Source organism: Oncorhynchus mykiss, chromosome 23, assembly GCF_057628025.1.
Source record: "Oncorhynchus mykiss isolate SJ-2025 chromosome 23, ASM5762802v1, whole genome shotgun sequence".
NCBI classification, from domain to species: Eukaryota; Metazoa; Chordata; class Actinopteri; order Salmoniformes; family Salmonidae; genus Oncorhynchus; species Oncorhynchus mykiss.
In genome coordinates, this window is record NC_143044.1 from 38520862 (window position 1) to 38579908 (window position 59047).

The 59047-nt window shown below is 42.3% G+C and overlaps 1 protein-coding gene and 1 long non-coding RNA gene across 2 annotated transcripts in view; one reads left to right on the forward strand and one right to left on the reverse strand.

Moving 5' to 3' along the window:
• LOC149972590 (uncharacterized) overlaps nucleotides 1-24089 on the reverse strand; it is a 24227-nt gene extending 138 nt beyond the window's left edge. The window contains exons 1-2 of the long non-coding RNA XR_016491122.1: nucleotides 23754-24089; nucleotides 1-1700 (exon numbers count right to left, since the gene is read on the reverse strand). The exon at nucleotides 1-1700 is cut by the window's left edge and continues 138 nt beyond it. This is a non-coding gene — a long non-coding RNA (uncharacterized LOC149972590). The remainder of the gene's footprint in view (nucleotides 1701-23753) is intronic.
• Nucleotides 24090-29483: 5394 nt separating this feature from the next.
• LOC110502893 (myocardin-related transcription factor B-like) lies at nucleotides 29484-49239 on the forward strand. Its single transcript, XM_036960771.2, has 12 exons — nucleotides 29484-29662; nucleotides 39175-39240; nucleotides 39326-39381; nucleotides 39482-39719; nucleotides 39995-40179; nucleotides 41205-41345; nucleotides 41954-42201; nucleotides 42747-43848; nucleotides 43975-44133; nucleotides 46304-46450; nucleotides 48281-48341; nucleotides 48542-49239. The coding sequence occupies exons 1-12, from the start codon at nucleotides 29509-29511 to the stop codon at nucleotides 49051-49053; spliced, it is 3069 nt and encodes a 1022-aa protein (XP_036816666.2). The 5' UTR covers nucleotides 29484-29508; the 3' UTR covers nucleotides 49054-49239.
• Nucleotides 49240-59047: the final 9808 nt, after the last annotated feature.

Genomic DNA, 59047 nt, shown 5'->3' on the forward strand with positions numbered 1-59047 from the left:
TGCAGACACTGCCATACTCCTCCCCCCAATGGGAAAAGTAGGGAGTGACTGAAGTACAGACGTAGTGGTGCCCTTCACATGGTTTCACAGATATATTCATTTTGAAGACCATGTTCAAACCTGACTTCTCACTTTCTGATATTCTGCCTATTACAAGACATGTAAAAGACAAGCCTGACCTCTCCCCTATCTGGGCCCCAAGTGACTTTTCCCTAGAGAAGAGAGAGGAAAATGCAACTGCCAATAGTATAGTCCAAAAGAAGACATTCTAATGACAAGCATAAAATAAAATAAAACATCTCTTAAACATCTTAACATCTATGTTACCTAACTAATTCTGATTCAGCTACGTCATTCCCCTCTCAATGGACTCTGTCCCTTCTGGTGAATCAGAACAGTAACTTTACCTTACTAACAGTAGTTGCAGAGTATATGAATACATCTCAATATTTAAAATAAAATAAAAAATCAAATCCCTTCAATGTCAAATACCTTATCTTATATGTAAGCTTTCTCCCCTTGTAAACTAAGTTTACAACCTTTATTCTACAAGACAGACTTGCACAGGTTTAATCACACAGAATAATCCATTGTTGAGAAAAAAAAAGAAAAAAAACATAACTTAGAAATGCTCCCTAAGTTACAGGAGAACCAGTATCTAAACAAAGGCCTCATCTCAACATATAGGACAGTCATCCTTCTAAGTCCTCATGCTCAGAGATGTCGTCAGGAATAGAGAATAGGTCAGGGAAATCATTCATATTCCAAATCATAATTAAAACCCCAACTATTTATCCAACCAAAATTTAGAATGACATTGCTCAGTGATTCAAATTGGTCTTATCACTCAAAGTAAAAAAAACTCAATTTAACACACATCAATATTGGCAGAATATACATTCATATTAACATTCAGTATAATTATCCCATAATTCTACTATTAACTTTTTTTAATCACGATTATAATACAGATCAGTATCTCAATCCATTCTTAATCTAAATTACTATAATTTTACGTGGTGTAGACCAATCAACCTGATACCACAAAAGTCTAAAACATTTTTTTGGGGCACAGTTGACCAACTGGCACTGATTCTTCTGGCGTCTTTTTCCTTCTTCTTCAGATAACTCAATGTCTCACCTTTACCACTCATTATGTCTTGTCCAATATACCAGCCGTCAACCAATATACCAGCAACATAAGAAAAGTTTAGAACAGATCTCTCTCCATGCTCACTCCACATGGACTCCTCTCACACTCCTGAGAGAAACATGAGAGAAAAGCAATTGATAGCTTAGATCGGATACTGTACACCGACTTCTGGCTTGGTTCCTTTCTCCCGGTAGAAGTGGTCCAAACAGAGCCTTATTCAACGCCTTTGTCACTTTTCTTCAGCCAGTTAGAGGGGGTTTTGAGGTACACACACTGTTTCGTCTAATTATCTCTTCCATGCATTAAGATACCGTCTGATGTCACTTTTCATGATAACCTCGAAAGAACAGATCAGAACAACAGTTTAGTTCAGCTCAATTAACTACATGATAAATTACAACTTTTACCAATTATTGTTAATACACATATCTAAACATATTTGAAAGAGAATAACACACATTCTATTGAAACTATTCTTTCAAATTGGCTTATACTCCCCATCTCACTGTCAACTCCATCGTAGAGCCAAAGGATCAGGAAGTTAGACCTATATCCCCAGGGAATAGAACAGAACAAACACAACAATACAATGCACCCCTTCACATATCACTCAAGGTGTATAAACTTCAATTCAAAACCTCAAAGAACTGAATCCTCCCCCACTTTTAACACATATCTCTCAGTATAAGAGTAATGTGTAACATAACTACTATTGGTACAAAAGATCAAACAAAATTTCAAATAACATAATCAAATAAAATCACTACTCTGAAAAACTCCACAAAGAAAAATTATTTAACCTTTAACATATGGTCATAGGAAAATAGAATTAAAGCAGCCTTAGTTAATATGGCTAAGAATTATAAACTCAATCATATTTATCAATTACACAAATTACCTTCAAATCAGTATTAGAAATGACCCTAAATTCATTATCCAAATGGCTTTCCAATGAGGGTGATCAAGCCACAACGGAAAGTCATGATAGAGGTCATAGGTCATACAAAACCCTTTAAAGAAGTATCATTTACTATATTAGACAAATAGAAATAGTCCAACATTTCCTACATGCTGTATCCTAGATTCCCAGAACATTCCTTTCTCAAAAGAATTAATGTGTTTAATTAAAACTCAGAAAATAAAAATTCCATGTGCGTGCGTGCGTGCCCCTTTAACTTTTTATGGCTGCAGGGTCAGTATTGAGTAGCTTGGATGAAAAGGTGCCCATTGTAAACGGCCAGCTCCTCAGTCTCAGTTGCTAATATATGCATATTATTATTAGTATTGGATAGAAAACACTCTAAAGTTTCCAAAACTGTCAAAATATTGTCTGTGAGTATAACAGAACTGATATTGCAGGCGAAACCCTGAGGAAAATCAAAACAGGAAATGGCTTCTATTTTGAAAACTCCATGTTCCATAGCCTCCCTTTGCTGGATTTAAATGGATATGAACCAGATTCATTTTCCTATCGCTTCCTCAAGGTGGCAACAGTCTTCAGACATAGCTTCAGGCTTTTATTTAAAAAAATTAGCCAGAACAATAACATTGCGTCAAGTGGTCACATGAGTTTTGCTCGCGCAACAGAATTTGGACAGCCATTGTTTTCCCCTCTCCTACTGTGAAAGACATTTGCGGTTGATATATTATCTATTATATATTTTAAAAACAACCTGAGGATTGATTATAAAAAACGTTTGACATGTTTCTGTGGACATTATGGAAACTATTTGGAATTTTTGTCTGCGTTGTCGTGACCGCTCTTTCCTGTGGATTTCTGAACATAACGCAACAAACAAACGGAGGTATTTTGGATGTAAAAATCATCTTTATGGAACAAACGGAACATTTGTTGTGTAACTGGGAGTCTTGTGAGTGAAAACATCCGAAGATCATCAAAGGTAAACGATTAATTTGATTGCTTTTCTGATTTTCGTGACCAAGCTTCCTGATGCTAAATGTACTTAATGTTTTGTAGTGAGATCGATAAACTTACACAAACGCTTGGATTGCTTTCGCTGAAAAGCATAATTCCAAAATCTGACACGACAGGTGGATTAACAAAAGTCTAAGCTGTGTTTTCCTATATTGCACTTGTGATTTCATGAATATAAATATTTGTTGTAATATTCATTGAATGTAGCGCTATGCTATTCAGCGGTTGATGATGACACTTATCCCGATATTGGGATTGCAGCCATAACAAGTTGAGATACCTTTTCCTTAAAACAAAATTTTAAAACAAATCAAACATAGTATTTTAAAAACACCAACAAATAGTCATAACAAATGTTTTGTGTTTGTTGTTAAAGGAATTTCACAATTCCTATATGTGTTCATTAACTTCTGGAAGCTACCCATCCCTTAAGTGGGATAATTCTCATCAGCAACCGCTGAATAGCATAGCGCCACAGTCACACACAAAGTGTCCTATCCTAGGCCCCCCTAGGCCCCATCCTATCCTAGACCACATCCCTCCTTTGATACCTGGCTCTGCCCAGGTAACAACCTTGCTTACTCTAAACAATGACTTAGGGAAGATTAGTAAATTATCCTTATGTTCTGACATTATCATGTAGGAGCACCCCTTTCATTCTCCACATGTCCAATTCCCCCTTAGGTGTCCATTCATGTCTATCCTGTATCAATTCACTGTCAAGTGTCTTATATACTTTAAGAGGTATCTGTGCTGCTTTGTATGTACTTAAATATATATATGTTTATCTATTTAAACAGTAACCCTTTTTCTCATTTCTTATTTCACAGACACTAGTCCTCTCTGCTCTCAAACCTTCAAGGTATCAGCAGTGCGGGGAGGGCTCCTCTGTCTGCCTTTTCCCCTATCTGTCTGTAGCATTTTTTCCTCATAACAGTCAGTAACAACTATGCGTTGTTTCCAAATATTAACTAAGTGTCTCACTGTTTGGCTTTATCTAAAATCATTGATTTGAGAAAAAACATGTCTATGGTGGCAATCTCTAAAGTCCTTACGTAACCTTAATCAACCTATCTCGATCCTAACAATAATCCTAAATCATCACAGATGTCATATATCCCTGTTAACTTTAATACTTTTTAAATAAAAATCTTCTAATGGTCAAATAAAGCCGAAACTAATGCTAACCATATCTATCCTTTCTGTACTAATGAGCTCTTTCCTTCAGGGGTCCACAGTATTTTATCTAACAATAACATGAGTTATCCTTAAAATCAGTTTCATCAATAATTTAATATATGTTGCATAGTGTGGGATACCTTACCTATAGTAATTTACCATCCCTAAGAACTGAAACTTATTTATTTTCATTAATAATTTTAATGCTTATAAAATCACTATTTTTCTATCTATGTATTTTCCTGCCCTATTGGCTTAAAATATTTCCTCTCCAAACCTCAATGTACCATATCTTCCCCTATTTATTATCGATGATAAATATGATTTTTGTTCCTGTTGTAATACCAAATCAATAATAGCCAATTCGAAACCCTCACAGCCAATGTTTAAAACAAAATCCTGAACCTCTTCCTCTTTCTCACCAGAGTTTATTCCCCCGCTCCCCATAATTTGTCCTGCCTCAATTCCACATTCTCCTCTGTGGTTCAAACTATAATTATGTCCAAGACCTATAAACTCCATTATAATTAATTTACCGTAAAACCAGTCTCACAAATTACCACAAATTCATTATCCAAATGGCCCTCCCCTGAGGCTGATCAGACCACAAGGGAAAGCAATGATAGAGGTCAAAGGTTATACCACCCTTTTACAGTCGTTTTACTCAATTTATATATTCCCAGAACATTCCCTTATCAAAAGAATTTACGTGTTAAATTAAAACTCAGAAAATAAAACTTCTCATATTCCGCATGTGGGTACCCCTTTAAGATTTCGTGTCTATAGAAAAATTTCCTCAAACTCAAAGGCTAAATACAAACACAACATATCCAATTTTGGTAGAAACATGCCTCTATCTCACTCATTCGCTCCCTTCAAGATTACAGTCCGTCTGCGGTCAGTCTCCCAAAATTCTTAATAGAAATATCCTGCCATTAGATACCCACAACTGTGATTAGCATGCACTGTCCCTAAAATGAACTAACCTGCAATCCACTTTGGGGACCTTTCATTGTTCCCTGCAATGAATACCTTAACTTCCTGTTAAATTTCACTGGTGTTACCTGAACAATCAAACCAAAATCCATAACCGGGAACTATTACAAAAGTTTTACGATACAACTATTCACACCTCCCTCTCTTATAGCTAAATATAGCCCAGTGAACACCACCAATCCGTGATGGCCACCTAGCAATTTTGTTGCTAGTTTTAGCATCTTTTCGGACTACCCTGACGATATTCAGCTACTTTTTAAAAATCTATTAGGAACTTTTAGCAACTTTTGAAAAGTGACTCAAAGTTATAATGCACGCATTTTCCCTCTAAATGACACAAACAATTTTCTCTGTCACCCTCAGTCACAACATCATTGCCTGGCTACAAAAAGTGCATTGTGAGTGATGTCAACAACAGGCCCAGGCCGCAGCAACTTCAGCAAATTGCAAATCATTGTTGGCTGACTGCAGCAGCAGTAGTACGGGTTCGATAAGCCAAACCCAATTTATCACAAATGTTGGATCTTGAATATAACTTACAACATCAATCAACATCTCTCAATCAAAATTGTACTGCCAGAAGTACAGAAAAGATTGGGAGTCTATACCTGAAGAACGGCCAAATCAATTTGAGTAACGTTATTGTGTATTCAACGTAATGACGCCGTTTTACGTTATCACACATCAAATCAACCTTCCTCTAGGCAAAGATATACCCCCTATTTGGATTGAGTTCTGCTTGAATTCTATCGTAAAAGTAAAATCAAACTTTCCCTACTCCAAAATGTAAACGTACCATGTGCTAAATTTATAAGAACATTCGATGGGCACAACTCCATCGTAATTGTCTTTTCGTTATTATTTAGAATTCATTAGATTTAGGTAACAGTCTCTTCTATGATTCAGCATTTTCAATACGACTCCATTCCCAATACGTTATTCCAGCAGATCATTTAGGCAACAGACACCGTCTTGCATCGAAATTCGCTTCGCTATTGTTTTGAATGAATTAGTCTCTCAATTTAACCTAAACAATCTATTAAAAAGTTACATTTATCCATTTCTTTAAATTTGAACCAAACAAGCTATTAAAACGTTCAGTTTATATCTTATACAAACACCAGCAACCGTATATTAGTTGAAAATACAAATAGTTGAATTACAATCAAAAACTCTGAATTTAGTCAGAGCGTTGCCTGGGAACCGAACCCGGGCCTCCCATGTGGCAGGCGAGAACTCTACCACTGAACAACCAATGCTATGCAAATGACTACTACTCTCCGCAAATGAACCCACTTTACAATTGTCTGTATTCGCAAAATCAAGACACATCACTATCGGCAATTCTCAGAAAAATAGCCCCATTTTAAAGGTCCAAGCTTTTCCTCAGCGAGGATTCTCATTAATCTCGCTCTTGTTGTTTCTGCCTCTCTCTTTTTCTCCCGATTGTCGCGCCTGACCTTCCCCTTAGTTAAATTACAATCTCTGTGGTTATGTCCTACTCTGTCACAATGTTTGCAGGGAGCATTACCCTCCCGGGCGAAATGTCCAGTTTTATTACAATTAAAACATCTCAGCACCCCTTACCCCCTTCGCCTGACATTCCCTTTCTGTCTGCCCCCGTCCTGCTCTCTCTGTTTCTACCTCCAGTTGATCTGTCTTCTAGCACTGCCATTAAGAACTCATCTTTCCTATTCTCTTGACTGACCCTATATACTTCTAAAATGGGTTCCTGTCCTTCTTCCCCCGCCCGTGGGTTCAGTAAGGCAATTAGGGGATATTGACTGACCTCTTCTCCTTTCACAGCCTCTACTCTTTTCCTGGCTTCCGAAAGCCAGACCCTAGCTGTATTCAACCCTTGTTGATTCTGCTTCTTCACATCCTTACCACATTTGCATGTATCTGTTTTATAAGCAATTCTAGCTTTTCAGCATACAGACGGTCACATCCTTACCACATTCCTTATGTATCTGTTTTATAAGCAATTCTAGCTTTTCTACATTTAGACCGCCATCAAATTCATACTTCCTTTTCCATTTTGGACCGAAATCAATGTTTCTTTTATTTTTCTGCTCCATATAACGCTCATCTCCCATTAGTTCTGGGACCTCCTTTGAGGATTTACTAGCCATGTTTGATAAATCCTTGCCGTAACTAGTCGCTATAGTATTTATCACTATCTATGTGTATATATTTCTATGATCTATGTATGTGTTATTTACCATTACCTAGTTACTTTAGTTGCTCTCCTCTTTCACTATGTGTGTGTCTCTTTAATGATAACCAATGTGTATGGACTTTTATATATTTTTCTCCTTTCTGGAAACTTTGTCTATAGATTTGACTTTTGATTGGACATTAGATCTCACCCATATACAATTATAAGCTCATTATAAGCTATTGTTCCTTGGGAGTTTCGACGTTAATATCTCATAACTCACTCCTCTAGATTAGGTTTCCCTCTCCTGATTTTTGGATAATACTTTCTTTCAGTTTTGAATAGGTTAAGTTATCCTGTTCGCATAGAATTCTCTTCTTCTTTTAAATTTGGACTATGACTAGTTTACCGCAGGTCTATTAACCATTAGTTATTCTTAGCTGTTCAAAACGACCGTCCTATTTAACCACACCTACTATATCCCTTCCTTCCTTCCGTTATTTTTATTTGTGGTAGTGCATGTTACCTCAGGTCTTTTCGGACCTGCCTTGCTTCCTATCGATTTTGGTTAAACTATAGAGTAGAAACCTAGTGTATCTGTTCAGAATAATGAAGCACCTATTATTGATTAATTCTAAGCATTTTTAGAACATCCAATCAAGGATATCTTAAATCATTCCTCCCAAATTCGAGAATATAGACTACAGTCCTGCAGACTGGGAAAAGCAATGTACGTTAAATCTCATTACCACCTCTTTCGTTTACCAGTTCAACACTGGCCTGAAATAAACCCTCAAGTCAGAGGTCAGGTCTTTGTCTTACGGATCCTGGATCCGCCCGTGCACGGTTTTCAGCAGTTCCTTGGAACGACAGAGGCAGGTCTTGAGATCCGGTTCGAAGGACCAAATTGTTAAAGGAATTTCACAATTCCTGTATGTGTTCATTAACCAATTCAATTTAAATCACTCTGTCTGTTTCTAAGAATTTGTAAGATCCTTATTAGGATAAAATGAACAGAGACCAGTTGTCGTGGCTGAATCAGAATTACTTAGGTAACATTGATAAATAAGATGTAAATAAAACATCTTAATAATGCTTATGTGAGATATGTCATTAGAATATCTTCTTTTGGATAATACTGTTGGCAGTTTGCAGTTATCCCTTCTCTGCTAGGGCTTAGTCACTTGGGGCCCAGAGAGGGGAGAGGTCAGGCTTGTCTTCATATGTCAATGTATCTGTTAAACCATGTGATGCTATGAAGAATATCAGAAGGGGAGGAGGACAGAATGGAGGCTTGTCTTCTTATGGGAATGTGTCTGTAACTATTGTATGTCCCCTCTGAGATTGCCCTTATCTTGATTTAGTATATGACCTAAGAGGCTCACTGTCTTTTCTGATCTTGTCCAGGAGAGGGGTATTTGAGATGGAAGTATCTAGAATTGACAATTGATACAGTGCCTTGCGAAAGTATTCGGCCCCCTTGAACTTTGCGACCTTTTGCCACATTTCAGGCTTCAAACATAAAGATATAAAACTGTATTTTTTTGTGAAGAATCAACAACGAGTGGGACACAATCATGAAGTGGAACGACATTTATTGGATATTTCAAACTTTTTTAACAAATCAAAAACTGAAAAATTGGGCGTGCAAAATTATTCAGCCCCTTTACTTTCAGTGCAGCAAACTCTCTCCAGAAGTTCAGTGAGGATCTCTGAATGATCCAATGTTGACCTAAATGACTAATGATGATAAATACAATCCACCTGTGTGTAATCAAGTCTCCGTATAAATGCACCTGCACTGTGATAGTCTCAGAGGTCCGTTAAAAGCGCAGAGAGCATCATGAAGAACAAGGAACACACCAGGCAGGTCCGAGATACTGTTGTGAAGAAGTTTAAAGCCGGATTTGGATACAAAAATATTTCCCAAGCTTTAAACATCCCAAGGAGCACTGTGCAAGCGATAATATTGAAATGGAAGGAGTATCAGACCACTGCAAATCTACCAAGACCTGGCCGTCCCTCTAAACTTTCAGCTCATACAAGGAGAAGACTGATCAGAGATGCAGCCAAGAGGCCCATGATCACTCTGGATGAACTGCAGAGATCTACAACTGAGGTGGGAGACTCTGTCCATAGGACAACAATCAGTCGTATATTGCACAAATCTGGCCTTTATGGAAGAGTGGCAAGAAGAAAGCCATTTCTTAAAGATATCCATAAAAAGTGTTGTTTAAAGTTTGCCACAAGCCACCTGGGAGACACACCAAACATGTGGAAGAAGGTGCTCTGGTCAGATGAAACCAAAATTGAACTTTTTGGCAACAATGCAAAACGTTATGTTTGGCGTAAAAGCAACACAGCTGAACACACCATCCCCACTGTCAAACATGGTGGTGGCAGCATCATGGTTTGGGCCTGCTTTTCTTCAGCAGGGACAGGGAAGATGGTTAAAATTGATGGGAAGATGGATGGAGCCAAATACAGGACCATTCTGGAAGAAAACCTGATGGAGTCTGCAAAAGACCTGAGACTGGGACGGAGATTTGTCTTCCAACAAGACAATGATCCAAAACAGCAAAATCTACAATGGAATGGTTCAAAAATAAACATATCCAGGTGTTACAATGGCCAAGTCAAAGTCCAGACCTGAATCCAATCGAGAATCTGTGGAAAGAACTGAAAACTGCTGTTCACAAATGCTCTCCATCCAACCTCACTGAGCTCGAGCTGTTTTGCAAGGAGGAATGGGAAAAAATGTCAGTCTCTCGATGTGCAAAACTGATAGAGACATACCCCAAGCGACTTACAGCTGTAATCGCAGCAAAAGGTGGCGCTACAAAGTATTAACTTAAGGGGGCTGAATAATTTTGCACGCCCAATTTTTCAGTTTTTGATTTGTTAAAAAAGTTTGAAATATCCAATAAATGTCGTTCCACTTCATGATTGTGTTCCACTTGTTGTTGATTCTTCACAAAAAAATACAGTTTTATATCTTTATGTTTGAAGCCTGAAATGTGGCAAAAGGTCAAGGGGGGCCGAATAAGGCAAGGCACTGTATATATATTTTACTAGGCATGTCCATTAAGAACAAATTCTTATTTTCAATGACAGTCTAGGAACAGTGGGTAACTGCCTGTTCAGGGGCAGAAGTACTGATTTGTACCTTGTCAGCTCGGGGGTTTGAACTTGCAACCTTCCGGTTACTAGTCCAGCGCTCTAACCACCGCCATAATGCCCAGCCCTACCTTGAGTCATACTAAATCTCTACTCTGACAATTAACACTAGAAAAGCTGGGCATCTTGCAATCCAGTTCTGAGCCAATGCATTCGAACAGTCTAATAAATACATTTAATATATACTATTCAGGGTTTAATACCGGTGACTGGTATCCCGGGACTTCTTGACCAAGCTCCTTAATAATGATGGGTCCAGTGGACCAATAATATACCCCACCAGTTTAATGCCACACTAAAGTAAAGTACTAAATATGCGCGTGGGAATAGCTGCATGAAATGGACATATCAACTCTGACTTCATTCATACATTAGACCAGTCATCACAATGCTAGCAGCCTACCATATTTGGCCTACTCAACCTTAATGTCCTCAATAGAAACCCTCACTTACTTGCATAATTTCAATAAATTGCATTGATGACTATCATGTGTAGGCTAGGCTACCTCTCGACTGAAGGCAATCTCCATTTAATTTTCACAAATCTCCAAACTAGCTTTGTGGACTTGGCAGTGTCTCCAAACTGCAGCTACTTACTCACTGTTAACAAAATGGCTGGTACATTGAGTCTACAAACATGCTTGAGGAAATAGACATTTACAACATTGTTCCATTATATTACTATAACGAAAGCGAGTGCAAGGGTTTGACCTAGTCCGATTGGCAGGGATTTGATCAACCACGGCGCCACCCATGGTTCTGAGTCTCCGCTACTAGGTTTATTTGCTTGTCTGTTTAGGGGAGATGTTTCCTGTGACAGTCACCACAATAAGCAGGTTCAGAAAGTGAAAACAGCCACAATCTTCTGAAATTCCCCTGATAGTCAGATATAAGGGGTGAGAAAAGGGCCAATAAGCTGGCTGACATCTTTCAGTCAAAGGTCTTCACAAATCTTCACTAGGCTGTACGCTAATAACCACATTTTAGTCCTACATTTAGGCTACATCAATGAAATAGTGAGGTGACTTTGACAGAACATTGAGTTGATTTTACATTGGGACAAATAAAACAAGCACTTTAGATTCCTGTTCATATTCAGCAATTTACAGTGGTATGATCATGTCAGATTGTTTTCGATGGTATTATATGCTTTTTAAATAGCATTTCCATTTTAGTTGTGAATACCAGGATTTTACCAGTATGGTTGCATTTTTCTCTGGAAGGAAAATGTGTTGATTTTTGGGAGAGAAAAAAAATGATGCTGTTGTTAAAAATAATAATTTGGTTGTGTTTATGAAGATTTTAGGTTGGCCTACTATTACAATACCAAAAAAGTAAATTACTGTAGGTTATATGTAAAAATGAAAAACCACAACATCACAATTCAAGTGTTATGCACTATCACAAAGAAATGCATTCATATTTTAAGGCAGGTCTTTAGAAAACAATAAAAAATGAATTGTATTTCAAAAGAACAGAATCTCATCTTTGAAGTTGTGTTACTAGTCTGTGCTTAGAGCCTATGGCTATGCTGCCGCAAGTGCTCACATGTAGAACGCATCGAATAGCGACTGGAATATTCTAAAAAAAGCGATTTGAAATTAGGCCCTTGCCTTCATTTGAAGTTGTTTGGCAAATGTACACTACCGTTCAAAAGTTTGGGGTCACGTAGAAATGTCCTTGTTTTTGAAAGAAAAGCAAGTTTGTTTTTTTTGTCCATTTTTTTTAAAATAACATCAAATTGATCAGAAATACAGTGTAATGTTAATGTTGTAAATGACTATTGCAGCTGAAAATACCTTTCTTTTTAAAAAATATTTTGGAATGGAATATCTATAGAGGCCCATTATCAGAAACCATCACTCCTGTGTTCCAATGGCACGTTGTGTTAGCTAATCCAAGTTTATAATTTAAAAAGGCTAATTGATCATTAGAAAACCCTTTTGCAATTAAGTTAGCGGAGCTGAAAATGTTTGGACAGTTTTATTGCTTCTTTAAATCAGCACGTCTTTAGACTAGTTGAGTATCTGGAGTATCACCATTTGTGGGTTCGATTACAGGCTCAAAATGGCCAGAAACAAACTTTCTGAAACTCGTCAGTCTATTCTTGTTCTGAGAAATTAAGGCTATTCCATGCGAGAAATTGCCAAGAAACGGAATATCTTGTTCAACGCTGTGTACTACTCCCTTCACAGAACACCGGAAACTGGCCCTAACCAGAATAGAAAGGGGTGAGAGGCCCCGGTGCACAACTGAGCAAGGGGACAAGTACATTAGTGTCTAGTTTGAGAAACGGAGGCCTCTCAAGTCCTCAACTGGCAGCTTCATTAAATAGTACCCGCAAAACACCAGTCTCAACGTCAACAGTGAACAGGCGACTCCAGGATGCTGGCATTCTAGGCAGAGTTCCTTTGTCCAGTGTCTGTGCCCATCTTAATCTTTTATTTTTATTGGCCAGTTTGAGATATGGCTTTTTTTTTCAACTCTGCCTAGAAGGCCAGCATCCCGGAGTCGCCTCTTCACTGTTGACGTTGAGACTGGTGTTTTGCGGGGACTATTTAATGGCTGTATTTACATTTCTGATACTTATGCTGCACTGTCTGTTGCAGATCATTATTCACCCATGTCATCCTATAATAATGTATCCGAGCGGCTATTCCTCACGCACCTAGGACCCAAAATGCTTCAATGGCCTAAATATTTGTCATTTAACATTTAAAATGTATTACTTTTTTATGTGTGGCATAAACACAACCTGTCACAATGTTTTAATCATCTGATTAGGCTACTTAAAAAATCTAATTTAGCCTACCTGCCCACGTTCGTCCAAAATATAATTCCAGCATCCAAACTTGTGGAGTTGAAAATGCAAATAACTATACTGAAGTGCCCAACATCGGGCACTTTATTGATTGTGGTGCATTGGCACAGAAACCTGTTGGTGGAAATTGCATTGCATATATTTTATATTATTATAAATATAGCATCAATGTTGAAAAATGTATTTCCACCTGGCTGATCATTGTCTGCATCCTGCTCTGCTCGTAATGTAGGTCTATTGAATCCGTCAGGGAGAGCTGTTAGCTCGTCCGTGGTGGTCAGTGAACCCTCAACCTTCTGGTTGGTAGCCCTGCGTCGGACAGAGGTGCCGTGCATTTGAAAAGTATTCAGACCCCTTAACCTGCTTTTACACATTTTGTTACATTACAGCCTTATTCTAAAATAACCCATAATCACAAAGCAAAAACAGGTTTTTAAAAATGTTAGCAAATTTATTAGAAATAAAAAAACTGAAAAGAACTCTACTCAGTACTTTTTTGAAGCAACTTTGGCAGCAATTACAGCCTCAAGTCTTCTTGGGTATGACACTACAAGCTTGGCACACCTGTATTTGGGGAGTTTCTGTGGATCCTCTCAAGCTCTGTCAGGTTGGATGGGGAGTGCTGCTGCATAGCTATTTTCAGTTCTCTCCAGAAATGTTCAATCGGGTTCAAGTCCTGGCTTTGGCTGGGCCACTCCATGACATTCAGAGACTTGTCCCGGAGCCTCTCCTACGTTTTCTTGGCTCTGTGCTTAGGGTTGTTGTCCTTCTGGAAGGTTCTCACATCTCCACAGAGGAACTCTGGAGCTCTGTCAGAGTGACCATCGGGTTCTTGGTCTCCTCTCTGACCAAGGCCCTTCACCCCCCCATTGCTCAGTTTGGCCAGGCGGCCAGCTCAAGGAAGAGTCTAGGTGGTTCCAAACTTCTTCCATTTAAGAAAGATGGAGACCACTGTTCTTGGGGACCTTCAATGCTGCAGAAATGTTTTGGGACACTTCCCCAGATCTGTGCCTTGACACAATCCTGTCTCGAAGCTCTACGGACAATTCCTTTGACCTCATTGCTTGTTTTTTTCTCGGTGGGACCTTATCTAGACAGGTGTGTGACTTTCCAAATCATGTCCAATTAATTAATTGGATTTACTGCAGGTGGACTCCAAGTTATGGAAACAGGATGCACCTGAGCTCAATTTTGAGTCTATTGCGAAGGGTCTGACTACTTATCCATACGGTTTTTCTGTTTTTCATTTTTAATAAATGTATAAAAAATTATACAAACCTGTTTTTCCACTTTGTCATTATGGGATATTGTGTGTAGATTTGAGGAAAATAACTTATATATATATATATATATATATATATATATATATATATATATATATATATATATATACACATATATATATATATTAGAATAAGGCTGTGAAGGGGTCTGAATACTTTCCGAATGCACTGTCACTCACTGAGGTCAACTTAGGGCTCAGTCATAAATGAGTGAATAAGGATGATAGAACCAGACCCTTGGGATACGTGCTTGCGATGACTTAACACCACAGAGACAGCCAAGGAAGATACTTGACAGATCAAAGAAGGTAGAGATGAAAGTGAGAGTGAAGTGGTGCTGCCTGCGACACATCAAACAGGTCACTGGATCACACAGGTCACACACACACACACACACATACACACACACACACACCTGACAACACTCTTGTTTGAAATAGGATAAGCTATATTTGAGATTTTACATAATACTTTGTCAGAGCCTGAGGAAGCTAATATGGTTAGGAAAACAATAGTGAATTGTTTTTGCATAATGTGTTGTGATGATGATATATTTAGCCAAACTTTTTAAAGCTCCTCTCCTCATCCCAAAAATGTGTCCAGTAATTTAGATTTTGAATGGCCATTTATCTCATTAAAACTTCTTCAGGATTGGTGGGTCTCCTGCGGGATGGTTGAGCTAACGTAGGCTAATGCAATTTAGCATGAGGTTGTAAGTAACAATAACATTTCCCAGGACATAGACATATCTGATATTGGCAGAAAGCTTAAATTCTTGTTAATCTAACTGCACTGTCCAATTTACAGTAGCTATTACAGTGAAATAATGCCATGCTATTGTTTGAGGAGAGTGCACAGTTTTGAACATGAACACGTTATTAATAAACAAATTAGGCACATTTGGGCAGTCTTGATGATACAACATTTTGAACAGAAATGCAATGGTTCATTGGATCAGACTAAAACTCTGCACACTGATGTCATCTAGTGGCCAATATCTAAATTGCACCTGGGCTGGATAAATACATTATGTCCTTTCTCTTGCATTTCAAAGATGATGGTACAAAAAAACGTTAGTTTTTTTCTTTGTATTATCTTTTACCAGATCGAATGTGTTATTCTCCTACATTCCTTTAATTTCCACACAATGCAAAGTGTTTCCTTTCAAGTGGTACCAAGAAAATGCATATCCTTGCTTCAAGGCCTGAGCTACAGTCAGTTAAGGATCTGATCAGACTGCTGTGTTTATTATGGAGGGAAGCGGTTGCCAGATGTTGATTTCTTAGTCCTGTCAAAACGGGCTCTGCACCAATCATCCGATTCTAACCTCCACATCAGTAATCTGAACCACCCAGCCCATTTTAATAACCTCTTAAACTTAGGCTCAATGAACTATAACCTGTAGACCCCAGTCTATTGATAGATGCCATCACCTCTTCAGTTCTGCCTTCTATTTTATCCGTTACTGTGACATGGCCTCATGGGTCACGGACGAGGGTAGGTTTGTTGTGACATGGCCTCATGGGTCACGGATGAGGGTAGGTTTGTTGTGACTTGGCCTCATGGGTCACAGATAGGGTTGCACATTTTGGGGAATATTCAGAGGTGTAAACCTTCCGTGGGAATTAACGGGAATTAATGGGAATTAACAGAAATGTATGCATATTAATACCATGTAAATGTAATTTTTTTCTGCATTGGATATATTTACCATATCATATGGAAACATAAACCTTTTACCTTATCATAAGTAGACATAATTTCAAATTATTAAATTTGCAATAGAAAAATATATATTTAGTTACGAATTGAACTTTAATTAAATGAATTGACTCTTCACATGGGACGATTTCACTGAACAACAAAAGGGAATATTGACTGATTCCCAATGATCCATCGCATGTACCAAAAACGGTTTCAACATACATCTGTAAAATGAGTCTAGAAACTAAGGCTTTGGTTGTCTTCCTCTCAGGCTTCCATGTCTTCTCCCTGGACCTCCTCAATGTCCACCTCTTGAACATCAGACTCTGAGGCCTCATCTCCACTGTCACTTCCCAACCTTGTCAGGCTCAAAAGCCTAAAATTTGCCCGGATGGTCACCCATTTTTCGACCCTTGTATTGGTCAGGCTGTTGCGTGCTTTGGTGTGTGTGTTCCCAAATAAGGACCAGTTGCACTCTGAGGCAGCTGATTTTGGTGGGATTTGGTGGATGATGTAGGAAACAGGGGAAAGAGCCTCAGATCCACAAAGTCCCTTCCACCAGGTGGCTGATGAGATATGTAGGCACAACTGCCATATTGGATCTCCATCCCAAAGCCCTTGCTTGGAAGTGCACTTTGCCTGACTGCCAAGTGTACTGGCTAATGTTATAGGTTTCAGGAGTTTCAGGTTGCTTACCACTCTTTCCCAAAATACATCATCCAGCAGGATCCTCTTGATGGGGCTGTCCATATCGGCAGACTGTGATATGGCCATTTCTTGGAGGTACTCCTTCCCCTCCAGGAGACAGTCAAACATAATGACAACACCACCCCAACGGGTGTTCCTGGGAAGCTTCAATGTGGTGCTCTTATTCTTCTCACTTTGCTTGGTGAGGTAGGTTGCCGCTATAACTTGATGACCTTTCCCATACCTAACCATTTCCTTGACTCTCTTGTAGAGTGTATCCATTGTTTTCAGTGTCATGATGTCCTTGAGGAGCAGATTCAATGCATGAGCAGCACAGCCAATGGGTGTGATGTGAGGGTAGGACTCCGCTTTAGACCAAGCAGCCTTGATGTTCGCAGCATTGTCTGTCACCAGTGCCGGTGTGTCTGTTGTCTCTTGTGTCTGTGCTCTTGTAGGATACTGGTTGAGGGGTGGAGATCATGTAGTTAATTATTCTTTGCGCATGAACATTCGACCACCCATCAGAGATGATTACAATACAGTCTGCTTTCTCTATGATTTACTTGACCTTCACTTGAACTCTGTTGAACTCGTTTAAAACGGAACGTTTTTTATCCAAAAATGAAAATACTGCCCCCTAGTCACAAAAGGTTAACAAGTTAGAAATGATTTAAACATGCTTTGCTGTAGGCTACTATTTACTAGTTAACAAAAAATAATGTATGTCATAAAATATATTCACCCCACCCAGTATTGTAATCAAAACGTACCAGAAAGCATGTAGTCCTTAGCTCAGACTGTGTAGTAGTGTGGGCTCAATAACATCTCATCAGTGTGCAAGATCTTGAGAATCAGCTGTACATGTGATGGAAGAGTGCACTGCACATGTGATGGAAGAATGCACTGTGCATGCAGACGGTTGCATTTCCATTGAATTGGGGATAGTTTAACCAAAATATGCTACAAGACCTAGAATTGCCTTGTGTGTCCCACAAAAAAGGTTCACTGTTATAAGCTAACTTTTCAAAATGAATTTAAGCAAAATTCCCAGGGTTAACTTCCCATGGAAAACTTCTGAAAAACTTCTGGAAATTTACAGGAAAGTTTCAGACCCTAGTCACAGACGAGGCTAGGTTTGTTGTGACATGGCCTCGTGGGTCACAGACAAGGCTGTTTGTTGTCACATGGTCTCATGGGTCACAGACGAGGCTGTTTGTTGTCACATGGCCTCATGGGTCACAGACGAGGCTAGGTTTGTTGTGACATGGCCTCATGGGTCACAGACGAGGCTGTTTGTTGTCACATGGCCTCATGGGTCACAGACGAGGCTAGGTTTGTTGTGACATGGCCTCGTGGGTCACAGACAAGGCTGTTTGTTGTCACATGGCCTCATGGGTCACAGACGAGGCTAGGTTTGTTGTGACATGGCCTCATGGGTCACAGACGAGGCTAGGTTTGTTGTGCCTACCTGTTTCTCGTAAATAGAAGTGCCACTAACAACAGCCACTTTCAAGGCAAAAGCCTAGCTTGTTTGCTCTTAACAAAATTACTTCAAGTAGGAGCGTGCTTACTGCTTTGGATTGGATGGATTTTTTTTTGAAATGCTGCAGCTGTATGGCAGGAAACAACAGCCAATCTGGCCAGCTGGCTGAGGGAGTAGAGCCAAACCGAGCAGACCCCGACTATAGTCAACTCTATGACATAAGCCATAATAACGTCAGCTGGCATTGGCCTTGTCTCCAGTCATTTGTCTTGGCCTATTTTAATCACAGAGAAGCCAACTGCAGTAGCTTGGATTGGGAATGAGGGTCAATACTGTCCACAGCACAATATACTGTGACTGGGCTGTGACTTGCTGCAAAGGGACTGAATATATTTCTGACTGACACACACCAGGTGGGTGACTAGAGGAGAGGACTGGGTATTTACCCTGACTGAACAGAGGGGAGAGGACTGGGTATTTACCCTGACTGAACAGAGGGGAGAGGACTGGAGCATTTACCCCGACTGAACAGAGGGGAGAGGACTGGAGCATTTACCCCGACTGAACAGAAGGGAGAGGACTGGGTTTTTACCCTGACTGAACAGATGGGAGAGGACTGGAGCATTTACTTGTGTGTTTTTAGACACTTAGCTGATCTATGACCTCCTCTGTGTAATGAGGAAGTGTGTGTGTGTGTGTTGTGTTTGTGTTTGTGTGTGTGTGTGTGTGTGTGTGTGTGTGTGTGTGCTCTTGACATACAGGTCTGTCATATTGTTTCTTTGAATATTCTGGAGAACTATGGTTTTGTTAACTAAGGCTGTAGAGATTGTGATATTATGCAACATTATGATATATTATTTGCTAAGTTATGTTAACTGTTAGGCCATATGTCACCATCCTGCGTCTGTATGCCCAAAGTTGGTGATTTGGACCTGACCGTTCCGTTACGACTTCTGAGTCACCATAAACCGTTTCAGTAGGATACTACTCAGGAGGAGCAGAAGGTAACCTGTTTTACACACCCTCATGCATTATCATACACTTAAACCATTCTTGACTTTGCACCCAACAACCTTCAGCCTTATGAAAACACAAAACAGTATTTTAAAGCTGAATTGTAAACACCAAACACATTTATATACACGCTATGCCTATAATCTCCATAGCCATCTACCATTAGGCGTTGCTGGGTCCCATCGTGTGGGTTTCCCTTTGATGAACACATGGTACTCGTTGTTAATGCCTGTAGCAGAGTAGAACAGCACACACGCAGGGTCTGCCTGACCATCTGGGCATGGGCTGTGATTCTGCCAGGAGGAGCACGGTTGACATTTACCACAGTGTCTAGTCATGCATGATGTTTGTTTTCTCTCTGCGGGAACCAGGTACATCCCTCTGTTTTCCCTCTGTTTTGAATGTAAACAAAGCTGTTGACCTCAATCTACAGTGGTCGCTGTGGTCAGTCACCAACTGTGCTCCTGCAGTGCAAAAGGTTTTGTGCATGCTCACTGTTTTGTTCCAGCCCAACACTAAAACACCTCCTGATTCAATGATCACCAATACCTTGAGTTGAGTCAGGTGTTTTAGCATGACTTGCGCGCACACACACGCTGTCCAGGCTTGTTGCCATTGGCAACCTATGATTTGAGGAGAGTGCACTAGAAGCTCTGTAGCTTAGAGACTGTCCTGCAGTGTTTTGTGTCTTGTTTGAACTGGTTGGTGCTGCTGTCACAGGGTTGCCCTTCCGTGAAAATCCCCTCGTGTCTGAGAGCGTGTCCCGCTATTGCCTTTCCTTCTCTCTCTTCTCACCTCCGGAACATCCCATCGCCACAGAGACCACAACCTGTTGTTGCTATAGCAACCGCCGCTTGCCGCCACAGCACATGTCCCTGTGTTTCCTTGCAGAGCCTTCCTTAAGCCTCTGTTTTTGGCCTCATATAGCCTACATTGTTCATGATTTTCTGATTGATACAAATCTTACGAAGGTTTGTGGTCAAGATCTTCGACATATTCAGATTTGCGCAGAAGGCTTTCTTTGTTCTCATGGGGTGTTAGTTGTAGTTCGTTGCAGAATTACATTTGAAATGATCTCTGTCTTCTCTCCCCAGGTCTGTCTCCATGGCTCAGTGTGCTGTACCAGCTGGACCCAGATAGAAGTCTCTCTTCCTCTCCTCCTTCAGCCCTTCTTCCAGCGGTGGTAAGGAATGGAATTATGACATAACGTTGCCGTAACGAATGGAACTAAATTGACATTGTGACTTGGCAATATTTTTACTAGATAATTATTTAAAAGCTTGTCAGGACTCATCTTAGGCTATATAAAAACCTTTATCTGAACTATGTCTGTATAACTGTATTCCGTTGTCTAGCAATAGTTATAGTCTAGCCTTTTAAAGTTCACAACCCATGGTAGAAAATTACCCTACTCCATTCAAATGGAATGATTACATCATCCTACATGAGTTGGTTCCATTGATATCAAGCCTAAGTCGGATATGAATGACCAACTACTTGAATTTGGAGGACAGGTTTGTTTTCCTCCCCATGTGTTTTCTTCCCACCCCTTTTATCTCCCCAATTTTATGGTATTCAATTCTTAGTAGTTACAGACTTGTCTCATCGTTGCAACTCCCGCACGGACTCGGGAGAGGCGAAGGTCGAGAGCCATGCATCCTCAGAAACACAACCCAACCAAGCCGCACTGTTTCTTGACACAACGCACATCCAACCCGGAAGCCAGCCGCACCAATGTGTTGGAAGAAACACCATACACCTTGCGACCTGGTCAGTGTGCACTGCTCCCGGCCCGCCACAGGAGTCGCTAGTGTGCGATGAGACAAGGATATCCCTGCAGGCCAAACCCTCCCTAACCCGGACAACACTGGGCCAATTGTGCGCCACCCCATGGGCCTCCCGGTCCCGCCTGGCTGCGACAGAGCCTGGGCTGGAACTCAGAATCTCTGGTGGCACAGCTAGCACTGCGATGCAGTGCCTTAGACCACTGCGCCGCAGTGCCTTCGACCACTGCGCCACCCGGGAGGCCCTCGTTCGTGTTTCTTACTAAAAGAAACAGAAGTTCGAGTGAAAACTCTGAGCTGTGGGCTGCACTCACTCCTTCTCTGTATTGCACCACACTGGAACGTTCACAATTCGTTCTATTGTGTAGAATAGGCACAACTCTCTATGGAGGAAGACATTATGTAATGTGGTTGGGGTTCATGTCAGCTCTTCATTAAATTCATCTGATTCTTCTAGTCAGAACATTGCACCCCGTGACCCTAATATGTCTCCAGTCCACCTGCACCTGCCCCGGTGACATAATACCTTGAATAACCAGGGCCTCAGTATAGAGTAATTTGAACTGAACTGTGTTTTAACTGGCTCCGGTGGTGAGTTCAACTACAGTGCCTTGCGAAAGTATTCGGCCCCCTTGAACTTTGTGACCTTTTGACACATTTCAGGCTTCAAACATAAAGATATAAAACTGTATTTTTTTGTGAAGAATCAACAACAAGTGGGACACAATCATGAAGTGGAACGACATTTACTGGATATTTCAAACTTTTTTAACAAATCAAAAACTGAAAAATTGGGCGTGCAAAATTATTCAGCCCCGTTAGGTTAAAACTTTGTAGCGCCACCTTTTGCTGCGATTACAGCTGTAAGTCGCTTGGGGTATGTCTCTATCAGTTTTGCACATCGAGAGACTGAAATTTTTTCCCATTCCTCCTTGCAAAACAGCTCGAGCTCAGTGAGGTTGGATGGAGAGCATTTGTGAACAGCAGTTTTCAGTTCTTTCCACAGATTCTCGATTGGATTCAGGTCTGGACTTTGACTTGGCCATTGTAACACCTGGATATGTTTATTTTTGAACCATTCCATTGTAGATTTTGCTTTATGTTTTGGATCATTGTCTTGTTGGAAGACAAATCTCCGTCCCAGTCTCAGGTCTTTTGCAGACTCCATCAGGTTTTCTTCCAGAATGGTCCTGTATTTGGCTCCATCCATCTTCCCATCAATTTTAACCATCTTCCCTGTCCCTGCTGAAGAAAAGCAGGCCCAAACCATGATGCTGCCACCACCATGTTTGACAGTGGGGATGGTGTGTTCAGCTGTGTTGCTTTTACGCCAAACATAACATTTTGCATTGTTGCCAAAAAAAGTTCAATTTTGGTTTCACCTGACCAGAGCACCTTCTTCCACATGTTTGGTGTGTCTCCCAGGTGGCTTGTGGCAAACTTTAAACAACACTTTTTATGGATATCTTTAAGAAATGGCTTTCTTCTTGCCACTCTTCCATAAAGGCCAGATTTGTGCAATATACGACTGATTGTTGTCCTATGGACAGAGTCTCCCACCTCAGCTGTAGATCTCTGCAGTTCATCCAGAGTGATCATGGGCCTCTTGGCTGCATCTCTGATCAGTCTTCTCCTTGTATGAGCTGAAAGTTTAGAGGGACGGCCAGGTCTTGGTAGATTTGCAGTGGTCTGATACTCCTTCCATTTCAATATTATCGCTTGCACAGTGCTCCTTGGGATGTTTAAAGCTTGGGAACTCTTTTTGTATCCAAATCCGGCTTTAAACTTCTTCACAACAGTATCTTGGACCTGCCTGGTGTGTTCCTTGTTCTTCATGATGCTCTCTGCGCTTTTAACGGACCTCTGAGACTATCACAGTGCAGGTGCATTTATACGGAGACTTGATTACACACAGGTGGATTGTATTTATCATCATTAGTCATTTAGGTCAACATTGGATCATTCAGAGATCCTCACTGAACTTCTGGAGAGAGTTTGCTGCACTGAAAGTAAAGGGGCTGAATAATTTTGCACGCCCAATTTTTCAGTTTTTGATTTGTTAAACTTCTTATGGAGGTGGTCCCTGCACAGGGATAGCTCAGCGGAAATTTCAGAGCGCCACCTATAGTACTTGAGTAAAGTACTCGATAAAGCTCAAACTTTCATAAAAATACACATGCAAGGTACTGAATTAAAGCTACACTCGTTGTGAATCTAGCCACCAAGTCAGATTTGTAAAATGCTTTTCGGCGAAAGCATGAGAAGCTATTATCTGATAGCATGCACCCCCCAAAATACCAGCACGACACGTAAACAACAGATTTTGCGGTAGCCGGCGCTACCCAAAACGCAGAAATAAAATATAAAACATTCATTACCTTGGACGAGCTTCTTTGTTGGCACTCCTATATGTCCCATAAACATCACAATTGGGTATTTTTCCCGATTAAATCCGTCATTGTATACCCAAAATGTAATTTGCTGAAGACCAGTCTGATGCTTAGAAAAGTCCATTTACAAGACGCAACGTCACTTTTTAAAATTACAAAAGTCGCCTATAAACTTTTACAATTCACTTCAAACGACTTTTCTAAACCAACTTTAGGTATTAATAAACGTTAATGATGTATCAAATTGATCACGGGGCGATCTGTATTCGATAGCAGCAAGTCTGGAAATCATCGTCCATTTTTTCAGTTTCACAACATCCTGTGATGCGCTGCAAGAAAGGAGGGGTCTATTCGTGTTGTAACCAAGGATAAATGATTCTGATATTGATAGCAATGGCGACACCGTGTGGAAGCTGTAGGCGTTTACAGGGGGTTCGCATATATTTTCTCTTAAACAATTCATTGTTTCGTCTTAAACAATTCATTGAATGGCGGACAAATATTTTTGGTAAACAGTTTTACCAGGGATTTTTATTCCTAAACACGTTCTGTTATAGCCACAGACCCGATTTAACCAGTTTTAGAAACTTCAGAGTGTTTTCTATCCACACATACTTATCATATGCATATACTATATTCCTGGCATGAGTAGCAGGACTTTGAAATGTTGCGCAATTTTTAACAAAAAGCTGCGAAAATTCGCATCATCCATAACAGGTTTTAATTAAAAAAGTTTAAAATATCCAATAAATGTCGTTCCACTTCATGATTGTGTCCCACTTGTTGTTGATTCTTCACAAAAAAATACAGTTTTATATCTTTATGTTTGAAGCCTGAAATGTGGCAAAAGGTCGCAAAGTTCAAGGGGGTCGAATACTTTCGCAAGGCACTGTACCTCTTACAGTTTGGCTGAGGGAGGTGGAAGACGAATGCTGCGGACCAGATTATATGAATGATCTTGTCTGTTGGATATCAGAGTGACGTCAATTTACCAACATTACAACAAGGAATACGACTTTCCCGACGAGGATCCATTGTTCGCACCACCACCCAGGACATTGGATCTGATTCAAGAGGCCGACCCAAAACAACGTTGCTGCAGAAGAGGTAGACGGAGCGGCCTCCTGGTCAAACTTCAAAGGCGTGCACACCACCCACCACTTCCAAGTATATTACTCGCTAATGTCTAGTCTCTAGATAGCAAGGTAGATTAAATTAGGGCAAGGGTTGCCTTCCAGAGAGATATCTGGGATTGTAACATTCTCTGTTTCACGGAAACATGGCTTTCTCAGGATATGTTGTCGGAGTCGGTACAGCCACCGGGATTCTTTATGCGTCACACCGACAGAAATAAACATTCTCTCTGGGAAGAAGGGCGGGGGTGTATGCTTCATGATTAACGACTCATGGTGTAATTGTAACAACATACAGAATCTGAAGTCCTTCTGTTCATCTAAAATCAAATGCCGACCATATTATCTCCCAAGAGAATTCTCGTCGGTTATTATCACAGCTGTGTATATCCCTCCTCAAGCTGATACCACGATGGCTCTCAAGGAACTTGACCTAAACTCGATGCAAACTGGAAATCATATATCCAGAGGCTGCATTTATTGTAGCTGGGGATTTTAATAAAGCAAATTTGAGAACAAGGCTACCTAAATTCTATCAGCATATTGATTGTAGCACTCGTGCGGGCAATACACTGGATCACTGCTGCTCTAACTTCTGGTCTGACCAATCGGATTCCATGCTTCAAGATTGTTTTGATCTGGGAAATGTTCCGGGCAGCCTCAGAGAATAACATTGATTTATACGCTGACTCAGCGATGTTGGCGATGTTGTACCCACTGTGACTATTAAAACCTACCCTAACCAGAAACCGTGGATAGATGGCGCAAAACTGAAAGCGGTAACCATTGCATTTAACCATGGAAAGATGACAGAATATAGACGGTGTAGTTATTTCCTCCGCAAGACTATCAAACAAGCGAAATGTTGGTTTAGGGACAAAGTGGAGTCGCAATTCAACGGTTCAGACATGATACATATGTGGCAGAGTCTACACGCAATTACAAACTACATAAAGAAAACCAGCCACGTCACAGACACCAACGTCTTGCTTCCAGATAAACTGAACACCTTCTTTGCCCGCTTTGAGGAAAGTACAGTGCCACCGACGCGGACCGCTACCAAGGACTGCGGGCCCTCCCTCTACTTCTCCGTAGCCGACATGAGTCAGACATTTAAACGTGTTAACCCTTGCAAGGCTACCGGCCCAGACAGCATCACTAGCCGTATCCTCAGAGTATGCGTTGACCAGCTGGCTGGTGTGTTTACGGACATATTCAATCTCTCCCTATCCCAGTCTGCTGTCTCCACATGCTTCAAGATGTCCACCATTGTTCCTGTACCCAAGAAGGCAAAGAGAACTGAATAAATGACTATAAGCTTTGGATGGTACTACTTCTTTCATCATGAAGTGCTTTGAGTGACTAGTCAAGGATCATATCACCTCCACCTTACCTGCCACCGTAGACCCACTTCAATTTGCATACTGCCCCAATAGGTCCACAGAGGATGCAATCGCCTGCACACTGCCCTATCCCATCTGGACAAGAGGAATACCTATGTAAGAATGCTGTTCTTCGACTACAGCTCAGCATTCAACACCATAGTACCATCCAAAGCTTATCATTAAGCTTGAGGCCTTGGGTCTCAACTCCGCCCTGTGCAATTGGGTCCTGGACTTCCTGACAGTCCGCCACCAGGTGGTGAAGGTAGGAAACATCTCCACTTCGCTGATCCTCAACACTGAGGCCCCACAAGGGTGTGTGCTCAGCCCACTCCTGTACTCCCTGTTCACCCATGACTGCGTGGCCATGCACGCCTCCAACTCAATCATCAAGTTTGCAGACAACACGACAGTAGTGGGCTTGACTACCAACAAAGACGAGACAGCCTACAGGGAGGAGGTGAGGGCCCTCGGAGTGTGGTGGCAGGAAAACAACCTCTCACTCAATGTCAACAAAACAAAGGAGATGATCGTAGACTTCAGGAAACCGCAGTGGGAGCACCCGCCTATCGACGGGACAGCAGTGGAGAAGTTTTAAGTTCTTCACCGTACACGTCACTGACAAACTGAAATGGTCCACCCACACAGACAGTGTGATGAAAGCGCAACAGTGCCTCTTCAACCTCAGGAGGCTGAAGAAATTTGGCTTGTCACCTAAAACCCTCAAACTTTTACAGATGCACAATTGAGAGCATCCTGGTGGACTGTATCACCGCCTGGTACAGAAACTGCACAGCCCACGACCGTAAGGCTCTCCAGAGGGTGGTGCCGTCTGCACAACGCATAAACTACCTTCTTTCCAGGACACCTACAGCACCCAATATCACAAGAAGGCCAATAAGATCATCAAGGATGAAAGCCACGTGAGCCACTGCCTGTTCACCCCGCTATCATCCAGAAGGCGAGGTCAGTACAGGTGCATCAAAACAGGGACCGAGATACTAGAAAAACAGCTTCTATCTCAAGGCCATCAGACTGTTAAACAGTCGTCAATGACACAGAGAGGCTGTTGCCACTTTAATAAATGGATCACAGTCACTTTGATAATGCCATTTTAATAATGTTTACATATCTTGCATTACTCATCTCATGTGTATATATTGTATTCTATACCATCTATTGCATCTTGCCTAAGCTTCTCTGTCATCGCTCATCCATATATTTATATGTACATATTCTTATTCCATCCCTTTACTTAGATTAGTGTGCATCAGGTAGTTGTTGTGGAATTGTTAGATATTACTGCACTGTCAGAACTAGAAGCACAAGCATTTCGCTACACTCGCATTAACAGCTGCTAACCATGTGTGTGTGACCCACAAAACTTGATTTGATTTTGTTAAAGTGCAGTGTATTTGACTGTGCATATTAGATGTACTTGTGGGGATACTTTTTGATTTAAAACAGGGTTGGGGAACTGTGATGTGGTGGGGGGCACAAACAAACAGAACTCATCATGAGGGGCCGCAGTGGCTCCACTGAGTCTTGTGTGGGTGAGACTGCTGGGTCTCTTAGCAACAGTGGCTACATTCAAGTCACTACTGTGGATCAATGTTCCCGCTTATTTTTTTCAGGCACGGAGCAAATTTTTGTTCTTGTGAGCTGAATGTTTTGTGCAACCTCCGGTGCGCATTCACAGTGAACACTGAGGCTGTACCCTTAGTTTCAGACTGTAGTCAATAGGCCATTGTGGCTATTGTGGCCAACAAAACCAATGGATCAAATTCCATAACATTTTCACATGGAAATAGCTTTTGATGCAGGCCTACATTGCACAAGACTTTTAAAAGCGTTTTTACATTATGAAGGGCTTTTACATTAATTCATAATTTTTTTACTTTGATTTTTTACATGGGCAAATTAGGTGACTGTAAATTGCATTGCATTGTATTGTGTCGTATGATGTAATCCCAGACTCAATCTTGCAAAGTTAGTTGTGTTTTGGTTTGTTGCATTGAAAAGGGATTGATATAATGTTAATTAAATCACAGAAGAAACGTTGATCTATATAGTGCAAACTAAAGGGGGGAACTCAGTGAAGTTCAGTCTCTTGCGTCTCTGCCCGGCCTGGCATTACTTCTGGAGGACATGCACGGCCACGCACGCAGTTTACAGGGAACATTTGCTCTAGACCATGTATGAACATGTTTACTATTATCCAGCAGATGTAAACAATAAAGTTATTCAAGTATTTAAATGAAGGAACTGACTGCAAAGGAATGAAGAGAGACATTTTTATATCCATGTAGAGCATCAACAAGGCTCGAGGTTCACAGAAAACCCCAGATATTGTCAGCGGTATGGTGTTGGTTACAGATAAGTTTTGTTTTCACAACAACCCAAAAAAATGGAGTGTGAGTTCATGTACCCCACTTTACAGAGACGCTCGTCAAATCTTTGTCCTTTAAGTTGGTACATTGGTACATGTTGCTGCTGGTTCCGAATCCAGAGGCGAGGCAGAGAAAGGATGTTGCTGCCATGCCAATACCAACATGTCAGGGTTGTTCCACTTAGCTGTAGATGGATGTGGTTTGAAATGGCTGAATGGAGCTGATGGTGGAATGGGAGCCATCCATCATACACTGGTTGTGAGGTTATTGGTAGCTATGGTTACCCAACTGTTTGTTTTGCTCCCCCTAAAGCCGTTCCATTCCCACTGTTTCAAACCACCATCATGACGTGATTTCCAGATTATAAGGCAGTAGGGGAACTCTGGATTTGATGCATTCAGCTTCTTTCTTATTATGACTGTTGTTTAAAACAATTATTTCACTCTCACACACATGCATCACTAGCTCCTAAATTAATAACATGGGTAGAGAGCTCTTCCAGATGGTAGATTCTATATTAGACCTTCCATACCACCACGCCCAGTATGTTGAGTCATGCCATTGATGCCAACCTGGTAATCATGTTGAGTTGAGAAGAACACTGTTATCCCAGGGCATGTTGTAACATTCTTCACTGTTTTTAAAATGTAGTAGTAAAGGTTGATTCAGCCTTTTTCATCGCTTCCCTGTTCTGTTCTTTGTGTCTTGTTAAAATAAAACAAATAAACCTGGATCCTCTTCTCTTTTCCCATGCAGATATCACGTGACATCACCATGGGATGATAACTGCTCCTGCTGGTTGCCAGGGAGACCCCTGACCCCCAGACCCCCTGTGGAGATGGAGCCCCAGGGGCAGTTCGGAGCAGAGGGGGATTGTGGGATGTTGGGTCTGCTGTTGCCCAGTCCCCAGAGTGAGGCGTTTACCCATGAGCTGGAGAAGCTGTCCCTACAGCCCAGTAACAACCTACACCCCCTCAATGAACGCAAGAACAGTGAGTGGGGAGGAAAGACACACACACACACAGTGAAACAGACTAAGTGGTTATAGTCAGTCATTATAAGGAATCGACTGTCTAGCATGCATTGCAGGCTAACCATTACTCACACAGCCCAGTTGTTGTTCTGGCAGCTCTATGGGTCTGGCTAAGGCACTGATGAATGAACACATGATTACTGGGTTGAACAGGGCTTTAGAAACGCCATTCTGTTTGCCAGGTCCTAATGACAGCTTAGATGGCTTAAATGAGAATTCCACCCAAAAACGATCTCTCGTTAGTCCATTGTTGATATAGTCCCACATTATTTTTGCATGTCAGCAATAGATGATATATATAAACTCAGCAAAAAAAGAAACGTCCTCTCACTGTCAACTGCGTTTATTTTCAGCAAACTTAACGTGTAAATATGTGTATGAACATAACAAGATTCAACTGCTGAGACATAAACTGAACAAGTTCCACAGACATGTGACTAACAGAAATGGAACAATGTGTCCCTGAACAAAGGGGGGGGGGGGGGGGGGGGGGGGGGGGGGTCAAAAACAAAAGTAACAGTCAGTATCTGGTGTGGCCACCAGCTGCATTAAGTACTGCAGTGGATCTCCTCCTCATGGACTGCACCAGAGTTGCTAGTTCTTGCTGTGAGATGTTACCCCACTCTTCCACCAAGGCACCTGCAAGTTCCCGGACATTTCTGGGGGGTATGGCCCTAGCCCTCACCCTCCGATCCAACAAGTCCCAGACGTGCTCAATGGGATTGAGATCCGGGCTCTTTGCTGGCAATGGCAGAGCACTGAAATTCCTGTCTTGCACGAAATCCCGCACAGAACAAGCAGTATGCTGGAGGGTCATGTCAGGATGAGCCTGTAGGAAGGGTACCACATGAGAGAGGAGGATGTCTTCCCTGTAACGTAAAGCAATGAGATTGCCTGCAATGACAACAAGCTCAGTCCGATGATGCTGTGACACACTGCCCCAGACCATGGCAGACCCTCCACCTCCGAATTGATCCCTCTCCAGAGTACAGGCCTCGGTGTAAAACTCAATCCTTCGGCGATAAACGCGAATCCGACCATCACCGCTGGTGAGACAAAACTGTGACTAGTCAGTGAAGAGCACTTTTTGCCTGTCCTGTCTGGTCCAGCGACGGTGGGTTTGTGCCCATAGGCGACATTGTTGCCAGTGATGTCTGGTGAGGACCTGCCTTACAACAGGCCTACAAGCCCTCAATCCAGCCTCTCTCAGCCTATTGCGAACAGTCTGAGCACTGATGGAGGGATTGTGCGTTCCTGGTGTAACTCAGGCAGTTGTTGTTGCCATCCTGTACCAGTCCCGCAGGTGTGATGTTCGCATGTACCGATCCTGTGCTGGTGTTACACGTGGTCTGCCACTGCGAGGACGATCAGCCGTCCGTCCTGTAGCGCTGTCTTAGGCGTCTCACAGTACGGACATTGCAATTTATTGCCCTGGCCACATCTGTAGTTCTAATGCCTCATTGCAGCACTTTCACGCAGATGAGCAGGGACCCTGGGCATATTTCTTTTGGTGTTTTTCAGAGTCAGTAGAAAGGCCTCTTTAGTGTCCTAATTTTTCATAACTGTGACCTTAAATGCCTACGGCATTTACACACACACACACACACACACACACACACACACACACACACACACACACACAGTACCAGTCAAATGTTTGGACACACCTACTCAAGGGTTTCTTTATTTTTACTATTTTCTACATTGTAGAATAATAGTGAAGACAAACTATGATATAGCACATATGGAATCACATAGTTACCAAAAAGGTGTTAAACAAATCAAAATATATTTGAGATTTGAGATTCTTCAAAGTAGCCACCCTTTGCCTTGAAGACAGCTTTACATGCTCTTTGCATTCTCTCAAGCAGCTTCATGAGGTAGTAACCTGGAATGCATTTCAATTAGCAGGTGTGCCTTGTTAAAAGTGAATTTGTGGAATTTCTTTCCTTCATTTATCCAATCAGTTGTGTTGTGACAAGGTAGGGGTGGTATACAGATGATAGCCCAATTTGGTAAAAGGCTATGAGGAATGGCTCTCATGAGTTTCATCATAGCGCTTGATGGTTATTTCAGTTTTGATGTCTTCACGATTATTCTACAATGTAAAAATAAAGAAAAACCCTGGAATGAGTAGATGTGTCCAAAATGTTGTGTGTGTGTACACAACAGACCTACAAGTCCTCAGTATAGCCTCTCTCAGCCTATTGTGGACAGTCTGAGCACTGATGGAGGGATTGTGCACACACACACACATTTATATTTACACACACACACACACAAGTATTTTTTTACCCCTTTGTTCTCACTAATCTCACTAATTTCATGGTATCCAATTGGTAGTTAGACTTATCCCATTGCTGCAACTCCCGTACGGACTCGAGAGAGGCGAAGGTCGAGAGCCATGCGTCCTCAAAACACGACCCTGCCAAGCCGCACTGCTTCTTGACACACTGCTCGCTTAATCCGGAAACAAGTCGCAACAATTTGTCTGAGGAAACACCGTACTACTGGCGTCCGAAGTCAGCGTGCATGCGCCTGGCCCACCACAAGGAGTCGCTAGAGCGTGGTGGGACAAGGACATCCCTAAGTTTTTTATATATATAAATATATATATAACAGAAATACTGCCGGTATGACTCATTTTGCGTCATGTAATGCTACATTTAGAAATTGTAATTGCTCAACCGTCGTATGCTTACGCTCGCATCTCTCCCTTCTCCCAGAATGCATCGCTCCCTTTGCTACACAGGGACAGGGCAGATATAGGACATGACAATGGCATTAATACATGCTGTTACCTAAATCGTTAACTATCGAGATAACTAGGCTATATGTTTTGAATTTGTTATCTAGTCAGTCTGTCTATCATTATTTATTTTATAGGCTAGCCTACCTGGTGCTGCAATGCCTCCGCCTGGACTTTTCATAAACATATGAACCCTGTTTGCTGACCAAAAATGTGCTATAAATCGGCAAATGACTCACTAACTAACAAGGAATTTCAACAAATGTGGCTTCACGCGTCTCCGTGATTGAAAGACTGCCAATTCCTCTCAATGCAATAATTCTATTCCGATGAGCTCTTCAGAGATTGAGAGAACAGTGTGCAACACATCACATCCAGAGGGTTTTGATCCAATTCTGATCGGACTAATTGTTTGATATTGTGATTATTCTTTTTTTTACTTGTCCATTCGGGACAACTTCAGACTATATTCTGCTTGCTAGACGTATTATTATTGTTTTGACTAGTCCCGGACAAGGGGATAAGCATTAATGTCAAGCCCTGATACATCTCTTTCCACACATCACCTGTACTTCAGACATTGAGCAACTGGAGAAACTACATACTGTTAAAAGATTAACCACATGGGAGTTGTGAAAGTGCCAGACTCCTTGGAATCCTGGTCAGAATCTCTTACCCTCATAGCTGACCTGGACTGAGTTCACTGAGCTGACCCATATCTTAGGAAACATTGCAGAGACTGTCTGTGTTTGCATGTAAACTGTCTGTGTGTGTGTGTCTGTGTGTTAACTCAGCCCTACATAGACCAGTGTTTACATAACACTATGACTGACAGTCTGGTCAGGGTGTTCCCCAGAGGTCAGTGTTATTACTCCATTGAAATGTGAATCAGCCAGACAGACCCTAGTGTCACTTAGCTAGTGTTATGACTTTCTGTTCTCCTAAAAGATGCTGTAAGAGGTGATGGGCGATCACTCACTGCAGGGGTTAACTTGAACCAATCCTGTTCTGCCTCTTGTTTCTTACTGATGGGTTGATTGCTACTGACTGATGAGGACAGATACAATCCATCAACTGAAGCATACCGACAGAAACAGTCAGATAGCGAGAAAGCGAGTGAAAGAGGGAGGGGGCAGTGGTTGATCTGCCTACAAGAGAGAAATTGTGTGAGAGAGAGAGAGAGAGAGAGAGAGAGAGGAGTATTAGAGTAGCGCATTGAGAGAATATCAAAGCATGCATATCCTGGTAGACTTGGAGTCTGGTGATTCATCTCTCCTGTAGCTCTCTGTGAACTAACACTGACATATGGGACGATAGTTAGTCTGTAGCATTCAGACCTTCCAGAGCTCCCTCAGCTCTGTCCTGCGTGGCTGATATTAACTATGGCTTGTCTGAATGTGGAGACCCCCTCCGTCTGCAGGGACCGATTCAGATCAGGTGACTCGCTCGCTCGCTCACTCAGCACCCTCTTATTACCTTTGCTTGTTTGTGGTTCTGGAGTATCAATTTGTTGAGACATAGTGTTTTGGGTAGGGTGTGGTTTAGACCCCTGTATAGGCCAACTGAGTGTAGAGGCCAGATACATTAGGAGATTCTCCACTTATTCTGTTGTTTCTTCGGTTATGGCTTTTTTGGCAGTGGCGCATTCAGTGAGACTTGTGATTCAGGGAGTGAGGGGCATTTCCATGTAAAAAACTCCAATAGCACTAATATGTGAAGTTTATCAAATTTGTTGTCAAATGAAAGCTAAGATTCTATATTTTGGGGAAATTAATCCCTATATACAGTACTAGTCAAAGGTTTGGACACATCTACTCATTCAAGGGTTTTTCTTTATTTTTACTATTTCTACATTGTAGAATAATAGTGAAGACATTGAAACTATGAAATAATACATATGGAATCATGTAGTAACCAAAAAAGTGTTGAACAAATCAAATATACTTGAGATATATTTGAGATTCTTCAAAAAGTAGCTACCCTTTGCCTTGATGACAGCTTTGCACACTCTTGGCATTCTCTCAACCAGCTTCAATGCTTTCCCAACACTCTTGAAGGAGTTCCCACATATGCTGAGCACTTGTTGGCTGCCTTTCCTTCACTCTGCGGTCCAACTCATCCCAAACCAGCTCAATTGGGTTGAGGTCAGGTGATTGTGGAGGCCAGGCCATCTGATGCAGCACTCCATCACTCTCCTTCTTGGTCAAATAGCCTTTACACAGCCTGGAGGTGTGTTGGGTCATTGTTCTGTTGAAAAGCAAAATGATAGTCCCACTAAGCGCAAACCAGGTGGGATGGTGTATCGCTGCAAAATGCTGTGGTAGCCATGCTGGTTAAGTGTGCCTTGGGAACCACACATGCGGAGATCATCCGTTCACCTACTCTGCGTTTCACAAAGACAGAGCTTGGAACCAAAAATAAAACATTTGGACTCATCAGACCAAAGGACAGATTTCCACCGGTCTAATGTTCATTGCTCGTTTCTTGGCCCAGGCAAGTCACTTCTTCGTATTGGTGTCCTTTAGTAGTGGTTTCTTTGCAGCAATTTATCCATGAAGGCCTGATTCACGCAGTCTCCCCTGAACAGTTGATGTGTCTGTTAGTTGTAGGAATAAACAAAGGTTTAGATTTCTGAACAAACAGATGGAAAAGGGGTCTCAGACAACATGTAGCAGAAAAAGTATTTTAAAATACATCAATACACAATGTTGAACTAATATCAACACTTAGATTTAGTTTTGGAGCATTTTTTTCTGCCTTCTGTAACTTTAAGAAACATTGCCTTGGGCCTTGTAATTTTGCCCCAATATCTTTAATATATTTTCTAATATCTTTCCCTCGTGAGGAGGGAGAATAATGAAAGTTCACAGAAGTAACAAGCAAAGGTAGACCTACCATTTAGGTTTGATTTTACTAATAAAACAATTTGGTTTATGATTTATTAAGTGATTAAAACATGTCATTCTGTTACCAAATCAGTAACAGAATGACCCAAAAAACATTTAACAGAATGACTGCAACTGAATTGGCTACAATGGGAATTCATAGTAGTCACAAACCCACAGTTGGGTCACCTGCTACTGTCCTTCCTTCCACTGGCATACTGTTGTGTTCAGCTCATAACTGTTTTCTTTCTGTCACATGGTCAAATCAAGACTGTTAAACCTCTCCCTCTCTCTCCAGTTAATGTCACCTCTCCCAGCTCTTACTGATACCTAACCATGCTCTTACTAACTGGCTCTTACTAACTGGCTCTTACTAACTGGCTCTTACTAACTGGCTCTTACTAACTGGCTCTTACTAACTGGCTTTTACTAACTGGCTCTTACTAACTGGCTCTTACTAATTGGCTCTTACTAACCATGCTCTTACTAACTGGCTACTAACTGGCTCTTACTAACTGGCTCTTACTAACTGGCTCTTACTAACTGGCTCTTACTAACTGGCTCTTACTAACCGGCTCTTACTAACCTGACACCGAGCAATGCAAAACACTCACCAGAAAACATTTTTGTAACAGAATCCGTTCTATAATGGGGAAAATCAAACTTCTCTTTCGGGGTTGCTGTTAGACAAACTACCTGTGAAAAGCAGCATTTATTTTGACTATCCGGATATACAAAGAAAAGTCATTATTTGAATAGTAAAATCTTTTCAAAATCCCATCCCTACTATACAGTAGAGTACAGTAAAGCACACGAGTACAGTATCATTTACAGTATTGTACTGTACTATGCTCTGTTTTACTGTACTGTGATGTCCAAACTTATGAAACCTAGACGTCTATGATTGATTGGTTCAGATTTGGTCTTGTTTGGGGGCAGAGCTCATTAGAATAATAGCCAGTGTGTAGAATTATACCCAAATATGCAAAGGAGGATATTAAATATTTGTACCTTTTTGTGTACCTATTCAGGATACATCACCATGTAGAGAAAAAAATCACATTTATAAATATGTATTTCTGTATATTACAGATCAGGCAACCTTGATGTCATTCTGTTAATGTAATTTTCTTAACGGGTGTTAATCCACTTCACTTCACTTACTGTAGTTCGATAACCAAAAGATGTGTTGAAACACAAGTTGTCATGTCATAGCTGACACTCCGTTCTTTCTGCAGACATCTTCGAAAATTAATTCGGAGTAGATATTTAAGAGTTTTTGGAAAATGTGGTCACACAAAAATACTGAGGTGGACTTTACGGTCATTCTGTTACCACACATTATACTTCCACTGTACTTTGAGTAAATGTGTTTTTGTAAAATTTTCAATGTAAATTGTTAAAAGTAGTCCTTGTGCATAGAGTTGCACAGTTGAAGTCAGAAGTTTACATAGACTTAGGTTGGAGTCACTAAATCTCGTTTTTCAACCACACATTTCTTGTTAACTAACTTTAGTTTTGGCAAGTCAGTAATTCCACTTTGTGCATGACACAAGTAATTTTTCCAACAGTTGTTTACAGACAGATTATTTCACATATAATTCACTGTATCACAATTCCAGTGGGTCAGAGGTTTATATACACTAAGTTGACTGTGCCTTAAAACAGCTTGGAAAATTCCATAAAATGATGTCATAGCTTTAGAAGCTTCTGATAGGCTAATTTACATAATTTGAGTCAATTGGAGGTGTACCTGTGGATGCATTTCAAGGCCTGCCTTCAAACTCAGTGCCTCTTTGCCTGACAGCATGGGAAAATCAAAAGAAATCAGCCAAGAACTCTTGTAGACCTCTACAAGTCTGGTTCATCCTTGGGAGAAATTTCAAAACGCCTGAAGGTACCAGGTTCATCTGTACAAAGAATAGTACGCAAGTATAACACCATGGGACCACGCAGCCGTCATACCGCTCAGGAAGGAGACGCGTTCTGTCTTCTGGAGATTAACGTACTTTGGTGCGAAAAGTGCAAATCAATCCCAGAACAACAGCAAAGGACCTTGTGAAGATGCTGGAGGAAACAGGTATCTATATCCACAGTAAAACGAGTCCTATATCGACATAAATTGAAAGGCTACTCAGCAAGGAAGAAGCCACTGCTCCAAAACCGCCATAAAAAAATCCAGACTACGGTTTGCAACTGCACATGGGGACAAAGATCGTACTTTTGGAGAAATGTCCTCTGGTCTGACGAAACAAAAATATAACTGTTTGGCCATAGTGACCATCGTTATGTTTGGAGGAAAAAGGCGGAGGCTTGCAAGCCGAAGATCACCATCCCAACCGTGAAGCACGGGGGTGGCAGCATCGTGTTTTTTGGGGGTGCTTTGCTGCGGGAGGGACTGGTGCACTTAATAAACTAGATGGCATCATGAAGAGGGAAATTGATGTGGATATATTGAAGCAACATCTCAAGACATCAGTTAAAGCTTGGTCGCAAATGGGTCTTCCAAATGAAAAATGACCCCAAGCATACTTCCAAAGTTGTGGCAAGATGGCTTATGGATAACAAAGTCAAGGTATTGGAGTGGCCATCGCAAAGCCCTGACCTCAATCCTATAGAAAATGTGTGGGCAGATCTGAAAAAGTGTGTGCGAGCAAGGAGGCCTACAAACCTGACTCAGTTACACCAGCTCTGTTAGGAGGAACTTATTGTGAGAAGCTTGTGGAAGGATACCCAAAACGTTTGACCCAAGTTAAACAATTTAAAGGCAATGCTACCAAATACTAATTGAGTGTATGTACACTTCTGACCCACTGGGAATGTGTTGAAAGAAAGCTGAAATAAATCATTCTCGCTACTATTATTCTGACATTTCACATTCTTAAAATAAAGTGGTGATCCTAACTGACCTAAGACAGACAATACATTTTTACTATGATTAAATGTCAGGAATTGTGAAAAACTGAGTTTAAATGTATTTGGCTAAGGTGTATGTAAACTTCTGACTTCAACTGTATGGTTTGTTAAACTTTCCAATGATTGGTTTTTGTTTGGCTGTCTTTTAAAGTGAAAAATCGTAATCAGTGTCATTCTGTTACTGTGGAATTGCCCAGAGCGGATGGGAGTTTGTTTCTCAGGGTCAGATGAAGGTGTCGGTCTGTTTGCTCAGAATGACTCCGAGGTCACAGGCTACTCAGCATTCTGTTAATGCAATGATGTGTCACATTGGGAGGTTTCGCCACTCTAAATTGTACAACTCAATGCATGTTCTGTATTGAGGTAATAGGGTTGTTTTTGATCTGGTGAATCAATTTGGTTTCTTGGTTGCAGTAATGTTGTTTATTGTAACAGGAAGGAAACACAGAGCTGTTATGGTAATCAATGTAGTCAAGTACATTTGAGCTTTTTTCGCTGTTAAAAAATAATAATTCTCGCATGTTTAGCCATTTGAGATAAAATCGCAATTCTCCCTGATTTCTGTTCCTGTACAATTTTCCAAGGACCAAAGAATGAAACAGTTTTAAGGAATGACATTGTTGTTCAGATAAGGGATTAAAGTGAGACCAGTCACATTCTTAATGAATGGACGGACTGGGTTAGCGGAGGACATTCCTTTGGTCAGTTTTATGTTGTCACACTGCTGGCTAGAGTGGAAACGAGTAGCAGTTGTTGGTGGCCGTGGGGGTCCAAACCCCCCTGGTATGTTTCTAGCGGTCTATCAGAACCACAATCTGCTCCGAAACCTCAGTTACTCATGATGACTCCAGACCCTCCGATGCAATGCCGTCTGGTTGTTTACTGAAGGGTCTACCCTTCTCTCTCTCTCTTCTCCAACAGTCCTTCAGCTGAGGCTACAGCAGAGACGTACCCGTGAGCAGCTGGTAGACCAGGGCATAATGCCACGTGAGTATGGGCACTGCCACTTCATAAAGTCATAATGTAATTATCTGTCTGTTGATGAAGCTGACATGTGTTTCTGTCCATGCAGCTCTAAAGAGCCCAGCAGCATTCCATGAGCAGATACGTAGCCTGGAGAGAGCCCGGGTAAGAGCTCAGCCTTGCAAATACATTCCTTTAATATATTCAGTAACTTCTTACATTGAAATGACTTGACAATGCCCTGACCCCCTGTTCCCTTCCCCAGACTGAGAACTTCCTGAAGCACAAGATTCGCAGCCGACCAGAGAGATCTGAGCTGGTCAGAATGCACATCCTCAAGGAGACTGGGGCAGAGCCCTCCTTGCAGGCCACCCAGATGAAGCTGAAAAAGGCCAAGCTGGCTGACGACCTGAATGAGAAGCTGGCTCAGCGCCCCGGTCCCATGGAACTGGTAGAAAAGAACATTCTGCCTGTAGAACCCAGCATCAAGGAGGCCATCATTGGTGAGGGAGAGGAGAGAGAGAGAGGGGTTGAGAGGAAGATGGTGATATGGAGCCGTATGTATCAAGTCTTAGTGTAGGAGTGCTGATTTATGATCAGTTTTGTCTTTCTGGCTCATAATGAATAAGATTAGATGGACAGTCGAAATCTGATCCTAGATCAGCACTAAACGGGCCCAGATCACACAATTCTTAGGCCTCTTCATTCACCTTTCGCTCTTTTTAACGTGGCCCTTAGTTAGTGTTCTGTATTATTGTTGACTGTGTTGGTCCCTCAGTAAACTACCCCAAAGCACTGGACGCCTACGGGTTTGAGGAGGACAGCGGGGATGCCCCGTCTCCAGAGCAACCGGCCAGCCACGAGTCCCAGGCCGCCGCACCCTCCCCTGGGGAACCCCGAGCCCTGGAGACCCCCTGTCCACCACCGCTGCCCACCATAACCAACAACCATACCATCCTACAGGTAGGGACTAGGGAGGATCTTTATCCACTCAAATATCCTCTTGAAGGACAATACATATGCTTCATCATACCTAGTGTTGAAAAGGGAGGGTATATTACGGGAAACTTTCTAAGTTTACCAGTAAACTACCAGAATTTTGGTAGCTTTCAAGGTTTTTGGGGAATTGTAAAATGATGTCTAGTGGCTTTTTAGGTTTCTGTAATTAAAATAATCAAATAGCATGATTAAAAAACAATTATGACAAAGCTGTAAAACATAAATATAAACCAGTAACTTATTCAATACCCTTGGTGTACCATGTAGCTCAGTGGGTAGAGTGTGGCACTTGCAACGCTGTGGGTCTGATTCCCATGGGGGACCAGTATGAAAATGTATGCACTCACTACTGTAAGTTGCTCTGGATAAGAGCGTCTGCTCAATTACTAAAATGTAAATGTAATAATGTGTTTTAATATGAGGGGTTCAGCATGGAACATCCTTTCTAATTGTTATACACTTATTTATTTGACTATGTCAATATGAATTTGTTGTAAATGTTTTGGCGCCAAACTAGCAGTTGTGAAAAAAGTTAGTTGAAACGTTGCAGAATTAATAGAAAAATAATGCCATTGTTGATTAGATGCTTTTTTCATTAAGTTTTCTCTTGAACCATATGGTCTAGCCATTAGAAATGCATGGACAATATGGACACAGGTATAAAAAATGAATATTATAAATTACTGAAGATTCCGTTAACTTTGGTAAATTACTGGTCGCTTTGCATCCCTAATATATTTTTTATTTATTTTACCTTTATTTAACTAAGTCTGTTAAGAACAAATTCTTATTTTCAATGACGGCATAGGAACAGTGGGTTAACTGCCTTGTTCAGGGGCAGAACGATAATGATAATACCCCTCATTCTTTGTCTACCCCTGAAGGATTGTAATAATTCAGCATTGAACTAAATAAAATGAACTTGAAACATAGGCTTACCTGTCATGACTGAAATGTTAATGTTTTCCTCTCTTCTTTTTCTGTCCCAGCCCTTCCCTGTTGTCACCCAGGCAACAGCAGACTTTCTCAAAGCTCTCTCCACCAATGAGCCACCAGTTAGTCGCCCAGCTCCAGCACCTCAGCCAATCACCACTGTTGCTTCTCAAAAGCCAGGGCCCACCCTAGTGAAAGTAAGCAGGCACATTATTCTGTCTACTGTTTAGTGAAGTAGACTTTCCAAAAATACAAGTTCACATAGAAACAAAAGCTCCGTCTTTGAACTAGCATTGAATCCAAATCGCTGAATAAATAAAGGTGTTTTACATGTTTTAAATCTTTCTGTACTCAAATCTGAATTCAATCATCTTCCAGTTATTGAAAAATACAGTGCTTAAGTCACTTCTAAACACATATTGTCAGAGTTGACCCTGTTCATTAAAACAAGTCTAAGACTAACCAAACTTCTATAACCTGTGAAATGGGAGACAACACACAGCCAATCAGTTGTACTAAAAGACACCAACTGACCTTTCTGCCTAGAGTGTACAGACTGACCCTGTACTCTTCCTGGGTTCATTTCTTCAGTTCTTAACTGGATTGTGCCCAGTAGTAAAAACATAACTTAAAAAAGGAAATCCTTTTTTAGATGACTGTTTTTATGTCAATGTATTTTAGTTTTTATTTTGTGTAGAGAGCTTGTGTCATATTGTTATGCAATTATGTTTTCTATAAATAACTTGTAGCTTTGAAGCATGTACATCTTCTTTATCTTGGCGTTTCTCCTCCTCTTATCCCACAGCAGAGCCAGCCCAGGCAGCCCGGGGAGAGGAATCGCAGTAAGAAGGGCAAGGAGCCCAAGCCCCGGATCAAGAAGTTAAAGTACCACCAGTACGTCCCCCAGGACCAGAAACAGGAGGCCAGCGAAGCCCCCATGGACTCATCCTACGCCAAGATCCTCCACCAGCAGCAGCTCTTCCTCCAGCTGCAGATCCTCCACCAGCAGCAGCAGCACTATAACTACCACACCATCCTCCCAGCACCCTTAAAGTAGGATATTACTGTAATTTCAGGGACAAAGTATGTTCATAATCACTTCTGACACTCCTAGGGGCAAATCCTAAGTTCTACTTTGTCAATGGGAGACCAAGTGAAAATGTTATTTAAATGGACCGGATCCGTCTACCTGTTGTTCAAACTAAGGTTTACAAGAGAACGTTATGTTAGCTGGAAAGTACCTAAAAAGCAACCCAGCTGTTGTTGTTTCCAATGGCCCAGATGGCAAATGGACAATTAGCTAGTTTCCAATAACAAATCCTCTGTAATGATATTAATAACCTGCAGGATGTTGTCTTAGTGGGAGTCCAAGGCCCATTAGAACTGTGTATGTCAGTTATTGTTGGAACTCTGCATTGTTCCATTTACTGACTGTGTACTGAGGCACCAGGCAGAGGAACCTCCTTAGTTCCCTTCATATTGCTAACACGCTTTCTCTCTCTCTCTCCCACATTTCCCTTCTCCCTCCTTCGTCATCTCTCACTCCACCATCTTTACTCTCCCTCCTTCCCCTTGTTTCGCTTCCTCTCTTCCTTCAGGCCTGTAGCTGAGGGTCAGAGCAGCGCTGTGAACGGTCTGCCAACCTCTATAGTGGTGTCCCTGCCGCCTGCCGTCACTGTCCCGCCTCCCACCCCTGTCCGCCCAAACAGCCTATCCAACCGCAAGCCTGGCCACCTGCCCCCCAACCTGGAGGACATGAAGGTGGCCGAGTTGAAACTGGAGCTGAAGTGGCGAAGCCTCCCTGTGTCAGGGACCAAGACTGATCTCATTGAGAGGCTGAAGCCTTACCAGGAGAGCCCCAGCACCCCAGCTCTGACCCCCGGCCCGAACACCCTTCCATCCTCAGTCCCCACGGAGGTCAGCTCATCCCCCGCACCTTTCCTAGCTGCCCATCAGTTGGCACCAGAGAGCATGAGCTCCACACCCCCAGTATCCCCAATCCCCACTTACCTCTCCACCTTTAAAGACAACAGAGGGGTGTCCGATCTATTTTTCGACCCCCAGAGGGTTAGTCCCGGTCGTGCAGGCGTGGGGATGTCCCCCCTGAGGCCGGGTGTCCCGGAGGAGAATGACCCGCGGCTCCATGAGAAGGAGCGTCAGATCAAGGAGCTGATGAGGAAGCTGGAGCAGGAGCAGAGGCTAGTGGAGGAGCTGAAGATGCAGCTGGAGGTGGAGAAGACCCAGCTTCTACAGGGACCCTCCACAGACCCTGTCCCCATGATCCAGACCTCCAACAAGGTCAAACTGGAAGACAGAGTCCTCCCTAACTGCTCAGCCATGGTTACTGCAAACATGGCTCCCCAGACTCACCCTCACTCTCTTTCCACTGTGGTGAAGCTGGAGGATGTGCTCTGCAACTCCCAGCCCCCGCACCAGCCCTACCTCACCCCCACCCTGCCCCAGTTCTTCATCAGCCACCAGGGGACAGTGTCCCAGGTTGTAGGTCAGCCTGGCACCCAGACCCTGCTTGCAGCCCAGGATAGCACTACTCAGATCCTCCTGCCTGTCCTCCAGGCTACGATATCAAATCAAGCCCCAGGCCTGATCCAGGCCTCAGTGCCCCAGGTACACACCACCAAGATGGAGACTCGGCAAGCCTCAACTCAACAGCAGATACTTAATCATAACCACCTGCTGCAGGTAAGTCAGATCACACCATGGACCAGTTCCTGGAAAATATGGATCTGAAACCTGCTTGGAATGAGATCTAGTAGAATTGGTGATGAAGTTAAGGTTAACCCCTTACTGTGTGTCTCTCTTCTACAGACTTTCACAGCGTGCAACGACCCTGGCTCTGGGATGGTGGAGAACCAGACAGGGCCTGCCATGCATCCCCAGTGTTTCCTGAGAAGCTCCCCAGATAACAGGCTCTCTCCCCGGGGGGCTTCACCCAACCCCATCCTCTCCAATGGGCCTGTCAACAAGGTACACCCAGGTGTATTATTGGGAAAACATCATCCTCTAGGCTAAATGTGATGCAAAATACACATTGTAAACCATCAACCTTTCCAGTTCCACTTTCTCCCTCAAATCCTGTTAAATCTTACATTGGTTATATGAGTCGTTGTTATAGACAATGCAGGCTGTGATGGTTATAGACAAGGCAGGCTGTGGTGGTTATAGCAAGGCAGGCTATGATGGTTGTAGACAATGCAGACTGTGGTGGTTATAGACAATGCAGGCTGTGGTGGTTATAGACAATGCAGGCTGTGGTGGTTATAGACAATGCAGGCTGTGGTGGTTATAGACAATGCAGACTGTGGTGGTTATAGACAATGCAGGCTGTGGTGGTTATAGACAAGGCAGGCTGTGGTGGTTATAGACAATGCAGGCTGTGGTGGTCATAGACAATGCAGGCTGTGGTGGTTATAGACAAGGCAGGCTGTGGTGGTTATAGACAAGGCAGGCTGTGGTGGTTATAGACAAGGCAGGCTGTGGTGGTTATAGCAAGGCAGGCTGTGGTGGTTATAGACAAGGCAGGCTGTGGTGGTTATAGCAAGGCAGGCTATGATGGTTATAGACAATGCAGGCTGTGGTGGTTATAGCAAGGCAGGCTGTGGTGGTTATAGACAATACAGGCTGTGGTGGTTATAGACAATGCAGGCTGTGGTGGTTATAGACAATGCAGGCTGTGGTGGTTATAGACAATGCAGGCTGTGGTGGTTATAGACAATGCAGACTGTGGTGGTTATAGACAATGCAGGCTGTGGTGGTTATAGACAAGGCAGGCTGTGGTGGTTATAGACAATGCAGGCTGTGGTGGTCATAGACAATGCAGGCTGTGGTGGTTATAGACAAGGCAGGCTGTGGTGGTTATAGACAAGGCAGGCTGTGGTGGTTATAGCAAGGCAGGCTGTGGTGGTTATAGACAAGGCAGGCTGTGGTGGTTATAGACAATACAGGCTGTGGTGGTTATAGACAAGGCAGGCTGTGGTGGTTATAGACAATGCAGGCTGTGGTGGTTATAGACAATGCAGGCTGTGGTGGTTATAGACAAGGCAGGCTGTGGTGGTTATAGACAAGGCAGGCTGTGGTGGTTATAGCAAGGCAGGCTGTGGTGGTTATAGACAAGGCAGGCTGTGGTGGTTATAGACAATACAGGCTGTGGTGGTTATAGACAAGGCAGGCTGTGGTGGTTATAGACAATGCAGGCTGTGGTGGTTATAGACAATGCAGGCTGTGGTGGTTATAGACAATGCAGGCTGTGGTGGTTATAGACAAGGCAGGCTGTGTTGGTTATAGACAAGGCAGGCTGTGATGGTTATAGACAATGCAGGCTGTGGTGGTTATAGCAAGGCAGGCTGTGGTGGTTATAGAGACAAGGCAGGCTGTGGTGGTTATAGACAATGCAGGCTGTGGTGGTTATAGACAAGGCAGGCTGTGGTGGTTATAGACAATGCAGGCTGTGGTGGTTATAGACAATACAGGCTGTGGTGGTTACAGACAAGGCAGGCTGTGGTGGTTATAGACAAGGCAGGCTGTGGTGGTTATAGACAAGGCAAGGCAGGCTGTGGTGGTTATAGACAAGACAATGCAGGCTGTGGTGGTTATAGACAAGGCAGGCTGTGGTGGTTATAGACAAGGCAGGCTGTGGTGGTTATAGACAAGGCAGGCTGTGGTGGTTATAGACAAGGCAGGCTGTGGTGGTTATAGACAAGGCAAGGCAGGCTGTGGTGGTTATAGACAAGGCAAGGCAGGCTGTGGTGGTTATAGACAAGACAAGGCAGGCTGTGGTGGTTATAGACAAGACAAGGCAGGCTGTGGTGGTTATAGACAAGACAAGGCAGGCTGTGGTGGTTATAGACAAGACAAGGCAGGCTGTGGTGGTTATAGACAAGACAAGGCAGGCTGTGGTGGTTATAGACAAGACAAGGCAGGCTGTGGTGGTTATAGACAAGACAAGGCAGGCTGTGGTGGTTATAGACAAGGCAAGGCAGGCTGTGGTGGTTATAGACAAGGCAGGCTGTGGTGGTTATAGACAAGGCAAGGCAGGCTGTGGTGGTTATAGACAAGACAAGGCAGGCTGTGGTGGTTATAGACAAGACAAGGCAGGCTGTGTTTGTTCAGTGTTTTTATCTTCCTTCTCCTCCTCCAGTCCCCCTCTCCGTCTCCATCCCAGCCCAGCTTCATCCTCCAACCCTCCTCCCTCGTGACCCAGCCCCCCATGACCAGGGAGCCCCCTCGCTACGAGGATGCAGTCATACAGACACGCAACCTGAAGCAGGCTAACAACCTCACACAGGTGAACACACACACTCATACAGTGGTGTAAAGTACTCAAGTAAAAATACTTTCAAGTAGTTTTGGGGGTATCTGTGCTTTATTATTTCTATTTTTGAAAACGTTTACTTCACCAATTTCCTAAAGAAAATATTGTACTTTTTACTCCGTACATTTTACCTGACAACTAAAAGTACTCGTTACATTTTGAATGCTTAGCAGGACAGGAAAATGGTCCAATTCACAGACTTATCAAAAGATTTGGCGGACTCACTAAACACACATGCATTTGTAAATTATGTCTGAGTGTTGTAGTGTTCCCAAGTCTAAAAAAAGGAGGAGTTCGGAATTCGGCCACCAGCTTCATGGAGTACTGCAGTGCATCTCCTCCTCATGGACTGCACCAGATTTGCCAGTTCTTGCTGTGAGATGTCACCCCACTCTTCCTGCAAGTTCCCGGACATTTCTGGGGTGAATGGCCCTAGCTCTTACCCTCCGATCCAACAGGGTCCTAGACGTGCTCAATGGGATTGAGAACCGGGGCTCTTCGCTGACCATGGCAGAACATTGACATTCCTGTCTTGCAGGAAATCACGCACAGAACGAGCAGTATGGCTGGTGGCATTGTCATGCTGGAGGGTCATGACAGGATGAGCCTGCAGGAAGGGTACCACATGAGGGAGGAGGATGTCTTCCCTGTAACCTACCGCAATGAGATTGCCTGCAATGACAACAAGCTCAGTCTGATGATGCTGTGACACACCGCCCAAGACCATGACGGACCCTCCACCTCCAAATCGATCCCGCTCCAGAGTACAGGCCACGGTGTAACGCTCATTCCTTCGACGATAAACGCGAATCCGTCCATTACCCCTGGAGAGACAAAACCGCGACTCGTCAGTGAAGAGCACTTTTTGCCAGTCCTGTCTGGTCCAGTGACGATGGGTTTGTGCCCATAGGCGATGTTGTTGCCAGTGATGTCTGGTGAAGACCTGCCTTACAACAGGCAGCCTCTCTCAGCCTATTGCGGACAAGCTGAGCACTGATGGAGGGATTGTACTTTCCTGGTGTAACTCGGGCAGTTGTTGTTGCCATCCTGTACCAGTCCCGCAGGTGTGATGTTCGCATGTACCGATCCTGTGCTGGTGTTACACGTGGTCTGCCACTGCGAGGACGATCAGCTGTCCGTCCTGTCTCCCTGTAGCGCTGTCTTAGGCATCTCACAGTACGGACATTGCAATTTATTGCCCTGGCCACATCTGCAGTCCTCATGCCTCCTTGCAGCATGCCTAAGGCACGTTCACGCAGCTGAGCAGGGACCCTGGGTATCTTTCTTTTGATGTTTTTCAGAGTCAGTAGAAAGGCATCTTTAGTGTCCTAATTTTTCATAACTGTGACCTTAAATGCCTACCGTCTGTAAGCTATTAGTGTCTTAACGATCGTTCCACAGGTGCATGTTCATTAATTGTTTATGGTTAATTGAACAAGCATGGGAAACAGCGTTTAAACCCTTTACAATGAAGATCTGTGAAGTTATTTTGATTTTTACGAATTATCTTTGAAAGACAGGGCCCTGAAAAAAGGGACTTTTCTTTTTTTGATGAGTTTAGTATTTTACTGGGTGAATTTGACTTTTACTTGAGTCATTTTCTATTAAGGTATCTTTTACTTTAGTATGATAATTGGGTACTTTTTCCACTACTGCACTCATACAATAACACACACACATTCATAAATATATGAGGTGCTCTCCGAAGTCCTGAGGGAATGTATTGCTATTGGTCACACCTCAGAGACTGTAATGCTGTTGGTCATGCATCTCCACCCTCTTACCTTATTGTCTCTTTCTCAGGTTTCCACGGCAAATAGCCAGCAGATGGACGACCTATTTGACATCCTGATTCAGAGTGGAGGTGAGAGTTCACAGCATCAGGAAAGGTTTACACCTTTAGCTCCTTGTCCTAACCCTGAAGGGACTGACTTAGTAATGACCATCTGGTCTTTTCATTTCTGTAAACAGTGATAAGGCTCCTTTCTTTTTCGACATTAACATTAAAGAAGCCTGTGTTTTAATATAACTGATGAATTTCTCCCCATCTTCTGTTTCATCCAGAGATCACTCCTTTCATCCAGCAGCCGGACCTTCTGTCTCTCAGCACCAAGACTGTTCCTGTCACAGCCAACATCACTACCCTCCCTGTCAACACCGCCCTGTCCAGGCCTCCTCCACAGATCCAGGTAGCTCCCCCTCCCATCTCGCCCGTCGACCCCCTCCATCTCCCAAACCTGGCCTCCATGACCTCAGACAAGCTGTTAGAGGCCTTCCTTGAGGGAACCCTGAACGATCTGTCCCCAACCACGGACCCCCGCACCCTGGGTCTGATCGAGGATCTGCAGTCCCAGCTTCTGGATCAACCCTACTCCCCCATGGACACCTCGGAGCTGTCCTTCTGCGACTCCATGTCTCCCCCCTCCTCCCTCAACATGGGCATGTCTGACACAGCCCTGGACAACATGGAGTGGCTGGACCTAACCATGCCGCCCGGCCCCGCGGTGGGGCTTACGCCACTGGGGATTCCTTCAGACGTCCTGGATACACATGACCTACAGCTGCACTGGGACTGATGGAGAGATGGATGAGGACAAGGATGGAGGGGAAAGGAGGAAATGGATAGAGGGACCGAGAGAAGAGGAGGATAGCAGTGGTTGAGGAAATGAAAAAGGATAGAGGCACTCAACATAATAAATCCGGACTTGGTTAGTCAGGTTATAGTCCTGGTGCATTTTAAAACTTTATTTTTTAATACAAAATTGTCTTGTTTATTTTTTGCTACCATGTCCTAGGATTGGCCAGCCGGTGATGGGGGCATTGGGTGTTGCTTAATAGAGTAGTGGGGCCAGAGCCAAATGAACAAGGATGCAGACATTGTGGAAATATCCTGTAAATGATGGAGATATTTCAATCAGAATAAGGTTAGATGTTCCCTCAGCCCTCCTGGAGTTTTCATTGGGTTGAACTTCTGACAACTCCTGACAGTCAGCATGTACGGTGGTCAGCTTGCCTTGCGGTGAACACGTGGATGTGTTAACTTAGCATGCGTTTCACATCAGTCATATTACAGGGTCTTCATCTACAGCCATTTCTCTGTGGACGCATGCTGTTTGGTTATTACAGATCTGTTGTACACAAGCCACGACAGACAGCATAACTGACAGATGTAAACCAGACAGAGTACAAGGCTGTGTTTAACACTGGTCTTTTATTGCAACATACCTATATTTGGGGTTTCTGACCCTTCTGATACATATTGTATTGGTTGAGACAGTTGGACTATTTTAAGCAATGAACTGAACTGACGACAGGAACAAAATCACTCCTATTGGACAAGGAGGAGTAGTCTCCTCCCACTATGAGCTATGCACTAAGGAGGCGGGCCTTACATCGCCTTCATCTCACAAGGAAATGTGAATCACAGATAATGATTTTGTAGATTTAATGGTTTATTGAAACAATGTTGATCCACTTGTTGGTTATCTCAGTGTACTAGCGCCTTCAGTTCAAGTCTAAGTTGATCCATCTGAATGTAAATGGAGACTTTACATTGTTGGCAGCTTTATCTTCTGAAAGACAACTGAAGTGTCAGTGGAGAGGGACCAAATATGGTATCACACAGGTACACTACATACAGGTTAATGTGTGTACTTACTGTATGCTAGCCTGGTTCCATCTCTGTTTGTGCTCTTGCAAACTCTGTTACTCATTGTCAAGCCAGATATGTTTGGCATAGCAATGAGTGACAAGAAGGTGGCATGATAGCCTGAGTGCCAGTCTTTTTGTGCCAACTGTATTCTTCCGTGTTTGACATGTTTTAATGTGGCTGCATGACCTCTGGAGAACAGAGGTGTTATACTTTTCTGTCTGTCCTGAATTCTGTCTGTCAACTCTCTACACTTTGTCTCTGTGTGTCAGTGGTTCTGTCTCTGTGTGAGAAAGTATGCATGTGTCTAGAGCTGGGCGAAATGGCCTAAAACCAGGGGCGCAACTTTGGTTTTAGAAGTGGGGGGGACATAATAATTACTAGTATTATTACATTTTTTTATCCAGTCGAATAATCACATTCAAATGATAAAACGGAGGGACAAAAATGCAATTTCAGAATGTGGGGTAGACATGTCTCCCCCATCCCCAGTGAAAGTTGCGCCCCTGCCTAAAAATAATTTATATTATTTTTCAAACTTATGGCCCAATATATATCAAAACACATTTTTATGTTTTCTCTAAGCTTTGTTATACAATTAAAGCTCAAATACACTACATTTAAAACAGTTACCAATAGTCTAATCAATTCAGAGGTTGGTAAATTATACAGAGGCTGAATATATGCCTTCCACAAACATGAGACCCACTAATATTTACATTATTTTCTCAAAATAGTTGTACTTGCTTTTTATTGCAATTATCACTGATCTGGATTTCAGGTCTGTCTATAAAAAGGCCCTTTTTGTTACAAATTTAACCATAACCATGCATAATGCACATTCACTAATCATGTAGCAGACATTATAGAAAATGAACACAGGTCTCATAAACAATCTCTCAAGCACAAGCCCACGTGCTCGTGAGTAGTCAGCGAATATTTATATTTCAAGTTTAGCCAACTTAGATCTAGTTATAATTTGACAAGTTCTGAATTCAGCTAACAAGTCAAAACCGTTGTAATTGTTATAAACACAACCTGTCCGTCTCCAACTGTTTGAACAGCATAGTAGCCTGTCCACTTTTTTCAGATGTTGAAATCATGTGGCCTACCTTATTTTGCAGAATGAGAATGAGTTGCCAAATCCTTATATAATTGTTTCATGTGTATTGCATATTTATAAAACACAGACTAAACAGCTAGTATAGCAGTCTTTATTTGACTAAAATGCTGCTAGCGATACCGTAATGCATGCGACAAACTGAGCATTCATTTTCCAGAATGAATGTTCATTGTTACATCTGTTTTAGAAGTGTCTTCTCTGCACAAAATTTGAAGAGTTGAAATGGTTCGAAAGGTTTACAACTTCTCTATTACAGTAAAATAGTATCTCCATGTGTTTCGGTGTCCATATGACTGATTTATGTTGGACCAAACCTCAAATGCAAATAACGAGTTGAAACCATATGACAGAGAGGAAGAAGTGATATCTCATCGTTGTTGTTGTGAGTGGTGGCGGGAGGTCCTTGGGAGAAAGAGGTGAAGCGAGAGGCTTCACTCTCGCCAAAATCTATCCAAAATAAGCCCAATGCATTTCTATGCTCTTATTTTGAACCTGAGCTTGTCGCCTGCCTTCCCGCTTTTGCGACAACGACTCCCATTGTTAGGGCTGAGACGTGATGATCTCTTCATTATATACAGATCTCTGGTGTAAATGGGAAGGACCGAACGAGACGAGATCAAAAAGACAACATGAGAACAAGCGGACATAAATGCTCATAAAAATGAAAAAAAAAAAAACTTGATTTAACTCGAATTAATGTTAAAAACATGAATTCGATATATCGCCCAGCCCTACATGTCTGTCTATAAGTAAGAGTCCCTTATGTCTGTGTGTCTGCATGTGTGTCAGGGTGTCTTCTTGAATGCACGTTTTAATAAGTGTCTGATATCTGGCTATATTTGTCTCTGTCGCTGAGTTGGCTGCAACTCATTTGAGTCCTCTTATTTTCTATGAAGTTGGACGTTCATCAGACAGCACGATCTTTGCCAAGTGAGCACATTTTACAGGCTGAGTTTTTAAAAGGTTTGGCTCACAGAACAGCTTTTCTCTGACTGTTCCATCTGTCCTGTTTGGTTATATGGTCATAACGCATACAGACACCCCCAGTGGTGTGCCCAGCATACAGGGTAAACTACAAGGGACTACGCCGTAGCTTCTGGCATAGCTACCATTTTGTGGATGAATTCTACCATGAAGAAGATGATTATATGTATGATACATTGAAACTAGGGTTGTGTAGTTCTTCTACCTGGCATATCATGCCAAACGAGTTACTAATATTCAGTATCTCAATCCAAATATTATTCTGATCAATATTGTATAGAATTAATAAGGTTGTACTGTACAGCACTTTAGAATACCATGGCTTTTATTTTTCTGTCATTGTTCGAGCAATCATTCTTATCCAACAAGTCAAACACTAATAATCACCTGTGTCCAGGTAATAATGCCAAATACTGTACACACGGTCTCTGACCATTGGGAACCAAATATTCCTAACTGTGGTTTAGAGCTAGTAAGGAATTATTTGTTTTTCAATTGTTCAATTGTTGCCTAACATCAGTTAATATCTACTGTTGACCAACAAAAATGATCGTATTTCTAAAATGTTTACAAAATCATATTTTTTTTCCTGTATATACGCAAGAGGAATATTACTGTAAAGATTACTGGCCAATTGTGCGCCGCCCTATGGGACTCCTGATCACGGCCGGTTGTGACACAGCCTGGGAACGAACCAGGGTCTGTAGTGACGCCTCTAGCACTGAGATGCAGTGCCTTAGACCAGTTGGTGCATTTTTTTATTTTGTCAGTACTTTAGAACGAGATGTCATAGGACAGCAGATTCGTCTTCAGCACTTGTCATATCAACATGTTGATCATTGCAAGCAAATATTGATTTGGTCCTACCTAATTCTGTGTTTTCTGTACTGTACTGTCTCGCATTCAACCGTTGTTCTTTGTCTGAATTGTTGTAACTAGTAAGACATCTGCCAAGTCTCTCATCCTCTGTATGCCATACATACATACATTTTGCACATTGTGTACATATTTATATAGATGTCATGCATATTTTTATACATGTGTAGCACAGCCATGTGCTATTTTGTAAATAATATGAGAAAATATGTATATATATGTACTGTATGCTTTTAGGCGTCAATAAAACGTGGTTTATTGTGAAGGTCTCCTAACATCTGTGGCTGGAGGCTCACGTGTGATTTGGTTCTGGGCTGCTGAGATTATTGTGACCGTACATTTTTACTGTGAATATCTTTTGAACTGTTCAGCTGTCAGAGCAAACAGCATCAAACCCCATTGTATTATTATGTAAACGTAGTAAAACATTTTATGAATTATTACATTTAGAAGTGATAACATGTAGTTCCACAAGATTAATCAAAACACTTGAAGGAGAAAATAACATTGTTGTATATAATCCGCTCTGTCAACAACATTTGTCAGGTTAATTCGGGGGCGTTGACCTTTTTCACAGTAAAGAAAGGGGGAAGTAGAATATACAGGCCATTTGCATGACCAATACGTTGATTAGGCTTCAATAGTACCATTCTGATACGCTCTCTGGGAAGTACCAACATATATTCTCTCCAGAATATGCATTAACTGAGTTTACAAGCACGATGAAGCTCTGAACAGGCTGCAGGAAACCTTCCCAGTTGAAACAGAGCCCAGTACCCTGAAGGGAAGCAGAAAAAACCGACAAGCACACTAAGCTACATAAAGTGATGCCCAAGACCAGCTGATCGTAAAATTGAGACAATATTCCTTCCGCCTCCCCCCAAAACAATCTAGATTCTATTGTCCCCAATTAACTGTTCTTCTCTAGGAAGTAAGGATAGAATTAGCCAATGGTAAATAAGATACATGGACAATGAAATTACAATATAAAAGAGGAAATACAGTGTCAATAACTGTCAGTAATTGTTCTATGGGTGTGTGTAGGTGAGAGGGTGTGAGTGGGTATATGTGTGTGGGTGTCTGTCACAGAAGGTTGGTGGCACCTTAATTGGGGAGAACAGGCTCGTTTTAATGATGAGTGGAATGATATCAAACATGGTTTGCAGGTGTTTGATGGCATTCCATTTGCTCGGTTCTGGCCATTATTATAAGCCGTTCTCCCCTCAGCAGCCTCCTGTGGTGTGTGTGGACAAGAAGAGGAGAGGGAGGGTGAATATGTGTCGGAGGGCGGGAAAGTGATGCATAGAGGGGTTGGGATAAACTTGGCCTGGGAGGGTAAGGGAGGGCCAGGAGGAGAGGTGGTGGAGTAAGGATGGGAGGTGGGGATAAGCTTGGCTTGGGGGGGGTAAGGGGGAGTAAGGATGGGAGGTGAGGATAAGCTTGGCTTGGGGGGGGAGTAAAGGGGAGTAAGGATGGGAGTTGGGGATAAGCTTGGCTTGGGGGGGGGGGGGTAAAGGGGAGTAAGGATGGGAGGTGGAGATAAGCTTGGCTTGGGGGGGTAAGGGGGAGTAAGGATGGGAGGTGGGGATAAGCCTGGCTTGGGGGGATAAAGGGGAGTAAGGATGGGAGGAGAACAGGGAGGGGTGGTGGAGAGGGATCAATTTGGTTTGGGAGAGAGAGGAAGGAAGGAAGGACTTAAATATACTACAATGAAATGTTTTACTTTATTTTCATGACTTGTAAATCCGTTGTAAAATGAATAAGGATATTCAATTATTGTTGTTCCTTGTTTGTCATTACAACTAAGATTCAATGCTGGTTATTGGTGAGAATGGAGTGGGACTATATCTGGTGGGATTGGAATGGGGTGACTGGGAGGGCATCGGACACTTCTCTGAGGTGAGAGGGGCTATATTATCCAGGGGATTGGGATGAGGTGACTCACTCCAGGTAGACCCTCACCAGCCACTATACTTTAATTGAACTTATAAGATAATACAAACCAACCACAGTACTTAAGTGGCAGTCTTTCTTCAAATGTATGCACAATGTATATATCCTCTTTTATTTTTTATTTTGATTGGGAGAGGAGGTGGAGCTTAAAAGCCCTAAAAAGGCATAGTGCCTCAAGTATAAAGACATACTTTGCTTAGTTTTTGTTGTTGTTAAATGTCTACTCAGCCCACATGCCCACACACATGCTATATATGTAATGTATACAATAACTATATATTTATACTATGATCCTCCCATTCTATGGAATTCCCACTGCCCTCATATGTCATGTCTGCTAAAATGTTTTATTTGGTTCTTCAATGACATATGGAACAGACAAGGTTAACTGATTCTATACAAGTAAAGACCAAACAATTCCAACTTATCACATGGAATGTGCACAGGCTACATGTTAGGGGGGAAAAGCACTAGGTTCTCAAACACTTAAAGAGATTGTCAGCGGATGTGGTTCAGAAAAAAATGAAAAATGTAACATTTAAAGGGGAGTTGTGTTGGAGAGGCATATGCTGCCCTCTACTCTAGTAACAGCAGAGGTGTAGGCATCCTGATAAATATGAAATCACAATTTTCCCTTATCCTAGCACATGGACCGAGAAGGCCGTTTTCTAATGTTGAATTGTACTTTACATGGTGAAAAATATACATTGACTTCATTGTATATCCCACCAGGGGCAAATCTGGTGTTTTTAGATATAATTCAAGCTATAGATCAAATCCAGACAGGAACCATTATTTTAGCAGGTGATCTAAATCAAACATTCAATAAGATTGACAGATGTAGTAATAAAAGGCAAATTTAGGGAGCCTCCAAAGAGTCTGAAAAATGTAATCTGCAAATTTACATGACACCTGAAGATTACAATTCCCAATTACAAAATACTATTCCTTTTTTTCTCAAAGTAAGACAAGTTATTCAAAAATGGACTACATTTTTATCTCCAAAAATGCACTCAACAATTTACTGGATTCAAAAATTAATGATATAGTGATATCGGATCATTCATTCATGTGTAATTACACCTATTACACCTATTACACCTATACACTTATTACACTTACACCTATCACACGTATTGACAGAATTTGGAGAATTAAACAGCATGATCATTACACAGGTTCACCTTCTGCTGGGGACAATAAAAGGGCACTCTAAAATCTTCCGTTTTGTCACACAACACAATGCCACAGATGTCTCAAGTTTTGAGGGAATTGGCATTCTAACTGCAGGAATGTCCACCAGAGCTGTTGCCAGGGAATTTCATGTTAATTTCTCTACCATAAGCCGCCTCCAACATTGTTTTAGAGAATTTGGAAGTACGTCCAACCGGCCTAATAACCGCAGACCACATGTAACCACGTTATCACAGTGCCATCCGTTTTGTTACTAAAGCACCTTATACCACCCACCACTGCGACCTGTATGCTCTAGTCGGCTGGCCCTCGCTACATATTCGTCGCCAGACCCACTGGCTCCAGGTAATCTACAAGTCCATGCTAGGTAAAGCTCCGCCTTATCTCAGTTCACTGGTCACGATGGCAACACCCACCCGTAGCACGCGCTCCAGCAGGTGTATCTCACTGATCATCACTAAAACCAGCACCTCATTTGGCCGCCTTTCGTTCCAGTTCTCTGCTGCCTGTGACTGGAACGAATTGCAAAAATCGCTGAAGTTGGAGACTTTTATCTCCCTCACCAACAACCAGCTATCTGAGCAGCTAACCGATCGCTGCAGCTGTACATAGTCTATCGGTAAATAGCCCACCCAATTTTACCTACCTCATCCCCATACTGTTTATATTTATTTACTTTTCTGCTCTTTTGCACACCAATATCTCTACCTGTACATAACCATCTGATAATTTATCACTCCAGTGTTAATCTGCAAAATTGTAATTATTCGCCTACCTCCTCATGCCTTTTGCACACAATGAATATAGAATCTCTTTTTTTTTCTACTGTGTTACTGACTTGTTAATTGTTTACTCCATGTGTAACTCTGTGTTGTCTGTTCACACTGCTATGCTTTATCTTGGCCAGGTCGCAGTTGCAAATGAGAACTTGTTCTCAACTAGCCTACCTGGTTAAATAAAGGTGAAATAAATAAATAAATAAATAAATAGCAGTAGCTGTAGCCTTATGGTGTTGGCCTAATTCATTTGCATTGAAGCCTCTTCAATAGTGGTATAGAGTGGATGTCTTATGACAAGGATGCCCAAACCTTTTCACTCGGGGCCCCCCTTCCAGCATTGCACGCACCACATCTATTTCTATGGCCACAGTTTGTTCATGATACAAACTGTTCACACCCCTCTTGTTGGTGGAGAGAAATTTGGGGTACAAAGAACATTTAGCAGTTTTCAAGTTCATTTTCTTGCAATTCTACACATTTTGCCATGTCTAATGTGTATTCTAGTGATATTTGAATAACAAATAAATTAAATTAAATTAAATTCAATTTGACAGACAGTAGTCAATCAAATCAATCAAATGTATTTATATCGCCCTTCGTACATCAGCTGATATCTCAAAGTGCTGTACAGAAACCCAGCCTAAAACTCCAAACAGCAAGCAATGCAGGTGTAGAAGCACGGTGGCTAGGAAAAACTCCCTAGAAAGGCCAAAACCTAGGAAGAAACCTAGAGAGGAGCCAGGCTATGAGGGGTGGCCAGTCCTCTTCTGGCTGTGCCGGGTGGAGATTATAACAGAACATGGCCAAGACGTTCAAATGTTCATAAATGACCAGCATGGTCAAATAATAATAATCACAGGCAGAACAGTTGAAACTGGAGCATCAGCACAGCCAGTTGGACTGGGGACAGCAAGGAGTCATCATGTCAGGTAGTCCTGAGGCATGGTCCTAGGGCTCAGGTCCTCCGAGAGAGAGAAAGAAAGAGAGAAAGAGAGAATTAGAGAGAGCATACTTAAATTCACACAGGACACCGGATAGGACAGGAGAAGTACTCCAGATATAACAAACTGACCCTAGCCCCCCGACACATAAACTACTGCAGCATAAATACTGGAGGCTGAGACAGGAGGGGTCAGGAGACACTGTGGCCCCATCCGATGATACCTCAGGACAGGGCCAAACAGGAAGGATATAACCCCACACACTTTGCCAAAGCACACCCCCCACACCACTAGAGGAATATCTTCAACCACCAACTCACCATCCTGAGACAAGGCCGAGTATAGCCCACAAAGATCTCCGCCACACAACAACCCAAGGGGGGGTGCCAACCCAGACAGGAAGATCACATCAGTGACTCAACCCACTCAAGTGACGCACCCTTCCTAGGGACGGTATGAAAGAGCCCTAGTAAGCCAGTGACTCAGCCCCTGTAATAGGGTTAGAGGCAGAGAATCCCAGTGGAAAGAGGGGAACCGGAACAGGCAGAGACAGTAAGGGCGGTTCGTTGCTCCAGAGCCTTTCCGTTCACCTTCACACTCCTGGGCCAGACTACACTCAATCATATGACCCACTGAAGAGATGAGTCTTCAGTAAAGACTTAAATGTTGAGACTGAGTTTGCATCTCTCACATGGGTAGGCAGACCATTCCATAAAAATTGAGCTCTATAGGAGAAAGCACTGCCTCCAGCTGTTTGCTTAGAAATTCTTGGGACAATTATGAGGCCTGCGTCTTATGACCGTAGCGTACGTGTAGGTCTGTACGTCAGGACCAAATCAGAGAGATAGGTAGGAGCAAGCCCATGTAATGCTTTGTAGGTTAGCAGTAAAACCTTGAAATCAGCCCTTGCCTTGAAATTACAACATTATCTATGAACTAAAAAAAACGAAATACATTTATTTTGCTGACATGGGCTAGTTGATCTGGACATTTCTGACAAGTCATAAATAGCTCTCTAAGGTGCAATGACTAACATGACAAATGGAACTGATGATACACTACTCAATATAT

What these genes read in the sequence shown, in the direction of transcription:
- LOC110502893 (XM_036960771.2), top strand. Translation starts at nt 29,509, where the DNA reads ATGGAGCCCCAGGGGCAGTTCGGAGCAGAGGGGGATTGTGGGATGTTG. An exon ending in AGACCAGGGCATAATGCCAC is followed by an intron (nt 39,241 to 39,325) that starts GTGAGTATGGGC and finishes CTGTCCATGCAG; the next exon opens with CTCTAAAGAGCCCAGCAGCA. An exon ending in CATCAAGGAGGCCATCATTG is followed by an intron (nt 39,720 to 39,994) that starts GTGAGGGAGAGG and finishes TTGGTCCCTCAG; the next exon opens with TAAACTACCCCAAAGCACTG.